We start from the raw sequence: 72,089 nt of genomic DNA on the forward strand, positions 1-72,089 counted from the left end.
GTACGCAGCACAACGCAAGGCCGCCGAAGAAGCGAAGAAAAAGGCCCCTGAGACCAAAAAGGCAAGAACAATTCCCGTTTCGGAAACGCTTATCTTATCAATGACAGGCCACCTCCTCCAAGTCCACCCCGGTTCCTCTTGTTACTATTGATAGTTTCCTTCGCAACTCAAGCTCGTTTCAGAACACTCGTTCGACCAGCGCAGCGCAATCCAACAAGGTAAGTTCTCGATCCACACAATCCCCGCGCGTTTATCGACTGCAGCGCCAGCGTTCGACCGATCCAGAAGACGAAGAAGAAGAGGTCCGTCGTTTGTTTTACGATTCAGAGGACCCCGTTCCCATCGTTAATCTTCCTGTCTCGCCTCGTTCACAGGTCACTTCGGGCGACACTGATAAGAGTCCTTCCAAAAAGAAGCGCACTAAAGCGACTTCCCCCCGAGTTGATAGATGAAGCTCGTGCCAAATCCGCAGCGTATCCTTCGTTTTCCAAGAAGAAGGATTCCAAAGACGTTCCCGTGGTCAGCGTTCCTCATTAGCTCAAAACTCGATCTGACCGTCTCTACTCAAGATTCCCGCGTCTGCTGTCGCTGGCATCGTGCGTTCATTTCAAAATCGACTTCCGTTAAATCGTTAACCCGTTTCCAGATTCTGACTAATCCCTACACTGTCGATGATTCCGCACCTGCCGATCTTGAGTTTAAGACCGTTCAAGAGCTCCTCGACCAATTCGCACAAGGTGGTGAAGTCCGCGTTACGAACAAGCAAATTTTCGCTTGTCTCGAACTCGCTCAACAACAAGTCCTTCTCGCCGCACAACGAATGGCGTACTCCGCGACACCTACGAGGTTGTTGCTCGTCGGTACCAAACACTCTTCGACCTTGCAAAGGACCGCGGAATGAAGGTTGAAAGCAAACTTCCGTCTGTAACCCTTCCGTCTCGTCATCGTGTCTAGTGCTGAAGGCTCCCCAGTGATCCATCGCAGTATCTGGCCGTTATTCGAGGAAACGCTCGACTCGCAACTCCCAATGGTCCGTCCCACAACCGCAAGTAAACACTTTCCAGCGTTTTCCCCTTCTCCCACAATACTATATACCCCCACGCTCGTTTACAAGGCCACTTTTTCCCTAGCCGTTACTGTCGTTACTCGGATTGTATTGTGTACTCGCGCCTCAAGGCGTTTGTATCTTGATGCCGCGATTCCTCTTTAACTCGGTTCGTTTCCTAAGAACTCTTCAGTCCTCGTCGGACGATCCCTCGTTATCGGACGTTTCTTCGTCATCCAGATCCAGATTCCCAAACTGCAAGTCTGTCCCTTCGTCATCCTCTCGACTCAAGGCCAACGAATCCAGTTCTTCTTTTGACATATCAATGAGTTTCTCAATGTCTTTCGAGAACGAAACACGTTTCCTTGCTTCATAAGGAATAACCCTGAAAGCGCCCACTTTTCCCGGAACCATCGCTCCGTTCAGTTCGCAAACGAGGTACGATCCACCAGTCGTTCGTCTAACGACGACCATTGGGCCTAGATACCTCAGTTTCGCTTTCTTATCGAGACTCTTCTCAATCCTGGTGTTCGAACGAGGACTATGTCCCCCGGCTTGAAATCGTAATCCTTTATCGTTGCCGCGTGTATCCGCTCGTATCTCCTAACAGCTTCCAACTTCTCCTTAGTTACTCGTTCCCGCATCTCCTTTATGTGGTTCCTATGTTTCACCAAGGCGCGTGCTCGATAACCGATCAATTCCGCGGTACTAATGATCTGCCCCGGGTATTCCACTAGCCAAGTCGCTTCCACAATGTCAAACGGTAAGATCGGATGACAGCCTGTCGCCGCATAATACGGAGAACAGCCTAATCCCCGTCGGATCGTTATCCTATCTGACCAAACAACTTGCGGTAAGAAGTAAAACCACTTGTTAGGGTTCCCTGCACAGGCTTTCACTATAGACTGCCTCACATCCCGGTGTCCACTCTCTACTGGTCCGTTTGCTTTAGAGTTATAGGGCGATATCCGAATGCCTTTGATTCCATACTTGTTTTCCAACCAATCCAACGCTGCGATGAACTGAGGAGCGTTATCTGTAACGATTTCCGCAGGACATCCCCAACGACAGATAACGTTTTCCAACAAAAACATGCCAATCGCGGCTGCTGTATCAGACCTAAGTCCCTTCGCTTCCAGCCATCTGCTCAACGAATCCCTTGCTGCGATAACGAGCTTGTGTCCGTTCAAGCAGCCCCCATCACCATAACGTCCGTGTGGATTTTCTGGAATAAACTTGGTGTTTTCGTCGGAATAGGAGGTATGCGCAACAGTGTACTCTGCCGAACCTGACACATGTGGCACGTTTTAACGTACACCACGACACGCCCCGATCCATTTGGGGCCACCACAGCCTGACTTCTATCAAGGATTTCGTAGCATAAGCGCCCCGATGTCCCAGACTGTCATGTGCTGAACGCATTGCATACATCCGATGTTCCTTCTTAACCACTACTTTGTGCATTCCATTGTTATCCATCCTGAAGAGTCGACCCTTTTCACTCAGAAAGAACTTCCGCGCGTACTGCATTAACGCGTCGAACGCTCTATCCGTAAAACCACTCGGTCTCTTCTTTGGATCCCTCAACCATTTCTCCACCAACTCCAGTTTTTCATCAGCCCGGATCGCTTCTACGTTTCGATGCTCTTCAGGGTATGGTTCGCGCTTGCGTGCGTCCCATTTGAAAGCCGAATTAGGCAGCAACTTCTCAGGTTCCCGAACAAAACTCGAAATATACTGAGGCAACTCCGTTCCTTCTCGTTGATAAGCGTTTCGAATGACCTCCGCTTCGTCGATAGACTCCATGTAAGTGTCGAGACACAGCTGACCATGTTTTCTCCACGTTTCGCTTTCCATCTCGTCATCATCGTCAAGATCCAGCGCTCCGAAATAATATCCACCCCGAGTATCGATTTCAGACTTGAAATCATCGAACTCCCTTGGCTGAGGGATCGAGTAATCCCAGTCTTCATGAACCCCAGGCTTGTTTATCTCCGGTCCGTCGTCAACATAGTCGTATTCCTCGTCTCCTGGAACCTTGTCTCGTCGAGACAGTCCGTCTGGCGTGAAGGTCTTGCCCACAACATGCTTCAATTCGAAATGAAACATCAAGATCTGTTCTATCCAACGGTTAATCGTAGCATTCGGGCCCATGCCAGGGTTATCTAGCATTCCCTTTATGTACGACGCATCCGTTTCCAGAACCAAATCTCGACATCCCAGTATCCAATATTGCATATGCTCAAGCCCCCTCTTGATTCCAAACAACTCTCTCTTCGCTTGCGAAAAACCTTGCCTGTCGCTCATCCAACGGAATGGACGAAAACCGCGAATAGTATCGTTTCTTCGAGTTCCCTTCTTGATATTGATAGATTACAATGCCGATTCCTTTGTAGGAACTGTCGATCTGAATGACTGTCGTCCAATCCTCTGAATAGTTCAAAGGACGGATCGCAGGACATTCCGCGACAGCCTTCTTTATAATCGCCATGGATGCCTCTTGCAACTCTCCCCATTCGAATTCCACTCCTTTCTTCAGCAGATCCGTGAGCGGTTTGCTCATTATGTGAAAGTCTTGAATGAAATGCTTGATATAGGTGAGGACTCCTAGGAACTGTCGAATCTCCGACACATTCTTGAGAGGAGGCCATCTGGTAATGACCCCTACTCGATCCGTCGATGGCCTTCTGCCTTCATACGAACAGGTATGCCCAACAACTACGAACTCGTCCGCACACAACACCGCCTTCATCCCAGAAACCGTTAAACCAGAGTACTTCAATCGCTGAACGACTCGGTTTACGTTCTGCATGTGTTCCCAGAAGAATCTCCTGATCCCCTTGTTCTCTGGAATCGTTTCCGCCACTCCCTTCTCATCTTCATATCGGGTTGCAGGTCCACGAATAGGTACGTCGTCGATGTATGGCATCGAAACGTGCGGTACTTCTTCCCTCAGGACGTAATTCACGTCGTCATGAAAGATCGGAACCGAGTTCGTCCATCCCTGAGGCAGTTTTACCAGTCGCAACGCTCCGAAGGGCGATTGGAACGTAGTATAATCCCTTGAGGTTTCCGCTAAGTCCCTATGATCGTATCCAGAATAGAGATCCAACACTCCTCCACAGGCTCTTCCCGAAAAATGGTCTGCAAGTTCCTCCGTTGCTGGGGGTATACCCGAATGTGCGATCGTTACCGCGTTCAATGGTTCCAAAGCGTGCACCAAGCGAATACTCTTCCCATCTTTCTTGAGGACTCCGAAGAACTTGGAGCGATAGGATGCGTTCGATGGTTCGTACACTCCCGCGTCCAATTTCTTCTTGATAACTTTACAGAACTCTTCCAGTTGTCCCCTTGGAATCGGAATGCTCTTCTCAATCCACACCTTGTGCTCCACGGTCGGTATCTCAACAGGCGGAAAGAAATCATATCGCAAGGTCCCCCGTTCTTCATCGTTCCAGGCGAACGCAGGCCATTGAAGCATCATAAAATTATGAATAACTTTCAACTCCTCGTCCCACAAGAATCCAGTATTATGAACCTTGTCAATGAATTCCATCCTCTCCTGCGTGTATCGTTCGGTTGGAACGAAGTCCACTGGCTTAGCTGATAACGAGGGCAGTTCTGCGAGTGGATCACCGATTATCTCACGTTTGATACGATAACGCTCTGGCAATTCGCCATAAACCGGTCTCGTTTTTAAGGCTACTGGCTTATACTTCTTGCCTGCGAACGTCTCAAAGATTTCGACTCCCGGTTCCACTGCAGTCCCGTTCTTCTCCTTATCGAAAGCCATATCCGCACATCTAAGACACGGTATCAACGGATCGTGTCTGTGGACATGTCCCAGATAAGATGCTTCTATTTCCGCTCTACGCTCTTCGTCTTGACCTTCGTCTTCCCTATTCTCCTCTGCTACAACTCGGGTTTCCACCACATATTTCTCCGTTTTTGAATCTGAAGACCTTTCTCTAACGAAATCCTGCAATAGCTCCTTTGCTTTCTGGTCCTTCCGCATCGCTTTGGAGTCCATACTTGCTGTTAAGTACGCCATTCGTAATTCATCATCCGAGAAACAACGCCCATCCTCAGGTTCCATATACCCTTCCACTCTCAACTCTCCAGACTCGTCCACTCCTACCCTAATACACAGTTCCTCGCCTCCCCAGTCCTCCACTAGTTCCTGGACGAGCTCTGAAAATCCGACTCTGCTTCGACTTTAACTCGATGGTCTCGGTTCTCCTTTTGCCCTGGCGATTCTTTCTGCGCATTCTCAATCCTCTTCGAATTGGTTGTCGATGAAAACGTTCCCCCGCTTGGGTTGGAATGACACATCGTCGCCTCCTTGTTAGGGTCGCGAATGGTGAGCATTTGATTCCCATTTCCAAAGTTTTCCAATTTTGACTCGGTAACGATGTCGAACGGTCGTCCCAACAACACCTCATACGCTACTTGGTCGATAACGTGGACTTGCAGATACACGGGTATGTCCCCAAACAAGAAACAAACGTTCCGCTAATCCAGCCGACTTCTTCAGTTGCCCGTTCGCTCTGCATGTAGATTTGCAGATCTGGATCCCAAGGGATTCCCAACCGCTCAGCTACCGATAACGCCATCGAGACTATCTGAGAGCCACTGTCTATAACGCATTCCACATGTTCCCTTGCTGCGATTAACGGCCATACAACTCGTAACGACGCAGAGTCCTTTCCCGAAAACACTTGTTTAGGCGGTTCTCCTGGGGATAACGGCGACATACTGCAGATAAGGGTCGGTGCTAACATAACACCCTTCCTTTATCCCGTATTGACGATCTTCCTCAGTCGAGATATAGAACGAATCAACCATTGGTAGTTCATCTATATCCACAGCATCATTTTGGAGTCGAGCTTCTACACCCTCGTCCTCCATGAATGGATATTCCGATCCTTCGTCAAGTTTTCCGTTAAGTAACACTGGCTTTATCGGTTGCCTCGTTCGATTCGTTGACTTCCTCATAGCTTTGGCATATTCTGGCAAAAGCGAGATCAAATCGCCCACGGTAATATCGTGTACGACTGTACTCTCCGTTTTCTCAACAATACGCTTAATAATATTTGGGTCATCGAACTTGGTAGCCAATTTATACGCCCGTTCCTCGCCGTTCTTGCGTTTCCCCGTTTTCGCCCTGGAGATTCCGAATGAGGAGCCATCCTCGCTGCGTATTCCAATTTCTCATCTTCCGAGTCTTCTCCTCTGAAACGCGCCTTTCGTCTCTTCTTCGGCACATCCTCTTTTTCCAACACTTCGGGTTCTGTTTCTTCTCCACTATCCGATTCGACTCCTCCTCCAGTTCTCTTCGGTCCTGCCTCCGTTTTGACGTTTCCTTCGCAACTTTAGATCGGTTCTCAAGAGACTTCGTTGCCTCGGAAGCCTTCTTTCGTTTGCTTCCGGTCTCCATCCTCGAACTATCTAAAAATTTTGGTTTCCGCCAGCCGAGTTGTCTTTCTGCGAACGTGTGTTCGCGCACTGCGACTCCATCGACTGTCCTCCCGATTGCGAACCCGACCCAGGCGAATTCTGCATTGCCTGAACCATGTTATACATCGTCAAGAACTGTTGAAAGTTCGAATCCCCTGCCCGGCAAGCCCGGTTGAACGGGCGCTTGAATGAAGGAAGGATAAGCTTCGTTCCCAACTCCACTCTCCCCCATTCGCTGCTGCGTTCTTCCACCACTTCCGTTTTGCACCATGGGTTCCCGTTGAAGGATCTGTGGATAGGTCTGCACTGGTGCTTGAGGACTTGAAAAGCGCTGCTGTTGGCCACCAGTCGACATGCTATTGGCTTGCACTTGCTTCGCCATAGCCGCCATCTGGGCCCGTAACGAACGGATTTCGTCTTCGCTTGTGTCATACAAGAGATTGTATTGCTCGTTCGGAGTATACTCGTTGAAGAACGACGATTGATAGTTCGCTTGCGCGTTCCCAGTCGTTCCAGCTCCTCCTCCCTTGCTATACCAATCCAACACTCGTTGATAACGTGACACGTTCTCAGGATACTTGGGGATATAATATCCACCAGGTAATCGCAAAACCCCCATTCTCCATAACGATCTTTCCTTGGTCCAATAACGCCCTCTTTTTCGGACAATCCCGCACCATATGCCCAGTCTCTTCGCAGAAATGACACTGTTCATTTCCTTGCATTCCACCATAGTTTCGCTCTCCACCCTGGCGATATTCTCGTTGAGGCTGCCCTTGGTGCTGGTGAGTCGCTGTTTCCTTCGATCTAGATTCAGTTGCTACATGCATCTGCTTCATAGTCTCAATCAACTGCTTATCCCGCACGGCCATGACGTCCTTTAACGCATTTATTTCCAGCGCAAAACTCTCCATTTGGTCTCTAAACTCCGACTTGACCCTCGTATCCGAGGTTAACGGTCCTCCACTGAGATTCGACATCGAGATCGATGGTTTAGCATCATCCCTCGATACCGCATCCGCTTCTCTGCCCGACCAGTTGTTCGCAAGCCATGCCACCACCTTGAGAACCTCCTTGTAGCTCCAACGATCCCCTACGAGTGTTTGCTGCGTTCTGATTTGCATTTGCGTTTGGCCCTAGAATATTCGCGATATTTGGCTGGTTCAGGCCGCTTCGACTGCTGACGAAATCGCTACGCAACGTATTCAAGATCAAGGACACCAACTCTTTGTTCGTGACCAACGAGGGAGGCAGGAGTAGTTTCTCTGCTTCTGGTACGAAGAACGCACAAAAACGAGTAACCAACCCCAAATCCTCTCGACTCGCCCCCTTGGCTTCCGCGCAAATCTCTCTCAAACGCCTCCTCGACCCTTCGTTCACCTCATCCAACTCTGGATACATCGACTTTATCGCCGTTTTCCACTCTTCGAACGTTCCTCCTCCATATGGCGTCAAGTTCTTCCACGCTTCCTTCACATATCGAGTATCCAAATACCGCAACACCGTCTCCTTCTTTTCCGCCACTTCAGTACTACTCGCCTGGTCGATAATGCGATCGCATTCGTCTAGGAATTTCTCCAACTTACCAGGAGTCTTCCCATCGAAACTCGGACGACCCGAATCCCAGGTTTCCGGTACTTTAAAACGCGCAGCCGCTCCTCCAAGACCTCCATTATTTACGTTTCCGTTATCCCCCATGTTGTTGTTTTGTTCAATCGGTTGTTCGTTAATCCGATTTGTGTTGTGTTCACCTTCAGATAGGTCCGTTAAAGGCGAAGATGGTGTCGACGATTGCTGTTCTTCTTCGACTGTAGTGTTCCTTTCGGTTGTTTTGCGCTTTGTAGCTGGTTTTGTTGGTAAGCGCTTTTTGCTCGATGCTTGAATCGGTTTCCTGACGAAGATGCTTGAGGTTTTGTCGATTTTTGTGGTGCTTCTCTGTTCCGAGCTCCTTGTGAGTTGAGCGTGGTTCTCGGTGTTGGTTTCTTCGTTAATTTGGGAACGAAAAGTGGTGTTGGTCGCAGTTCTCCAACGCCTCTTAACAATCCAGGGAAGTCGTTTGGTTGGGAATCAGTGAGATCTTTCTGTTTCCCTTTTGGTGGAATTTTGTACTTTGATCCAAGCGTGTGGGCGCTTGCTTGTCTTCTTTCTTGTCACAGCTGTTTTTGCACTAAACAGAGTTCTTTGCAATATAACACTCGATCACCCCTCGCGGTGGGCTCCAGATGATGAGGGTGGATGACGGGTGGGGAGACCGGAGATGAGACCGACACTACACAACTAAAACTCAACAACAAAACAACAAATAGTCGTTCTGTCTGAGCGATAACCGTATAACACCGTTCCAAACGTCCAACAACCACCAATAACCGTCTCCTAATACGAGTGCAGAACCCTGGGAACAGAGCCTGTACACGGGTGTGCAAGGTTGTAGGGTAGATCGAATGAAATCTTGTTAAAGATTTGTTTTGTGGTTGTCCTTAAGCGTACTATCGACGAAATCCAGCAATAGGAAAGCGCCAATACGATGCCCAGAACCGTTTATACTCGTTTGGATCAGGAACTAACTGCCTTAAACCCAAGGAGTCGTCTCAAGTCAGGAACTAACTGCCTTAAACTCTCGACCGCCAACCGAAACCAAGTGTACGCCAACCGAAACTCTCTTATACGGCAACCGGAACCCTCAACTCTTTGATCACAACGCCTTTTTACTTGAATAAAAGAGCTAGCAGGATGATATTGACAAGCTAGATCCCCAGATGCACCTAGTAACGGGGCAATCCGTGAATCGCTCAAATACAGGACAGAGATATAAATACTAAAACAGAAAATGATAAGATCAGGTAAATCGCCACAACAGAATGATGGTCCATGTGCATAATTTGTAAGGTATCGTTTCGCCATAAGGCCCAGAGTCGAAAATCCAGGTCTAGATGACCGGGAGCGTGTTTGGTGTCAATGACCTTTGTAAATCCTCCTTTATTGCGACCGTCTATGCGTTTTTGTGAACGGTCCGCTAACCGTTGTTGTTATCGTCGTGTTGCTCCACTTCCTAGCTTTCCATCGATATCCATGACTTGAGGTTAACCGCCAGACACCGTTAGGCAAATCTCTTAACGAGATAATCGCAATCTGTTGTCGAGTTGTTCGGTTGGACGGTTGCGGGTTAAGGTCGCCGCGATCTGCAGCCAAGCCCTCGTTTCCACTGAGTCATGCCTCCCGCTTAACCGCACCTCCACATGTCCTTATCCTTGCGTAAGTTCCAAACCGCGTTCCAATGCTGTCAGGGACTGATCCGTTCGAAGCCTGGTTGAACCTTCGTCGGAGCGTTCTGAGTTCGAGTCCCCAGCGTACCAGACCGAATATGCCTTTTAGTTTACACTCCCTTTTGGTATATATATAAAGGATTGGATGGATCCTCTATGTTGGTTGGGCTCTGCTGTTGTTTTGGTTGTTGTAAGAGTCGTTCTGAACGGCCAGTTGCTATCAACAACGGTCGAGTCGAAACGCCTCCTCGCAGATATCTCCCTAACTGGCCATTCGGGACTCATGCCAGTTCCTAGACGTGCGCTGTACCCATGAAACGAATGAAAACGGTGGTTTTCTATGTGTGTTCCAAAATGCGGCTTATCAGCGGGTCGCTTCTTGACGGCCAGCCCACACCCCCGGAGCTATAATTAGCATTATCCCGAGCAAGCCATACACAGCTGCACAGTTGTATTAAGCATTTTATAGAAATTCCAGTCTTGGAATAATGTTAGTAGAGACTCTAAGAATATGGTATAGTTCTGCGAAAAAACTTTTATGGATTCAGACTTGAAACTATTGTAAGACGATTTTTAAAGAATTTTCATAATGTGGAAATTACGTAAGATTTAATGACAGCTGTTGGGAGTGGGTTCGAGCCGAGCCCATTTATTTCGTCCCCTAGCATCACATCACCATGCGGCATGAGCGGCAATGCCACAGCAGATTCAGATCGATGGCACTGTGATCACACCCGGGTAGGGTGCTGTGAGTTGAACGTGTTTCAAAACAGTTTCGAAACCGGTTTCAAAACACGTGTGAGTTTTGAAATCGGTCGGGGGTCAAACCGGTTTCGAAACCAACACGTGACTCCGGCGACCGGCCCATGGCTTCCCGGATACCTACACCACCCCATCGGCAACGGATGCCATGGCCTCGCCCGGCCAACTGAGGCCTCGCCGGCCAACTGAGGCCATCGCCGAGCCGTCGCTGACTTCCGCGGAGTTCCTGTCGCTAAGCTCAGTTGGCCTGGATTCAAACCGACTGGAACCATCGTCGGCTACGAGCGCCGGGTGGTCCGGCCCCGGTAAGCGGCCGGTTTCGAAACTGTTTCGAAATGGGGGGTGTTTCAAAACAGTTTTGAAACAGCTGTGAGTAATTCCTCAGGAATTACTCACAGCACCCTACGTGACCCGGGCCTGCAAACCGAGCAGCAAGGGTGACCATCTTCAGTAGCAGTTATTATATGCTTGCCCCAGCTTAATATACTGTATCATTTTGACCGTGAGCTCAGGTGACGCGTGACACGCACACCTGAACTGAACCTAATTGAAATAGGTAACATGTTACATGCGAATTTACCATCAAACATGTCCTAATTAGGCAATAATATATCAAAAAATTTCGGCTGGCTGTTGCTGGACTACCATATATAGGAATTCCATCAATGATGAACTTGTTACATTGCAAGTTCATTGGGTGAACACGTTACACCCACCGAACTTATGATCAAAATCATACAGTACTACTTACAAATTGCTGACCATGAAAACCACCAAAAAACCACGCTCTTGCAAGTTAAAACAGCTGGGCATTATAGGCATACTACTTGACATGCCCCAAATTCACGAAAATTCTTCCAAGTCCCCAGATCAGCGCATGATGATGCAATCAAAAGATCAAGTCGTCACGCACAGTCACTCTGGTTGACTTCTCTTCCTTTCAACAACCAAGCAGCCTCAGTTTAGTTTCAGCTAACGCTTTCTACCTCACCTGCTAAGCCCAATTATCTACTCTAATTAGAATGAAGAGCCCACTGGGGTCTTTATTCTAATTAGAAGGGAACATATGAAAATGCCTATGCTGCAGTAAAGCTCACAATAAATCTTCTATAACTGCAAGAATTTCACAGCATAAGATGATACTGACCCTAAGTGTCTATGCTGCAAATGTCATGCCTATGCTGCAAATATAAATATTTACTACAAGACAAGAAGCCTTAAGCTGCAACTAGAGTACTTATGCTGCAAGAAAACTGCAATAATTTCTAGCTATATGACAGAGTAACTTCTAAGTCAGCGGCTGCTACATATGCTGCAGTAAATTCCAGACATTTACCCAAGTAGGTAAGTGCGCTCAACAAAGTTTCAGTGGGCAAAAACCTGGGATGAGGAACAAGGTCAGTCAATTCGGCTTGTCTGTTGCCCTTGGGGTCTGATTTGTTATCCCTATAGCAGCTTCAATGCGACTGCTGGCTGGGACTGTGGGAGAGAGCTGGGAGAAGGGACAGGCAAGAGGATATCATATGATTGTCAATTTACATAATGAAAATTTATTTACCATTATTCTGTCCCAATTTGGATCAAATATCATCTGTCGCCTGGCACGCCGGATCTAATCATGCTTCAGCAAGTATGCGCTGTCAGTGGGCTTTTAACAAACTGTAAGGGCAACCCCGGAGGCCTGAGATAAAGGTCCTAGCAGGGGAGGATCCAAAGCATGAACATTGGTAAGCAAATACAAATGAAGCTGACCTAGCAGGGGAGGATCCAAAGAGAAGAAACTCCAAGGGTCCGCCTGCTAGGGAGCTGGCTATATACTGCTTGTCCGTAGCTGCCGCTGTCGGGCACAGAAGGCTTGGGCGGCATCGCAGGCAAGGTCCCAGGGCGACCGTTGGGAGGGCGTTGACAGATCGGTGATTGTGCGGGCGAGATGGAGGGCCGGACCGGAGACGGAACCGGAATCGGACCGGAATCGGAGGCGTCTCCGAGGGGCCGAAAGGGAGGTTCCCCTGACACAAACTCTTACTCGCCTAATTTCAAAACTTTCGTAGCAGAGTTGCACAATAATTCTATCACGCCAATCTTTACCATAATCTTACAACTCCTGTGCACCTGTGTACATACAGCCCCGTTCCCCGCGCCAGCCAGTTCCAGCGCCAATCGACGCACCCGCAGGCAGTAGATGGCTCCCCGCCCAAGTATGCTGTCATGGCGATGCTGCAATATAACTTGCCGCGCGGGTTGCTTCCTGATGGCCAGCCCACACCCCGGAGCTATTAATAGCATTATCACAAGCAAGCCATAGTAGGTTTAAGCTAGACACCACAATGAGGGTGCAAAGCCGGTGGCCCAGAGCAGGATCTATTTATGAGAAAGCTGATTGTACAGTGTACTCAAATCCAGGAGCACAGTATGGGTGTAAAAAATAGAAATAAAATTGGCCTTAATCAAACCTTAACTGCCAATAAGTTCAATATCTCTCACGGCGCCTCCCACATCTTGCTCACAGATCTGATTTTCTTCCGGAAGTCTGGGGTTGTATAATGCTTTTTCATCTACATGACCACCTCAGGCTACCCCCTACCTGGTACCTCTTAGGCTTAATCGAACCCACGGAACCCTGGGCCTAAGAGGTACCAAATCCATGGTATCACCCATGGGGGTGGTACTATCCACAAATTGTGGATGGTACCATGGGTGTCACACAACCCATGACCATGGTGCCATCCATGCAGCCTTGGGTGCATCCATGGCTGTGTGGATGGTACCATGGTGCTTTGCCTGATTTGGGTGGCGGGGTGAATGGCTTGTAGCTCGCTCAAAACTGGCTCAAAAAATAAGCGCTTTAGTGCAGCCGGTAGGTCTCCTCCTGGGCTCTTTGATCCAATCACCTAGTGACGGGGAAGTTGCTGGTTTGACTGGAGGATGGCTTTTGCATATTTTGGGAAAAATACCCTTGCAATAATTTTTGCCTTGGCTTTTGGGTTGTCTGCTTAGCACTAGAAAAATGAGATGTTTTTGCTCTTCAAAACAGGCCAAGTCTCATGAGATTTGCTGGGCAGACTATGGAGTTTTGAATATTTTTTTTCATTTTTCTGGCTTTTGATTAGTTGGCAGTTCAGGCATGATAGATGGGCAGTGGGCAGCCTAAAGTACATAGAAAGTGATGTACAGTATGTGTGGAGTATGGACTACATGCCCCCCCCCCACCCAGTTGGCCATGCTCCTACCCCTTGGACTTTGCAGGGTATTGGGCACTGGGAGCCGATCGGCCATCACTGATGGCATCAAGCCGACCGGCATGTTCGATTTGGATGCATCCATGGTGCCAGGCAGATGGGGCCATGGATGCATCCATCGCTAGGCTTGATACCATGCATGGATGCATCCATAGGTAGTTTTGAAATTATTTGTGGTACCATCCATCTCACATGGATGGTACCACAGTCATGGTTAATACCATATATGGATGCAACCACAGTCATATGTGGATGCAGCCATAGGCAACTTGGATCAAACTGTGGGTACATCCATATGGACATGGTTGCATCCACATATGGATGGTACCATAGCACATGGTTGCATCCATGATATGTTCCAAATTGGGACATGGATGTATCCATGGGACATGGTGGCATCCACACCTCCTGTATGGATACATCCATGGACCAGTGGTACTATCCAAGGCCCATATGGTCCTCTATGTCCCTGGTAATACCAAGTGACCTTGATATGATCCGATACAATTAATATAGTAGTTATAGCATAACAAAACAAATATAATATGCAAACATAGTATATATGAAAGAAAATTAGAGTTCTTATAAGGGATTATTTCAAGATGACAAAATGTCACCAGGTCCTGCTATTACATCAAAGTTGGGTATTCCAAGTACTAGGATAACTTTTATTAAGTGACCTTGAGAGGTAGCTTTATTGTTGTATCAGCACTAATGAGGTGTCATCTCACTAATTGGAGAACTCATAACCACAAGTACCTTAATAACAGTATTTCTATCTTTTGACAATGGAATGTCTATAAGGGCAACCCTGGAGGCCCGAAATCAGGGTCCTAGCAGGGGAGGATCCAAAGAGTGAATAGTGGTAGGCAAATACAAAGGAAGCTGACATAGCAGGGAGGATCCAAAGAGAAGAAACCCTAAGGGTCTGCCTGCTAGGTAGCTGAACTATATACTACACTCTTAACACACCAAGTGTGATCATTGCTCTGAGCAGTATGCCTGTGCCATGTCATACAGGCCAGGTCCCAGGGGAATCTCCAGGGAAGGGCAGTGATGTGCCTGATGGAGGCGGTGATGTGATTACTGGAGTCAGAATCAGATTGGAATCGGAATTGGCGGACCGAAGGGGAGGTTCCCCTATCAATGTGATTATTATTCATACCAGGATTTCCACCTAAAAATAGGTGCTTATATAGGATTGATTCATAATAAACAGTGGACAAAAAAACATATATATTAAAATACTGGACAAAAAAGATGTAGATTTCAATGACTCATAAAAATAGCAATAAAACTCTAGGAAAGTAGACTTGATCTTTAAAAAATTGGGGAATACTTATATTAAGTTATCATATTGGACTCAACTTAAAGCTGATATGAGCTAACAATTTTTTAAATGGACTAAATATGCCACAAGATATAAGACCATATATATTAAAAATCAGAGACAGCACCAAAGTGTACCTGATATATCAGAAATCAGTGATAAAATGCAATTAAGTCATAATAATGTGACACCATGTTTTGACAACTAATTGGGTTCAAATAAGGTGCACTTATTGTCTGATTTCAGTTGTCTTGACTCTTTTGTCATAATGGATATTTATTATAGGTTTATTAACCATATGTAAGTTTGGCTATCATACCTAGTATTTTAATATCAATCTGTCAATAACTCACTCATAGATAGGGAGTTCTCACTAAAGTTAAAGTTGGAAGTACATACAGAGAGAGTTGCTTCTATTAGGACACATCTCACAGTTCACATCTCTCATACCATATCTTTCAGCTATGTAATCTCTAGTGATTCCCCTCTAGACCTATGAAGACTATGACTCATGATATATGCAGTCTAGCTGTAATCTGCTAGTTGATTATAGATCAGAAGGGATCAAGTCCAGTTAACTCAGTATCACACACACCCACATACTTGAATTGATTTCTGGGATGAACTGGGGAATAGTAAAAGACAGATTGAGTGTGAAGTGGTTTATATGAATGATAAGGTTGATAGACTGAGTAATAGACCTTCAGAGGAGCTCTAAATTTCTAGTAGCACTCTCTCTCTCCTGTAATCGATTCAATACGTAAAATGTATTATAAAGGTAGCTGAATAGGGTGAAAGAGCAATTTTAAGTGTGATTCCACTCTTAAACCTAGGAATCTCTCTTAGTACGATCATCAGTATTATCCATCTATTCAATAATAAGTTCACCATAGCAAAGGTAGCTGGGCAGAGGATGAAAGAGAGGTCTTAGCTATTACAACTAGTCATTGTTTAATTTTAAGTAAAATGCAAGAGTTGAATATGGGAATCTCTTGTAGTACTATTATCAGTGTTATCCTATCTAAGAATGAAGAATGGCTTTTGCAAGTTTTAGCAGTCTAAGTAGATATTAACTATTTGGGTATTCTTTATCTGGTAGCCAGTAGTGTTCTTGTCCTTGTAGTAGAGCTCAATCCTAGCTAGTAAGGTCATTAATCTATAGGGCTATGGTACATTCCACATTCATAGTTCTCAGATATCTGTAAAATACTGTCTCTTTTAGTATTCAAGCATGCTTGGCAGTGACTAAATTGAGATAATAGCAACAAATGATATAGCTAAATGGGATAAATGATGGCAAGCTGGTATGCCTCTTAAATGATGATCTCTTTCCTAGTATCATCCATCAGGGCTAGCTGAAGAACATATCTTACATTCTCAGTTGAAAAATAGACATGCTAAAGCTTTACACCATTGTCATAAGCTGGATTCCAGCTTTCTACACAAATGGACCCAACTTGTCACCAGCTTTAGCCGGCTATCAAGTGATATTGATGGTGATCCAGGTTCAGTACAGGTTGACAAATCTGGCTTTTCAGCAGCCACAAATAGGAAATAAAGCACAAAATATATTGGATAGATAGAAATGCATGATTCTAAGAACAGAAGTAGTGAAGAAGAGGAGTAGAGGGTAGTGGTGAAGAAAGGGGGGAGGGAAGAGGGAAGAGGGAAGAGGGAAGAGGGAAGAGAGAAGAGGGAAGAGGGAAGAGGGAAGAGGGAAGAGGGAAGAGGGAAGAGGGAAGAGGGAAGAGGGAAGAGGGAAGAGGGAAGAGGGAAGAGGGAAGAGGGAAGAGGGAAGAGGGAAGAGGGAAGAGGGAAGAGGGAAGAGGGAAGAGGGAAGAGGGAAGAGGGCGCGAGATAAGCGCTGTCATAAAAAAAGCTTATCAATCATCTGATTGACGTCCAGTGCGGAATTTTCCAGGAGGTCCTCAGGCCTCTGGATCGTGCATCTGACATTCTCATGGCCAACAGCTACTGCCAGGTGGGTGTCATGTAAGCCAGTGCCAGCTGGAAACAACAGCTGTACATCAGCTACAGGCCCATTAGTGGTGTACTTAGTTTCATATATACTGCATATCTGACATTACCTACTGATTGATAAATTATTATAGAATTCACTCTTCTCCACATATTGAAAGCCTTCTGAGATGTAAGGTTACTTGGTATTACCAGGGACATAGAGGACCATATGGGCCTTGGATAGTACCACTGGTCCATGGATGTATCCATACAGGAGGTGTGGATGCCACCATGTCCCATGGATACATCCATGTCCCAATTTGGAACATATCATGGATGCAACCATGTGCTATGGTACCATCCATATGTGGATGCAACCATGTCCATATGGATGTACCCACAGTTTGATCCAAGTTGCCTATGGCTGCATCCACATATGACTGTGGTTGCATCCATATATGGTATTAACCATGACTGTGGTACCATCCATGTGAGATGGATGGTACCACAAATAATTTCAAAACTACCTATGGATGCATCCATGCATGGTATCAAGCCTAGCGATGGATGCATCCATGGCCCCATCTGCCTGGCACCATGGATGCATCCAAATCGAACATGCCGGTCGGCTTGATGCCATCAGTGATGGCCGATCGGCTCCCAGTGCCCAATACCCTGCAAAGTCCAAGGGGTAGGAGCATGGCCAACTGGGTGGGGGGGGCATGTAGTCCATACTCCACACATACTGTACATCACTTTCCATGTACTTTAGGCTGCCCACTGCCCATCTATCATGCCTGAACTGCCAACTAATCAAAAGCCAGAAAAATGAAAAAAAAATATTCAAAACTCCATAGTCTGCCCAGCAAATCTCATGAGACTTGGCCTGTTTTGAAGAGCAAAAACATCTCATTTTTCTAGTGCTAAGCAGACAACCCAAAAGCCAAGGCAAAAATTATTGCAAGGGTATTTTTCCCAAAATATGCAAAAGCCATCCTCCAGTCAAACCAGCAACTTCCCCGTCACTAGGTGATTGGATCAAAGAGCCCAGGAGGAGACCTACCGGCTGCACTAAAGCGCTTATTTTTTGAGCCAGTTTTGAGCGAGCTACAAGCCATTCACCCCGCCACCCAAATCAGGCAAAGCACCATGGTACCATCCACAATTTGTGGATAGTACCACCCCCATGGGTGATACCATGGATTTGGTACCTCTTAGGCCCAGGGTTCCGTGGGTTCGATTAAGCCTAAGAGGTACCAGGTAGGGGTAGCCTGAGGTGACATGACACAATTAAAAATTTAGGGTAAACATCAAACTCTAGTCCACAATATTATTGGCATAAGCCTGAGTATCATCATCATCATCATTATCATCATCATTTTGTATGATACCAGAGAAAGCCATCTGGCAGGTCAAGTCAGACATGGTACAAATCAATGGTTTGAAAGGTGTCAAGATATGGTTTCCCTTACGTGGTCGCAGAAGAAGAGACCAAATGGTGTTTTGTGTGACTGGGTTGTAGAGAGCTGGATATGCTTTTGTTGCACCAGCATCGAGGAGAATGGAGATAGTAGGATGGATGTCAGGGTGCAGAAAATAATCCTGAGAATGTAAGGCAGCTAATAAAGGTGTCCTGTACTTTCCAACAACCAAATTCACCTGAGCACCCAAGTTGAGCAGGAGCTTAACAGTTTCTGAACGTCTCTTAAATGCAGCAGCATGAAGAGCAGTTCCATACTCCCCTGCAACCAAATCCACCTGTGCACCTGAGTTGAGTAAAAGCTGAATAACTCCTATATGCCCCCGATTTGCAGCAGCCTGAAGAGCAGTTCCATAGTGCCCTGCAACTAAATTCACCTGTGCACCTGAGTTGAGTAAAAGCTGAATTGTATCTCTAGTTCCCTCATATGCAGCAGCAGCCTGAAGAGCAGTTCCATAGTAACCTGCAACCAGATCCACCTGCGCACCTGAGTCAAGTAAGAGCTGCACAGTCTTTAGATGTCCCCGAAATGCAGCAGCTTGAAGAGCAGTTCCATCCCTTCCTGAAACCATATCCACCTGTGCACCTGAGTTAAGTAAAAGCTGCACGGTCTTTGTGTGTCCCTGAAATGCAGCCACCTGAAGAGCACTTCCATAGCGCCCTGCAACTAAATCTACCTGTGAACCTGAGTTGAGTAGGAGCCCAACTGTTTCTGTATATCCCTTCAATGCAGCAGCTCGAAGAGCAGTTATGTACGCCCCTGCAACCAAATTCACCTGTGCACCTGAGTTGAGTAAAAGCTGAACGGGTTCTGTATGTCCCTGATATGCAGCAGCCTCAAGAGCAGTCCCCTCATGCAAGTCATGCCCTACAACCCGATCCACCTGTGCACCTGAGTTGAGCAGGAGTTTTACAGTTTCTATATGTCCATGAACTGCAGCAGCCCGAAGAGCAGTTCCATACACCCCTGCAACCAAATCCACCTTTGCACCTGAGTCAAGAAGAAACTGGGCAGTCTCTATTGCTCCTGACCAGGCAGCACCATGTAGTACTGTTCCATAGTATTGACTTGCAATTTGCAGATTCTTCTCTGTATTATCATTGAGAAGTATCTTCACCATGGCATGATGGCTATGTAGAGCTGCAAATACTATTGCCACTCCTGGATCACACTGTGAAGCCATAATCAGTGTGGTTAGATTTCCAGCTGCTGCGATACATTTCCATGTCATTACTTCCTCATACTTGAAGCTGGTCCATGGTTCTGACCAGCCAAATACATATCGAAAGGCACTCCTCTCTAATGTTACTAGATATTGCAGGCACTGAATTAATTCCGCTTGTAGTTCAACCTCTGCCCTTCCCTTGGCATGAATGAGCAAATGTTGAGCATATGATCCTAAATGGTAATGAATCTCTATGGTGCTTTGCATAGGATCCTCTTGATTTGGTAAAAGCTGAATGTACTGTGTTAGCACCCGTGTGATTGTCAGCTCCATGTCTATCAAATCCGAAGATTTCAAGCTTTCAAGAAAATCTTGCGTAGTGTAATGAACAAGCCGAACAATGTCAGACTTGGGGTCTTTCACTATAAGTCCACAACATGCCTTTATAATATGCTGAATCCTGACTAACTGCCTAGAGCCAGGGAATTTCACAGTGTTTGAGTTGATTGCAAGTGCAGTTTGCAGTCCAATGGCTGTTAATGGTCGTACAGCATGTGAAATCCACCCTAAGGCCAAGAGAGCAAGCTGACTAGTAGGCTGAAGTTTTATAAGCTCAAGTGTTCTTTTATAATTCAAATCCAAGGTTTCTGGCAAATCTTCTAGAGAATTTTCCAGCTCCTCAATTGTAAGACTTTTACTGAGGAGTTGCAGCTGTAATCTGACCACCAAGAACCTGCATGCCAGTGCATGAACATTGAATACTAAAATTTCTACCAAATTCCCTTCACTTACATTCCATTTGCTTTCAGTATGATTTTACTGATAATTTGTTCCTCTAACATAGGATCCTCATATATAATCTCTGTCAGAGTATCATGCTCCTGAATTTGTGTTAAGATGTACAGTTTCATATCCTCTTCCTGTGCTTGAATTGGCAGAAAGGTAACTGGCAGCTGAAAAGGTGGAGACACATGGGGTCTGCACATTATCATAAGATTGACATTATCCCCCAAGTGGGCGAGGTACTTGACAAGGCTGGAATGGCTGTCAGCTATATACTCATCAAGAGCATCCACCACAATAGATACTGTATGATAGTCTGCTACTAAAGACTTTAATAGTTGCTGAATCTCATTCATGCTTGGCTTGGTTCCCTTATTTTGGTGTGAATTGTAGAGATCTTTGGCGTCTGAAATATTCTTTCCAATTGCAAGTTGCCTCCACAGTGCACCAAGTAGGTTCTTGGCTGTCTGGATCTCTGTTTCTTTGTAATTCAGGTACATAAAGGCAACACCAATCCTAGAGTCTTGCTGTTCCTGTAAATGCTCTACCACTTTTGATCTATGAAATCATCAGTATTTGTCTCTGTATAATTTCGGAACATTACGCTAGTACAGTCTTTCCCATACCAGCTAATTAAATCATCACCCTCCAGAAAATTACATTAAAGTTGAAGCCTACGAATGCCAGAGCACCACAGTATTTCTCCTTGACTTGATATCCATTGCACAAACTCGGGGGTTTGTATTAGCCAATTCCCTGTATTTGGTTGACAGCTTTCATAAATTGCTTGGTGTCGAGGGAAGAAGTTGATTGGGGACATCCAGTCCATAAGTGGATTATTAACTAAATTGATCTATTTATATCAATTCTATAGTATTATAGCAGTGCTTACATGTTTCTGCCCCATGAAATATCCTGAATATCCAGTTAAACTACTGGAAAAGTCTCAAAGTGAAGCACATACATATGAGCATTGTTCACAGTGATCTGAGGCCCTTGGCCAAGGCCCCCATTTCCTCCATGTTGCCCACCAAGGCCTCCAGGACCACCAGTTCCCCCTGTATCCATGAAGCAGCAGCTTGAAAGGAATAATCATAAGAACATACCAGAAATGTATTGAATAGAGCCAGGGTCCAAATTCATCGTCAATTTTGGTGTTCTGAGTGCAGTAGGGATATGAGGATGGGCAAGATGGTAGTAGAGAGCAAGAGGCAGTCGTCGTGTGAGCGGGGCTCAGCGGGCGCTTACTGAGTGATGCCTCATGGTTGCCCTGATGCCCGGAACTATGTCGGACCACTGATGACGTGACGATTTCTTGACGATTTCATGCATGCGTGCAAATTTGAAAGAACCGGGACGAACAGTTGTAGCAACGAGTTCACAGTAGTAGAGCGGTCATGCGGTGCGACTTCGTCAGTGAAGCAGCACCTGTCGAGAGTGACGAGTCTCGGGAGTCGGTGGCCGAAAAAGGCTCTTCTGCTCACTATCCTACAATACCCGCGCTGCACGACCGACATGTCAGGCCGACTCCCGTGCACCGGTTTGGCGCCAGCGCTGGTGCGGATGCGATGGCGGGGCGGGGGAAGAAGGAAAACAGTACGAGGTGATTCAAGTTGCCAAGACGCTCTCATGTCACTCATAGTGACACTCCTCTTTCCTTTCCTTCCAACAACGATGCGCCGCCCCATGTCGCTCGTGCTTATAGTGCCGACGCGTCACTATAAGACCCAACGGGCCCTGCGTCAGGCTTCCAGCCGCTCGGGGAGCGTGGACAAACGAGATTTCCATCGCCGCGCGTGGCCGCGCTCGTCGTCCCCAACCGCGGCGCCGCGGGCCCCCAAGTGTACTCGCCGTTTGCAGAGGTAGATGTGCTCAACACAAACGCACAAGCTCAGCTGAGCTCAGCGCGTGGCATCGTTGAACGGCGTGGCGGGTGGTGCCAGCGCGTCAGTATAAGACCCGCGTGGGCCGTGGGCCGTGGGCCGTGGGCGTGGGCCTGGGCCTGGGCCTGCCCTGCCCTTGCTTCCTCCGCTCACCTGTCCTGCCCTGACGTAGCGTCCTCCCCACCCAGCCCCAGCGACTACACGAAAGAGAGAGAGAAGAGAAGAGACTAACAGAGTAAGAGAGAATGTCAGGCGGGATATATAACGTGCGTCCCCTCTCCCCTTCCTTCTTCCCCACCACCACCAGTCTGTTGCTGACCTTTCCCTGCCGGCAGCACCGCACCCTACAGCCCTCGGGGCCCGCCGTGCCCCTCCCCGCGCCAACCGGGGTCGTGTCCACCAGCGCGCTGTCCCCGCACCTCGCCGACCTTGTCTCCGGCTTCGTCGGCGGCTTCGGCGCCGAATACGAGCGCCTCGTCGCCGACCGCGCCACGGCCTACGCTCTTAGGGACGAATATGAGAACAAGGGTGTGTGTCTTGCCCTCTTCTCTCATCTCTTCCCGCCCTCGCTGATCCAAAGGTAGTCAACACCCAGATAAACGAGCTCAACATCATCCGCCAAGCGCTGTACGAGCTGGAGGCGCAGCACGGCAAGCTCTGCACGCGCTATGAGGAGGAGATCGCGCACCTCCGCGCCGAGCTGCAGGCGTCGCGCAGCGCGGGGCCGGGTCTCGGCGGGCCGGGCATCCCCGCCGACCGCGCCCGGGACGGCGACCGCGAGAGGGAGAGGGACCGCGGGGGCGTGCGCGACGCCAAGCGCCTCAGGCTGACCAAAGGTGTGTCCTAATACCACGTTATTTGTGCGTTCCCCGCGCTTATGGGTGACAGAGCACGACAGCCCGCACGCACTCTCTCGTACCGCCCCACCACCTAAGGTATTCGACATCCACGCTCGACAGACGTCACGTGGAATTTCCCTTTTGGGGTGAGAGGCCTGTTTTTCCAGTAATTTTTTATGGAACTGTCTATAAAGCCAGTTGAGCAAAGAAGAGCCCTACATATACCACTCGACCAATTCTTGGAAGGATTGAAATCGAATTGTGGAAGATTCAACCTCGGGGAGAGGAGTGTGACCATCAAGTGACAGGACATCAAGCTTAAGGAAACTCGACCCCCGACAGCCCAAAAATGTATTGATTGAGCCAATTTCTTCATATTTTGCAAGCTTTGGGCTATATGAAGCAAATATGTGCAGGATATAAAAATTCATAAAAAACTATGGGAGATTTGGGCAACTTTTCCTAAAATGGAAATTGCATGTGACGTCTGTCGAGCGTGGATGTCGAATACCTTACCGGTCTCAGCGCCGAGAGCCCCGGGCGCCCGATGACGGCAGCATCGACATCGGCGCATCGCTTACCCGACCACTCGCACCTCCCGCTCCCGCCGATGCCGCTCCTCCGGTCTGGGGCCGCTTCTACTTCTGGGCTCGCGTTGATGCCCGCGCCGGAACGGGAGAAAGAGACCGACAAGGAGCGCGGCGACCGCGAGCGTGACCGCGAGGAGGAGCCGTTCCCGGCGTGGGTCGACGGGCTGGACATCGCGAGCCTCCCCGCGGACATGAAGAAGGAGGGCGCGGACTGGTTCGCGGTGTGGAACCCAAGGATTAGGCCGAGGAGGTTGGAGAGCGTGCAGCTGCTGCATACGTTCGCGCATGCGACGTGAGTGTTCTGCTGCTGTTGGCGTCTCTCTTTTCCCATCATTTCCCTCGGGTCGCTCGCTCGCTTCCCTTCTTTTTCCTCCCCCTGCATCCCTGCGCGTGCTTTGCTGATAAGCGAACAGCGTCGTCTGCTGTGTCCAGTTCTCCGCGGACGGGCGCTATTTGGCGACGGGGTGTAACCGCTCGGCGCAGATCTTCGATGTGAAGACCGGCAGGAAGACGAGGTTTGTCTCCACATGACTACCATTGTCGAGTGCTGACAAATGCGAAGCGTGCTGGTGGACGACGTCAGCGGGCCGGCAGGCGATTTGTATATTCGAAGTGTAAGGTTCAGCCCGGACGGGCGGTTCTTGGCGATGGGGGCGGAGGACCGGAAGATACGGGTGAGTCGCCGCTTGTTCAATTCTTCTGTTATCTCTTCGTTCCTTCCTTGTGGTCGTCTCTCGCTCTCCTTCCCTTTTGCCATGCCTCTGTTGTTCTTCCTCTGCATCCACTCGATGGTGACGGTCGGTACACGGGCCCGCCCGGCTCTTCCGAACTCCGCCCCGGCCTTGTCTGCGCGACAGCCACGCCCACTTCCCTCCTTTCGGCATCCGTCCTCCCCGCCTTCGTTTGCCTTGGTTCTCGGAGGTTGTGCCAAGCTCGGTGCAGCAGTGTCGGGCGATGTTGTCGGCGGCCCGCGGGCGTGTTTTCTTTCCTTATTTATCTTGCTTGCACCCGAGTCTTGACTAACCCGCCCCGCCCCGCAGATCTGGGACATCACCAAAGGCACCGTCGCCCAGATCTTCTCGGGCCACACGCAAGAAATATATTCCCTCGACTTCTCGCGCGACGGCCGGCGCATCGTCTCCGGCTCGGGCGACCGGACCGCGCGCGTGTGGGACATGGACGGGCGGGCCGCCGCTCATCCTCGCCGTCGACGAGCCCGCGCCCTCGCCCGGCCGCCAGCCGCGACGGAACACGTGACGGCCAGGACGCAGGTGTCACGAGCGTCGCGCTGTCCCCGGATGGAAGGTACGTCGCCGCGGGGTCGCTGGACAATGTCGTCCGGATCTGGGACGCGGATAGCGGGGTGTTGTTGGAGCGCCTCCGCGGGCACCGGGACAGCGTGTACAGCGTGGTGTTCACCCCCGACGGGCGCGGCGTGATCAGCGGGAGCCTCGACAGGACGCTCAAGTACTGGGACGTGTCCGCGCTCGCGGGCGGGGGCAAGGTGAAGAAGGAGGCGGGCGTCGCGCCGGAGGGCCGCGCGGTCTGCACGCGGGACTTCCTCGGGCACAAGGTCTGTTCTCTTTTTTTTATTTATTTCTCAAAGGATATTAAACTACGGCCAGGACTACGTGCTCTCCGTCGCGGTCTCGCACGACGCGCAGTGGATTGTGTCCGGCTCGAAGGACCGCGGCGTGCAGTTCTGGGACCGCGCGGGCGCGGTGCACGCGCTCCTCCAGGGGCACAAGAACTCAGTCATCTCGATCGACCTCAGCCCCGCGGCGAACCTGCTCGCGACGGGCAGCGGGGACAGCTTGGCGCGGGTTGTGGAGCTATGCATAGGAGGAGGGTATTTGGTGTATGCCGTATTGGATTGGGAATTGACTGACTGGATAATGCTAACATCAGTATAAATAAATTTTTCATTTACATGTGGTCACTATAAGTTCCAAGCCCTAATCCACATTCTTATTGTCATCATCATCTTTGCCATCATCATACACATCAGAATAATATGGTGTAGTGCGAGGGAAAGCTATTCCACAGGCCAAATCACACATAGTGCAGATCAATGGTTTGTCTGGTGTCAAGATATGGGTTCCCTCATGTGGTTGCAGAAGAAGAGACCAGATGGTGTTTTGTGTTAGTGGGTTGTAGATGACTGGATATTTCTTTTTTGCACCAGCATTGAGGAGAGTGGAGATAATGTGATAGATGTTAGTTTGGGGCCTCCGAGGGGAATTGAAAGAATATAAGGCGGCCAGCAAAGGTGTTCTGTACTTCCCAGCAACTAGATCCACCGGTGCACCTGAGTTGAGCAGGAGCTGCACAGTCTCTGTGTTTCTCCCATATGCAGCAGCATGAAGAGCAGTTCCATAGTACCCGGCAACCTGATCCACCTGAGCACCTGAGTTGAGTAAGAGTTGCACAGTCTCTGTGCCTCCCTGATATGCAGCAGCCTGAAGAGCAGTGCCAAAATGTCCTCCAACTAGATCCACATATGCATCTGAGTTAAGTAGAAGCTGCACAGTTTCTATGTGTCCCACAGTTGCAGCGGCCTGCAGAGCAGTTCCAGAGTATCCTGCAACTAAATTCACATTTGCACCTGAGATGAGCAGGAGCTCCACTATGCCTGTGCGTCCCCAATATGCAGCAGCCTGAAGAGCAGTTTCATCATACCCTGCAACCAGATCTACCTGTGCACCTGTGTTAAGCAAGAGCTGCACTGTCTCTGTGTGTCCCTGAGCTGCAGCAGCCTGAAGAGCAGTTCCATAGTACCCTGCAACCAAATTCACCTGTGCACCTGAGCTGAGTAGGAGCTGAACAGTTTCTGTAGGTCCCCCATATGCAGCAGCCTGAAGAGCAGTTCCAAAGTGTCCTGAGACCAGATCCACCTGTGCACCGGAGCTAAGTAGAAGCTGCACAGGTTCTGTGTTTCCGCTAAATGCAGCAGCCTGAAGAGCAGTTCCAAAGTGTCCTGAGACCAGATCCACCTGTGCACCTGAGTTGAGTAAGAGCTGCACAGTCCCTATGTGTCCCTCATATGCAGCAGCCTGAAGAGCAGTTCCAAAGTGTCCTGAGACCAGATCCACCTGTGCACCTGAGTTGAGTAAGAGCTGCACAGTCCCTATGTGTCCCTCATATGCAGCAGCTTGAAGAGCGGTTCCATAGTGTCCTGCAACCAGATCTACCTGTGCACCTGAGTTGAGTAAAAGCTGAACTATTTCCATATGTCCCCGAAATACAGCAGCCTCAAGAGCAGTTCCATACTCCCCTGCAACCAAATCCACCTGTGCACCTGACTTGAGCAGGTGCTGTACAGTCTCTGTGTGTCCCTTATTGGCAGCAGCTTGAAGAGCAGTTCCATACCTTCCACCAATCTTGTTTACTTCACAATTGTTTTCTATACATAATTGAAGAATTCCTTTGTTGCCCCCCAATGCAGCTGCATGTAACACAGTCCCATAAAAGTCATCCACCAGATTCACTGCTCCTTGTCTGTCCTTCGCAAACAGTACTTTGCACACCTCTTCATGACCCTGTAGAGCTGCAAAAATAATTGCTATATCCTGACCTCTTATAGAACTTAAAATATATGGTGATAACTGGAGTAGATTTCCTGCTACTGTAATAGACAGAGGAGTTATTGTTGATGTTGCGACCCTTAAGTTGTCCCATGGCTCTGACCACCAGCCATACTTTTCAATATGCATGTAATTCCTCACTAGAATATGTTCTATGCATTGAATCAACTCTGACTGAAGAACTACCTCTCCCTGACCCTTTGCATGAAACAGAATATTCTGGGCATATTCAAGCAGAGGATTATCACTATTTAGCTCATCTACTAAGTGCACATAGATACACAAGGTATGTGTGATCCTAACATCCATATCTGGGAACTCAGCAGATCTGATCTTCTCTAGGAAGGCCTGAGTGGTAAAGTGTACAAGACGCACATCATTTGATCCTTTGTCATGTGTAATGAGCCCACAGCATATCTTGATAATATGGCCTATTCTAATTAATTGCTTATCATTTGGCAGTTGTGGGGTTTTTGTTGACATAGCGAGTGCTGTCTGCAGTTCAATGACCCTTAGTGGACGTTTTGCATGTGAAATCCATCCCAGAGCAAGTATTGCAAGTTCTGCTTGATTTTCTGGTTGGAGCTTAATATAATCTATGGTTCTGCCATAGCCAATACCCAGATCATCTGGCAAGTCATCCAAAGCTTGTTCCAGTGCCTCTATTGTTAGAGCAGTACTCAGAAGCTGGAGTTGTAGTTGTACCATCAAGAACCTGTATATAAATAAGCCTGCTATATCATAATAAATGTCCACACTTACATGCCATTAGCCTTGACAATCATCTTATTAATCACCTCTTCTCTAAGATTGATATTCTCATATAGAAACTCCTTCAGGATTTGATGATGATCAATCTGTGTTGTGATATATAATCTCATGTCTCTTTCATCTGCCTGCAACTGCAGACTGACAACAGAAATTTGTGAGGGTAGAATAAGATGAGGCCTAGACATTATCATAATATTCACATTTCCTCCTAAGTGGAGAAACTGCATGAGTAATGGATGGTATTCACCATGTTGATATTCATCCATTGCATCTACCACAATATAGACAGTTGTGAAGGTAGCAACCAGTGCTGAGGTAAGCTGTTGGATCTCAGACAAACTAGGATGTGTGCCTTTGCTCCTGTGGGATTTATGGAGGTTTCTGGCCTGCGACATATCCTTGTTTATGGTTAGCTGTCCCCAGATAGCTGCCAGCAAATTCTTCTCAGTTTGAAGCTCTGTCTCTTTGTAGTTAAGATAGACCGAAGCCACTCCAATTTTGGAATTCTCCTCCAGTTGCTGGAGCTGGGCAAGATAGTCTACCACTTTGGATCTGCAAACAATACTCAGTACATATAGTTGTAAGAACCCAGAACCATTACACAAGCACTGTTTTACCCATGCCAGCTATCAACAATCGTTAGTTTTTTTGTAACCAAATGTGTCTTTTAGACTCACGAATCCCCTGTACACCAAAGTATGCTCCCTGTTGTTGATTTCCACTTCATGAATTCTGGATGCTCCAGAAGCCAGTCACCAGTATTCTTCTTCCGGATCTCAGAGATGGCCTGATGACGGAGGAAGAAGTTGATTGGTGAGATCCATTGAATCAGGGTCATGTCTTCTTGGACTGTAATAGATTATTATTGATGCATAAAGCTTGCTACACCTACACTCAGTACTGGCTCCATGTATGCTATAGATTCATATCAGAATGATATACAATGCAAAGCATCATACACACTGGGTATAATCTCCAGTCACATGGATTTGAGGGCCATGGCCATCGCCTCCATGCCCCCCACCAGAGCCTCCACCTCCCCCAGTACCACCTACAGCAGTCACTAGCAGTCCACCAGCCAGGGTAGACCCTACCTATAACATTAACGACAGACATTGCAGGGTCGATGGTGGTCAAGAGCAAGATGCGGTGGCCGTGGGAGTCGGCACCTGCTCGATGACAGATTGAGCTGATGCCGGGAATCTCGGGAATCCGACAAGTGTCCGACGCTGATCTGAGCGTCCTGATTGGGTGAGTCTTGATCTTCTTTTCTCTTGACTCTCACCGTCACTTTATCCCTCGTGGACAAAACACACCGTGGACCATGTCGGGTGACGGGCTCCGAGTCTGGAAGTGGCCACGGCCGCCTCGGCGCCTCCCACGATCGCGGAGCACTAAGTATATCGACAGCAGGTCTGGCACTGGCAGCCGGCCCATTTTACTCCCCACCTCTCCTGCGACGTGTATTCCACCGTCACGCCGCCAGTGCGCGCGCACAACGGCAAAGAAGGGGCCGCGATCATAGGACTGGCGGGACAACCTCGTAACGCGCGCCAGTCGTCCCTGTCTCGCTCGCTCAAACTCGGGCAGCGCCAGCGCGAACATAGGAGCGCGAAAGTGAGAGGCTGAAGCCCCGAAATCTGTCATAGACGGTACTTGCCAAGCCTTGCGCTGTGCTTGCTCACAGCTTCAGCCTGTTGCACCACCGCTGGGGACACTCGCAGTCTCGCACTGTCGTATATTTCTCGCCGGGTCTTGACATGCCACACTCTACCCGAATCCCGCTCGCCTCACCTCCACGCTACCCGTTCCCTCTTCCGCGTCCACTCAAGGGTACAGCCCCGGCTTCACCCAGGCCGTCGCCTCCGCGAGCAACATCGCGTACAGATACCGGTGGACGCCCGCGGCCACCAGTGCACCACAGCCCGACGGTGCCCACAACTGCATCAGCGGCGGGTCTGTTCGGGTCGAGGGTGTTGACGAAGTTTACTAGCGACGTCAGCAAGGCACCGACATGGAGGCAGAGGTATGCGGACTCAGCGTGTTGTTCGGCGCGAAGCCGGCCCCGGCCCCGGCGGAGGCGGCCGGGACATCGGGCGCCGGCGGGAGCCACAGCGGGACGTTCGCTGCCGTGGAAGGCGCCGAGGACGGACGCTCCGACGGTGGCGCCGAATGCGGCAAAGGGGAGCGTGTCGTCGGTGAGCGTGCAGTTGTTGGCGGCAACGAGCGTGTCGTAGTCGCGCTGCCCGTCGGACGTGCGGGGCGTGGTGATTGGCGCCCCCGATGACTGTTGGTTCAGTACCAAAACAACTTACAGAACAAGGCACAGACTATAAAGCCGCCCCGGAACAGCTGCGTCGGCACAAACCGGGTGTTATGCAGGAAGAGAAGCGACGCAGGGATCGCACCGGCGCTGTGGCTGCCGCTGGACGAGAGTAACTAGGAAAATAGACATGGCGGCATGGATAGACACGACGACGCGCGCGGGATCGCCGCCAAACGCGCTGATGTGCTTCCTGAGAGTGGCCGCTGTCGGCTGGCGCCATCGTTTCAGGCAAGTACTCACCTCCGAGTCAGCGTGGCTTGTGCTTACTCACAGCTTAAGTCTTAGCCTCTCCGTCGCGCCCCATCTCCCGCAACTCCTGTGCGGCACTCGCATCGTGTATTTCCCGATGGGCGTCGACTTACTCTCGCTTGCCTCCCCTCCACACTCCAAGCCCACGCGCACCCACCCTCTTTTCCGACATCCAGCCCTCCCAGCGTCTGCCGCCCTCCCTTCGACGTCGCCCCCCGCCAATCACAGCCCCTACGCATACTTACTGCATCGGCGCCGTCGCGCGAAAGACGCCCACAGCAAGATTCCCTGCCTCTCGACGGCGGGTGGCGGGAGAGAGGAAGGGGGGAAAGAAGCCCGTCATGACCGATGGCCTTTCCTCTGAATCCTCATCCACCGCCGATTCCCGACGCGCCGCTGGTGGGTCAAGCGCCGCCCGCACGCACTCGAACGACGTTCTGTCACTCAAGATATGGGACCCGCCGACTGGTGCGGCCGGCACTCTGTGGCATTCTAGAACCATGCAGTGTGTGTATTAGCGCCTCAGTATGCTCTTCTGGGGCAAGAAAGGGGTCTTATAGTGCCAACACATTACTATAAGACCCACACCACCATCCGTCTGGCTATTCAAGCAGCGACGATCGAAGAATTCTAGAACCTTGAAGGTGAGAAGACAACGAGCGAGAACCGAATGTCGGCGGAGATATGCAACAACAAACATAAGTATATCTCAATCCCCTTTCCTTCTATCTCCCCACCGCCACTCACACCGCCTGAGTGCAGGCCTCGGGTGCTACGGGCCACCGTCCCCATCCCCACGCCAGTCGAAGCCAGCGCGTGGTCGAGCTGGTTGACGGCGGCTTCCGGGCCGAGTACGAGCACGTCGCGGCCGATTGTGGTTGCTGCGGGATGCCGTTTTCCTGAGGCAGACACATCCAACACTCAGATAAACAAGCTCAACATCATCTGCCAGGCGCCGTACGAGCGCGAGGCGCAGCTTGGGGGCCCGTGACGAGATCGCGCGCAGGCGTCGCGTAATGCGGGGCTCTGCGGGCAGGGCCCCTGATCGGCGGCAGCCTTGACACGACACTGAAGTACTGGGACGTCTCCGCCTTCTCGAGCGGGGGCAAGGAGGAGAAACAAGGTGGAGAAAGAGGCGGGCGTCGCGCCGGAGGGCCGCGCCGTCTGCACGCAAAACTTCATCGGGCACAAGGTGTGTTCAGAAGAACTGACCGGATGGTGTTTTGGGTTCAATACTGGGTTGTAGATGACTGGATATTTCTTTTTTGCACCAGCATTGAGGAGAATGGAAATAGTATGAGGATTGGGGGTCATCCAAGGGGGATCCTTGAGAAATAAGCTAGCCAGCAGAGGTGTCCTGTACTTCCCAGCAACCAAATCCACCTGTGTACCTGAGTTGAGTAAGAGCTGCACAATCTCTGTGTGTCTCCCATATGCAGCAGCCTGTAGAGCAGTTCCATGCACCCATGGAATTAGATTTACCTGTGCACTAAGATTAAGTAAGAGCTGCACAGTTTGTGTACTCCTACAATGTGCAGCAGCCTGCAGAGCAGTAGGGCTCAGCACCATACTGTAGTGGTATGGCAGTACAGCTACGGTGCCGTACTGTACCAGGGCTTGATGGTGGCTGGTACAGTATGGTACAGCTCTGGTGAGGCGTCATACTGGCTGTAGCTGTAGCGCCGTATCCGGCCGGGGTACAGTCACCTATAGCAGTCACTTCTGATAGGCTCCGGGCCCACTAATCGTGAGCCGAATGACAGTCGCTGATTTTGTGTTGGTTTTGCGCTTTGTTGTAGATTTCGATTGAACGCGCTTTTGTGTTGATGCTTGAGTCGGTCTTTTCGACGAAGATGCTTGAGTTTTTGTCGATTTTGTCGGGATTGTCCGATTTCGATCGCCTTGCGAGTTACGGGTAGTCCTCGGTTTCGCGTTCGCAGATAGTTTTGGTACGAATAACGGTGTCGGTCTCAGTTCTCCAACTCCGCGTAGTAGATTCGGAAAATCGTTTGGTTGGGAATCAGTTAGATCTCGCTGTTTCCCTTTTGGTGGTATTTTGACGTTCGATCCAAGCGTGTGGGCGCTTGCTTTTCTTCTTGCTTGTCACAAATTGCACGAAACCAAGTTTCAGCAATACTCGATCACCCCTCGCGGTGGGCTCCAGATGATGAGTGCGGAGTGGGGGACAAAGCAAATGAGCCTCTAACTAACCAAACCAACAAAAACAACCAAAACTCCACTTGAGATAGAGAGAAAGTTGTATAATGTCGAGTAGGAAAAGTCACAAAACCCAAAATATCGTCGACTCCTTGTGCGAGAACAGACCCCTGTGAACAGAGCCTTGGCACAAATGTGTAAGGTTGTAGGGTTGATACGAGTTTCTTGCGAAAAACATTGATTTGTTGTGCCCCAAAGCGTACTATCGACGAAACTCAGCAATAGAGAAGCGCCAATACGATGCCCGGAGAGTTTATACTCGTTGGATCAGGACTAACTGCCTTAAACCCTCTGAGTTGTCTCGAGTCAGGATCTAACTGCCTTAAACTCTCGACCAGCAACCAAACCCAATAAACAGCAACCGGAACTCTTGTATTCAGCAACCGAAACCCTCAACCAATAATCCTTCCGACGCGATGATACTATTTCAAAAGAGCTAGCAAGATAGATTGATGAGCTAGATCCCCAGATGCACCTAGTAGAGCGGGGCAATCCGTAAACCTGCCAAATACAAAACAGAGATATAAATACTAAACAGAAATTGATAGAATCAGGGAAAATCTCAAGTAAGAAAAGTAGTCCATGTGCATAATTGTATAGGTATCGTTTCGCCATACGGCCCAGAGTCGAAAATCCAGGTCCAGATGACTGGTATCGCGTGTATTGGAGTCAATGACCTGTGTAAATCTTCCGTGTTCGCGACCATCTAGTTTGTCTTGTGAAGAATCCCTCGATCTTGAGTAGGATAAGTGGATAGCTCTGCTCCCCAGCTTTCGATTGACACCTATAACTCGTATCTTGTGCATATGGCCTCAGCGGTGGTTGTCCCAACTCTCCTGGCGCATTTCCAATGTTCAGATGATCTGTTCCTCGACAGTGTTTTAGAGTCGCCGTTGATCACAGGTCCAGGCCCCAATCAATTGAGTAGGTTTTCGCCGTTTAACCGTCCCTTGGCACTCTCGATCCTCCAGCATGATCCGAAACCACGTTCCAATGATGTCAGTCATCGATGCCAACAGAGATAGGGGTGTCCCTATCTAGGAGAAGTCGATCTCGAGTCTCCACTGAGCGCCAAACCGAATATGCCTTTTAGAATACACTCCCTTTGGGTATTTTGCATAGAATTGGATAGATTCTAGCGTAGAACAGGCTCTGCGAACTTTTCCTAGTCAAGATTTTGGAATCACTGAGAGCGATTTGATAGATTTTGACTGGAGTTTGTCTGGTTCTTGTGCAGGTAATTCCCTAGTTGACCATTCGGGACTCATGTCAACTCTGAGACGTGCGCTGAGCAACAAAATCGACAAAAATAGTCGTTTCCTGGTCTGTCCCAGACTGCGGCTTATCACCGCGCCACGGCCTACGCTCTTAGGGACGAATATGAGAACAAGGGTGTGTGTCTTGCCCTCTTCTCTCATCTCTTCCCGCCCTCGCTGATCCAAAGGTAGTCAACACCCAGATAAACGAGCTCAACATCATCGGCCAAGCGCTGTACGAGCTGGAGGCGCAGCACGGCAAGCTCCGCACGTGCTATGAGGAGGAGATCGCCCACCTCCGCGCCCCGAGCTGCAGGCGTCGCGCAGCGCGGGGCCGGGTCTCGGCGGGCCTTCCCGGCGTGGGTCGACGGGCTGGACATCGCGAGCCTCCCCGCGGACATGAAGAAGGATTAGGCCGCGGCGGTTGGAGGGCGTGCAGTTGTTGCATACATTTGCGCATGCGACGTGAGTGTCACAGCCTTTTTGTGTGCGATTGGAGGCGGATGAGCTCATGTGGGTGGAGCGTTGTTTGTTGTGTCCAGTTCTCCGTGGACGGGCGCTATTTGGCAACGGGGTGCAACAGGTCGGCGCAGATTTTCGATGTGAAGACAGGCCGGAAGACGAGGTGCGTGTTCACTCAACTATCATTTTCAACCGTTGAGAGAGGTGGGAAGCGTGCTCGTGGACGACGTGAGTGGACCAGCAGGCGACCTCTATATCCGGAGCGTAAGGTTCAGCCCGGGCGGGCGGTTCTTGGCGACGGGGGCGGAGGACCGGAAGATCAGGGTGCGTGTTGCTTCCCTTCAACCGCTTGCTTTCTCTTTCATTTATCTCTCTCCTTCCCTCGTTCTTGTCCACTCCCGTTTCCCACCCTCTACCTTCTCTTCCACACTTGCTGACGTCGCCCCAGATATGGGACATCACCAAAGGCACCGTCGCACAGATCTTCAGCGGGCACACGCAAGAAATCTACTCGCTCGACTTCTCACGCGACGGCCGGGCGCATCGTGTCCGGCTCGGGCAACCGGACCGCGCGCGTGTGGGACATGGACGGCGGGCCGCCGCTTATCCTCGCCGTCGACGAGCCCGCGTCGTCGCCGTCCACCACCCGCGACGGCGGGCGCGAGGGCCCGGACGCGGGCGTGACGAGCGTCGCGCTGTCGCCGGACGGGCGGTACATCGCCGCGGGGTCGCTGGACAACGTCGTGCGCATCTGGGACGCGGACAGCGGGGTCCTGCTGGAGCGCCTCCGCGGGCACCGCGACAGCGTGTACAGCGTGGTGTTCACGCCCGGACGGGCGCGGCGTGGTCAGCGGGAGCCTCGACAAGACGCTCAAGCACTGGGACGTGTCCGCGCTCGCGGGCGGGGGCAGGGTGAAGACGGAGGCGGGCGCCGCGCCGGAGGGCCGCGCCGTCTGCACGCGGGACTTCCTCGGGCACAAGGTGCGTGTCCCTATTCCATTTTATTGCCCAAAAAATATTAATAAACGTCGAGGACTACGTCCTCTCCGTCGCCGTCTCGCACGACGCGCAGTGGATCGTGTCCGGCTCGAAGGACCACGGCGTGCAGTTCTGGGACCGCGCGGGCGCGGTGCACGCGCTCCTCCAGGGGCACAAGAACTCGGTCATCTCGATCGACCTCAGCCCCGCGGGCGAACCTGCTCGCGACGGGCAGCGGGGACAGCTTGGCGCGGGTGTGGAGCTATGCGTAGGGGGTGGGTGGTTAGGGTGTGCTTAATGGGATTGGGATGAATGAATTGACTTGATTATACGAAGATTAGGATAAATAAATTTTCATTCACATGATATAGGTTCCAGCTACCTATGAGACTCAGCCCGAGGAATGGGAACAAAACTGGAGGATTTTTTTAAATTTTAATTAAGGTAATAATGACCCCAAAAAGGGCCACCTTTATTTATTGGGAAAAATGAATATAAAAAGACCCAATAAGTAGAACAGCAATCTTATCAGATCCTCCCGTTTTCATCTCAGTTGTCGTGGTGACTCTAATCCACGTTATTATTACCATCAGCATCATTCTTATCATCATCATAGTACAAGTGAGGATGATCTGGTGTAGTGCCAGAGACAGCCATCCCACAGGCCAAATCACACATGGTGCAGATCAATGGTTTGTCTGGTGTCAAGATATGGTTTCCCTTATGTGGTCTCAAGAGAAGAGACCAGATGGTGTTTTGTGTTACTGGGTTGTAGATGACTGGATATTTCTTTTTTGCACCAGCATTGAGGAGAGTGGAGATAATGTGATAGATGTTAGTTTTGAGCCTCCAAGGGGAATTGAAAGAATGTAAGGCAGCCAGCAAAGGTGTTCTGTACTTCCCAGTGACTAGATCCACCTGTGCACCTGAGTTGATCAGGAGCTGGACAGTCTCTGTATGTCCCTCATATGCAGCAGCATGAAGAGCAGTTCCATAGTATCCTGCAATCAGATCCACCTGTGCACCTGAGTTAAGCAGGAGCTTGACAGTTTCTGTAAATCCAAGAGATGCAGCAGCCTGAAGAGCAGTTCCATAGGGCCCTGCAACCAAATCCACCTGTGCACCTGAGTTGAGTAGGAGCTGCACAGTTTCTGTATTTCCCATAGATGCAGCAGCCTGCAGAGCAGTTCCATAGTGTCCTGCAACCAAATCCACCTGTGCACCTGAGTTGATCAGGAGCTGGACAGTTTCTATATGTCCCCCAAATGCAGCAGCCTGAAGAGCAGTTCCAAAGTGTCCTGAGACCAGATCCACCTGTGCACCTGAGTTGAGTAAGAGCTGCACAGTCCCTATGTGTCCCTCATATGCAGCAGCTTGAAGAGTGGTTCCATACTCCCCTGTAACCAGATCTACCTGTGCACCTGAGTTGAGCAAGAGTTGCACAGTCTCTGTGTGTCCCCCAAATGCAGCAGCCTGAAGAGCAGTCGCATAAGGACCTGCAACCAGATCCACCTGTGCACCTGAGTTGAGTAAGAGCTGGACAGTTTCTATATGTCCCCCAAATGCAGCAGCCTGAAGAGCAGTTCCAAAGTGTCCTGAGACCAGATCCACCTGTGCACCTGAGTTGAGTAAGAGCTGCACAGTCCCTATGTGTCCCTCATATGCAGCAGCCTGAAGAGCAGTTCCAAAGTGTCCTGAGACCAGATCCACCTGTGCACCTAAGTTGAGTAAGAGCTGCACAGTCCCTATGTGTCCCTCATATGCAGCAGCCTGAAGAGCAGTTCCAAAGTGTCCTGAGACCAGATCCACCTGTGCACCTAAGTTGAGTAAGAGCTGCACAGTCCCTATGTGTCCCTCATATGCAGCAGCTTGAAGAGCGATTCCATACTCCCCTGTAACCAGATCTACCTGTGCACCTGAGTTGAGCAAGAGTTGCACAGTCTCTGTGTGTCCCTGATATCCAGCAGCCTGAAGAGCAGTCCCATAAGGACCTGCAACCAGATCCACCTGTGCACCTGAGTTGAGCAGGACCTTCACAGTCTCTATGTGTCCCCTCTTAGCAGCTGCCTGAAGAGCAGTTCCATACACCCCTGCAACCAAATCCACCTGTGCACCTGACTTGAGCAGGTGCTGTACAGTCTCTGTGTGTCCCTCATTGGCAGCAGCTTGAAGAGCAGTTCCATACGTTCCACCAATCTTGTTTACTTCACAATTGTTTTCTATACATAATTGAAGAATTCCTTTGTTGCCCCCCACTGCAGCTGCATGTAACACAGTCCCATAAGAGTCATCCACCAGATTTACTGCTCCTTGTCTGTCCTTAGCAAACAGTAGTTTGCACACCTCTTCATGACCCTGTAGAGCTGCAAAAATAATTGCTATATCCTGACCTTTTATACAACTTAAAATATATTGTGATAACTGGAGTAGATTTCCTGTTACTGTAACAGACAGAGGAGTTAATGTTGATGTTGTGACCCTTAAGTTGTCCCATGGCTCTGACCACCAGCCAGACTTTTCAATATGCATGTAATTCCTCACTAGAATATGTTCTATGCATTGAATCAACTCTGACTGAAGAACTACTTCTCCCCGACCCTTTGCATGAAACAGAATATTCTGGGCATATTCAAGCAGAGGATTATCACTATTTAGCTCATCTACTAAGTGCACATAGATACACAAGGTATGTGTGATCCTAACATCCATATCTGGGAACTCAGCAGATCTGATCTTCTCTAGGAAGGCCTGAGTGGTAAAGTGTACAAGACGCACAACATTTGATCCTTTGTCATGTGTAATGAGCCCACAGCATATCTTGATAATATGGCCTATTCTAATTAATTGCTTATCATTTGGCAGTAGTGTGGTTTTTGTTGACATAGCGAGTGCTGTCTGCAGTTCAATGACCCTTAGTGGACGGTTTGCATGTGAAATCCATCCCAGAGCAAGTATTGCAAGTTCTGCTTGATTTTCTGGTTGGAGCTTAATATAATCTATGGTTCTGCCATATCCAATACCCAGATCATCTGGCAAGTCATCTAGAGCTTGTTCTAGTGCCTCTACTGTCAGAGCATTACTCAGAAGCTGAAGTTGTAGTTGCACCATCAAGAACCTGAATATATTTAAGCTTGTCATATGGTAGTAAATGTTCAGACTTACATGCCATTAGCCTTGACAATCAGCTTGTTGATCACCTCTTCTCTAAGATTCATATCCTCATATAGAAACTCCTTCAGGATTTGATGATGGTCAATCTGTGCTGTGATATAGGATCTCATATCTCTTTCATCTGCCTGCAACTGTAGACTGACAACAGGAAATTGTGAGGGTAGAAGAAGATGAGGCCTAGACATTATCATAATATTCACATTTCCTCCTAACTGGAGGAACTGTCTGAGTAATGGATGATATTCACCATGTTGATATTCATCCATTGCATCCACCACAATATAGACAGCTTTGAAGGTGGCAACCAGTGCTGAGGTAAGCTGGTGGATCTCAGATAAACCAGGATGTGTGCCTTTGCTCCTGTGGGAATTGTAGAGGTTTCTGGCCTGTGACATATCCTTGTTTATGGTTAGCTGTCCCCAGATAGCTGCCAGCAAATTCTTCTCAGTTTGAAGCTCTGTCTCTTTGTAGTTCAGATAGACCGAAGCCACTCCAATTTTGGAATTCTCCTCCAGTTGCTGAAGCTGGGCAAGATAGTCTACAACTTTGGATCTGCAAACAATATTCAGTATATATGGTTATGAAAACTCAGGACTATTACGCAAGCACTGTCTTACCCATGCCAGCTATCAACAGTGGTTAGTTTTTTTGTAACCAAATATGTCTTTTAGACTCACGAATCCCTGTGCACCAAAGTATGCTCCCTGTTACTGATTTCCATTTCAAGAATTCTAGATGCTCCAAAAGCCAGTCCCCAGTATTCTTCTTCCGGATCTCAGAGATAGCCTGATGCCGGAGGAAGAAGTTGATTGGTGAGATCCATTGAATCAAGGTAATGTCTTCTTGGACTGCAATAGATTATTGTTAATACATAAAACTTGCTATGCCTACACTCTGTATTTGCTGCACCATGTATGCTATAGATTCATATCAGAATGATATACAATGCAAGTGTCATACACACTGGGTATAATCTCCAGTCACATGGATTTGAGGGCCATAGCCATCTCCCCCATGTCCTCCACCAGAGCCTCCACCTCCGCCAGTACCACCTACAGCAGTTACTTGCAGTCCACTACAAGGGAAAACCCTACCTGCGACATTGACGACGGACATTGCAAGCTGTGAGGGGATGGTGGTAGTCAAGAGCAAGATGCACTGGCCGTGGGAGTCGGCGCTTCCTCGATGATAGATTTGGCTGATGCTGGGAAATGTCGGGCGTCTAACAAGTGTCCGAGGCTGATCGATGTGGTAAGCCTTGATCTTCTCTCTTGACTCCCACCTCCACTCCGCGCGAACCGCCTCCGTGGCAACAACTTGCGAACACACGCGTGGACTAAGACGAGTGCTGTGAGACAGGTGCGACTATCGCCCCGCCTGTTGCGCTGTTCGGACCGACAGGCCTTCCAGGCCCTACTTCTCGGACTAATATGAGGACACCGATACTAGTCGGCTGCCAGTGGACCCGCTGCGGCACCCGCTCCGACGGTCAGACAGACAGAACCCTGCACTGGCACGCAGCACTTCACCGTTCAACCCGCGGAGGACCGCTGAGTGTTGAGCGGCCGTCCCACCTCTCCTTTGCCCTCTTTGCTGGTGTAGTCCCCCATCACGCCGCCAGCGCGCACGCGCACGAACCCGGAGTCCGTTCCGCCATGGAGTCGGTGAACGAGTTCCGCGACTGGATTGCCACTGGTGTTGCTGAAGCCAAGGCCGTGCTCACTAAGGCCAAAGAGGAGTACAAGCGCTACTACGACCGGAGACGCACTCCGTCTCCGGAGTTTAAGGTTGGCGACCGTGTTTGGCTGGATGCCTCTGACATCAGGACGACTCGCCCCTCGGAAAAGTTCTCTCATCGCCGCCTCGGACCGTTCAAGATAGTCGTGGAGATCAGCAAAGGTGCCTACAAGCTCGACCTCCCTCCGCGCTACTCGAAGCTCCACCCGGTCTTCCCCGTCGTCAAGCTCGAGCTCGCCCAGGACGACCCCTTCGACGGACGCCCCGGCTACGACCAGCCCCCTCTGGACCTCGAGGACGGAGTCCCGGAGTGGGAAGTAGAGGAAATCTTGGACGCAAGGGTGAGGTATAAACGGCTGAATTACTTCGTCAGATGGAAAGGCTACGACGCGTCGCACGACCAGTGGGTCCGCTTCGACCGCGTCTTCGCCCCGGAGAAAATCGCGGAGTTCTATTGTAAGTACCCTGGCAAGCCACGACACATCGCCTCCGCGACCTTCGACTCGATTCCGTTCCGGTCTATGCGTCGGGACGCCGCATTCAAAGGGGGGGGTGATGTCAGGGGAACCTCCCTTTTGGCCCCTCGGAGACGCCTCCGACTCCGGTCCGACTCCGGTTCCGACTCCGGTCCGGCCCTCCATCTCGCCCGCACAATCACCGATCCGTCAACGCCCTCCCAACGGTCGCCCTGGGACCTTGCCTGCGACGCCGCCCAAGCCTTCTGTGCCCGACAGCGGCAGCTACGGACAAGCAGTATATAGTCAGCTCCCTAGCAGGCGGACCCTTAGAGTTTCTTCTCTTTGGATCCTCCCCTGCTAGGTCAGCTTCATTTGTATTTGCTTACCAATGTTCACGCTTTGGATCCTCCCCTGCTAGACCTTGATCTCAGGCCTCCGGGGTTGCCCTTACATGGTCCTAACGTTTTCGTCGGTCGACAGTCTTGGGAGCCGTCGGCCGAGTTTGCCAGCCTTTACCCGTCACTGACTTTTATCGCGCTCGCCACCGGGACCCACTCGGTCCACGGCCAAAAGGCTCTGCTCCGTGGCCGGCGCGCGCTATCCCCACAATACCCACGCTGTATCCAACGTAACACGTCGGGCCGACCTCCCCTGCGCCTGCTCGGCAGTCCCCCGCGCTCACCATTCCCCCGGCCCCGTCTGCTCGCGGTCCCCCATCCAAACGGATCGCTCGGTGTCATGGTCGCGGTGAGAGTGGCGCTCAGGCTCCCAACATGGTCCTTAGCGCAAAGTGCGAGTGGCCGCATAACGAGCAGAGGAGAGCACGTGCGCTGCGTCTGGCAGGCCGCAGAGGCGATGGGGCACGGCGGGAAGTCGTTCCCTGCATGCCGTGCGCTGGCGCGGCGGGAGGCTTGCGAGAGGCGGGAAAAGAAGGAAAGAAGCACGAGGTGATTGATTGCCGATTACCTGCGCGCTCTTCACATCACGTCACGAAGATCATAGTGACGATCTTCTTTTCTTTCCTCCAACAACAACGCGCCGCTGGCACTTCCCCGCCCCTAACCTGCGTGGAGTATTATGCAGATGCGACAATGTAGTGACTATGGGTCTTATAGTGACCCGTGGGCACTATAAGAGCCGCCGAGCTCCCTTCCAGACCTCCAGGATTAATAGGTCGAAGGGTACATACAACGTGCGTTTCCTTGTCAAATTTTTAACGCTGAGGTAGCACCGCGCCCGCAGCCGCCAGGGGTCCCCCGCCATCACCCGCCCGTCCGTCAGCATTGGCCAACGCCAGCTCGCTGCGCCCGCGCGTGGCCCGGTTGGTCAACGGCCCGCTTCCAGTGTTGCTGAACTGCGGCCATTTGAGCCAAGCCCGTGGCGGTTTCGAGGCGTCGGAGCTCGCCCGGAGCCGGCTACCCAGGCCGGCTTGGCCCCGCTATCGGGTTGGCCCAGCGCGCCGACGCGGTCGCGTTAGAGGCGAGTACGAGAATAAGGACGTGTCGCCCGTTGGCCTGTGGACATCTCTTGGCTTTTCGCTGACGTACGCGTAGGAACTGGAACTGAGAGTCATCTGCCAAGCGCTGTACAAGCTGGAGCTGCAGCACGGAAATCGCACCTCCGTGCCCGGGCCGGCACGCCGTCCACAGTGCAGGGCTCAGCGGGCCGAGAATCTCTGGCGTGACTAGCAACGCAAGCACGCACCTCGTCGCCCGCGCCAAGCACACCACATCCTCGATCGATCGAGGACTCGATCGTCTTTCTCCGACGGGCCCTCCGCCGCTCTCCGCCCGCCGGCGTCCGCGTCGAAGCCCCGCCTTCCCCGTGCATCGCCGCGCGACAAGAACCTCGCACCCAGCCCACGCTCACGGATATCAGCGCGGACTGGTTTATTGTGGCGGATTCGGCCGAGAGACTGCTGCCAGTGTTGGAGAGCGCAATGGCATAACCTGTCGCCCACAGCACCGCACGCTGCAGCCATCGGGCCCCGCCGTGCCCCTTACCGCACCAGCCGTGGCCACGAGCACGCTGCCGCACGTGGCCGAGCTCGTTCTCCGGCTTCGTCGGCGCCGAGTACGACCGCCTCGTCGCCGACCGCGCAACCGCATACGCCCAAAGGGACCCTCCATGCCTCGCGCTCACGAGGGACAGTCAACATGTAGATAAACAAGCTGAATATAATGCGACAAGCCCGCGTTACAACAGCGCCGCCGAGCGCCCCGGTCCGCCACGTTCGGTGAGACGGCATCCATTTGCGCTCCCATGTTCGCGCTGGCGCTAACTGAGTTTAAGCGAGCGAAATAGGGATGATTAGTAAAATGGGCCTGCTGCTAGACCTGTGTTCGATGGTGCTCCGCGGCTTGAGCGGTTGTGCGGGGAGGCCGCGGCCAGCCCCATCCGAAGCGTCCCGTTTGTCCTGGTGGCGCGGCGGGCGGGGCGCCTGTCGCAGAGTACTTACGTCGTAGCCTACGGCGTGTTTTGTCCACGAGGCTTGTTGCGGTAAGAGTCAAGAGAGAAGCTCCGAGTCAACCAATCAGGACTCTCGAATCAGTGTCGGACACTTGTCAGATTCCCGGAATTCCAATCGATCATCGAGCAAGTGCCGACTTACACGTTGCTTCCACGTACACCCTCTTGCCCTTGACCACCAACACCATCTCACAGCTTGCAATGTCCGTTGTCACTATCATGGGTATGGTCTGTCCTGGCTGGTGGACTGCTAATGACTACTGTAGGTGGTACTGGTGGGGGTGGAGGCTCTGCTGGTGGACATGGAGGTGATGGCCATGGCCCTCAAATCAACTTGAATCTCATGGGAGATAATACTCAGTGTGTATTGGTGTGCATACCGCTACGCTAATCTAATTTAAAAAATCAATAGTATACATGGTGCAGCAAACACAGAGTGTAGGTGTAGCAAGTGTTATATATAAATAATAATCATCTATCACAGTCCAAGAAAACATGTCCCTGATTGAATGGATTTCACCAATCAACTTCTTCCTCCGTCATCAGGCCATCTCAGAAATTCGAACGAAGAATACTGGTAACTGGCTCTTGGAGCATCCAGAATTCTTGAAATGGAAGTCAACAACAGGAAGCATACTTTGGTGTACAGGGATCCGTGAGTCTAAAAGACACGGTTGGATAAGGAACTGAGTATTGTTCACATGGGTAAAACAGTGCTTGCGTAATATTTCAGAGTTTACATAATCATATATATACTGAGTATTCTTCATAGATCCAAAGTTGTAGACCATCTTGCCCAGCTTCAGCAGCTGGAGGAGAACTCTGACATTGGAGTGGCTTCAGTCTATCTGAACGACAAAGAGAGTGAACTTCAGACTGAAAAGAATTTGTTAGCATCTATTTGGAGACAGCTAACTATAAACAAGGATATGTCACAGGCTAGAAGCCTCTACAACTCCCACAGGGCCAAAGACACAAAGCCTAACTTACCTGAGATCCAACAGCTTACATCAGCATTGGTTGCTACCTTCAAAACTGTCTATATTGTGGTAGATGCAATGGATGAATATCAACATGGTGAATACCATTCATTACTCACCCAATTTCTCCAGCTAGGAGGAAATGTCAATATTATGATAATGTCTAGGCTACATCTAGTTCTGCCCTCTCAGCCTTCTACTTCTATTTTGAAATTGCAAGCAAATGAAGGGGATATAAGATTATATATCATAGCCCAAATTGACCAACACCAAATCCTCAAGGAGTTTCTATCTGAAGACATTAACCTTAGAGAGAGGAGGTGATTTACAAGATGATTGCTAAGGCTAATGGCATGTAAGGCTAAATTAATATATAACAGGCTAATTTATATTCAGGTTCTTGATGATACAATTGCAACTCCGGCTTCTAAGTACTGCTCTGACGGCAGAAGCACTAGAAAAAGCTCTGGATGACTTGCCAGATGATCTGGGTATTGGATATGACAGAACCATAGATTATATCAAGCTCCAATCAGAAAATCAAGCACAACTTGCAATGCTTGCTCTTGGATGGGTTTCACATGCAAAGCGTCCACTCAGGGTCACTGAACTGCAGACAGCACTTGCTATAACAACAAAGACTGTACAATTACCCAGTTCTAGGCAATTGATTAGGATTGGTCATATTATCAAGATATGCTGTGGGCTTATTACACATGACAAAGGATCAGATGTTGTGCGTCTTGTGCACTTTACTACTCAGGCCTTTCTGGAGAAGATAAGATCTGCTGAGTTCCCTGATATGCATGTCAGGATCACACATACCTTGTCTATATCTTTGCAATTGGTAGAAAAGTCAAATGAGAATAATCATCTGTTGAATTATGCTCAAAATATTCTGTTCCATGCAAAGGGTCGGGCAGAGGTAGTTCTTCAGTCCGAGTTGATTCAATGCATAGAACATATTCTACTGGGGAATTACATGTATATTGGTGGCTGGTGGTCAGGACCATGGGCCAATTTAAGGGCTGCAAGGTCAACCTTGACTCCTCTTTCTGTCACAGTAGCAGGAAATCTACTCCAGCTATCACGACATATTTTAAGTTGTATAAGGGGTCAGGATCTAGCCATTATTTTTGTAGGTCTACAGGATGATCAAGAGATGTGCAAAGTATTATTTGCTAAGGACAGACAAGGTGCAGTAAATCTGGTTGATGACTATTATGGGACAGTTTTACATGCAGCCACCCCTGCCTGTAATCCATTTGAAAAGTGCCCGGTTGCAACCAGGGAATCGGATTGAAATAGACCCGACTCGAACCAGGCCTGGTTATAACCAGGAAATTTGAAAAGGGTAAGAAGTAATGAAATAAAGAAACGGCAAAAGAGAGAATTGAACGGACGACACGCCGAGGCAATCGACGGCGTATAATCAGATCGACTAAGGATGCTTGCCTTCGACTTATTTGACATAGCCTGATGCCACCGGCTCCGCGCAGCGGGCCCCGCGGCAAGCGCCGGCTCGCGGCAGCGTGGGGTCCGGGGCCTGCCCAGAGCTTATTCAGCAGGAAATTACTAGAAAAAATAAAGAAAAATTAAGAAAAAAAATTTACTGCCCCCGGCAGGGTGGGTCCAGGGCAAAGCCCTGGTCGGGGTCCGGGGTGGAAGACCCCGGCCATCGCGGCCGGCGCCGCAATCTTCAGACCGGGCAGATCAGAGCAAGCAGGACCGCATACAAACCACCTGACATTCACTTCAATCTTGGCTTAGCAGCAGACATTCTGGATTAATCAGCCCCGTTGCCGGTTCAATGCTGCTTATGGTCATTATTTTAAATGAATATTTATTTAAATTGTGGTTGCAACCGGGACCTGGTTATTTCCAGGGATATTTCAATCAGGTCACCTGGTTATAACCGGGGTATATTTCAAAAATACTACCACTACGGCTCAAGGTCCTGCTCAACTCAGGTGCACAGGTGGATCTGGTTGCAGGGTCCTATGGAACCAGTCTTCAGGCTACTGCATTTCAGGGACATATAAAAACTGTTCAGCTCTTGCTCAACTCAGGTGCACAGGTGGATCTGGTTGCAGGACAGTATGGGACTGCTTTTCAGGCTGCTGCATCTAGGGGGAACATAGAGATTGTGCAGCTCTTACTGAACTCAGGGGCACAGGTGGATCTGGTTGCAGGACATTTTGGAACTGCTCTTCAGGCTGCTGTATTTCAGGAACATATGGAAACTGTCCAGCTCTTGTTAAACTCAGGTGCACAAGTGAATCTAGTTGCAGGACACTATGGAACTGCTCTGCAGGCTGCTGCATATGTAGGAAGCACAAAGACTGTCCAGATCTTGCTCAACTCAGGTGTACAGGTAGATTTGGTTGGAGGTAATGAGCCGTCAATATGACAACCGGTCAATAATGCCAGGAGGGCTCTATGTCACAAACAAAGCCGGATCAGATGATGGGCCAACTTAATGGATGATCAAATGATCTAACTTCGTAGTGGTTGATGATTAGATCAAGTTGTATTGATAGGTATGATACAACCGGATGACTATTTCCCAGAAGGTAGGAGGGAAAAGAGAATAAAAGCGCTGGGGGCAGAAGGCCACCAGCGTCCTACTTATATACTAATTCCAGGCTGACTAATACTGACTCACTCTGACTCATACCGACTCACCCTGACTCACATCATGACTCACTCTGACTCGGATTGATATGACTCAGTCTGAGTCATTGATGGATTGATGGATGATATCATCTAACCCAATATGGTAAGGCTGTGCTAGCCTTCGTTTGGGGTTGGTTGGTGTGATGTGGTAGAGGTTGATGATATCATCAGAAATTGATGATGAGATCAAATGTGCCGCTGTCATCAGTGATCAGCCTAGAAAGTGTAACACTCTATAAATTCATTTTGAAGCACAATAATCATGCCATATATATAGAACTTCCAGTAGAATTGTTCTAGACTTTAGATCTATTCCAGAAGGGACTAGCCGAGCGGTCTACACAGTTCTGGACCAATTCTAGACATAGACCTGGTCTAGAAACTGAACCGAATAAGTGGTAACATGTCTGTATTTGGCAACTCTGAACCAGGTAAAATATTAGAACATTCCGGAATCCAGAACTAGAACATTCTAGAGGCGGATCAGCGGATCAGGTCACAGTGTCACACATTACATAATTATTTCTAGAGTAGTATATAAGGAGCCCTGTAAATTCCATAAATATAGAACAAGGGATCAAATCCCCATCAGACCTGTTGATTGTGACCACTACCATAGTCCAATCAGTTGGGTTTGTTGAAGTTTAGATATCATTTCAAGTGCAAGTGCTAAGTGCAAAGTGCAAGTTCAAGTTAAGTGCAAAGTGCAAGTTTTAAGTGCAAAATGCAAGTGCTAGGAGAGTAGAGCCATATTGCTCCTCTCAAATCTAAACTCCTCACCAATCAACTGCTATTTCTGTCCACCATAAGTGAAAACATCAATACAAGTTGACACAACATCTTACAAACTACTGATATCAATAAGAACATCTGAATCTGTTAGCCGTTTCCTGCGGCTCGAACCCCGAACACAAATCGCACAAAATTAGGATTTGAATAGTTAGGTTGAAGGTCCCAGTGATCTCCTTGATTGCTCATTTTCTACGTGTATTAGAGGGTACCATGGAACTGCTCTGCAGGCTGCTGCATATCAGGGACACATAGAGACTTTGCAGCTCCTGCTCAACACAGGTGCACAGGTGAATCTGGTTGCAGGGTACCATGGAACTGCTCTGCAGGCTGCTGCATATAGTAGGAAAACAGAAATCCTTCAGCTTCTTCTCACCAGGGGTGCACAAGTCAATTTGGTTGCTGGAAAGTACAGAACACCTCTTCTGGCTACCCTCCATTCCCACAATCCTTCTTGGGGACTCAACATATATCTTACTACATCCATACTTCTTAATGCTGGTGCAATAAAGAAATATCCAGTCATCTACTACCCAATAACCCAGAGCACTATCTGGTCACTCCTTTTGAGACCACATTTAGGAAACCATATCTTGACCCCTGACAAGCCATTGATCTGCACCATGTGTGATTTATGGTGCAATGCACCTAGTCATCACCAAAATGTGACAACCAATATTGCTCCAGGAGTACTGATTTAAATTCTTAGTGCTCTAGCCAAAAGAGACCTTTTGGGATATAGAATAGATTGGCTAGAGGGATGGTGAAAATATTCAAAATTGACTGAGAAATATATTTTGTCACTGCCAGTTCTGCCATTGCTTATGCAATCACGTGAAAATAGCCAGAAAAAAAGAGGAAAAATCAGGAAAAAATATTTGGCCAATTTATGCCATATACAAGTGACAGGAATATTATTCAAGCGTCCATAGCCTCTGCCAGACACTCCGGAATGCGCCGATGAGACTTGTACTTCTGGCTGGAAAATTCCCTAACTTTGGCTTGTGCATCCTTGGCACCAAGGCCTTGGCTGTATGCATCAATAAATCACCATGCACAATGTTCCCACTTCTGGATCAGCTCCACAGATACCAAGGCCATTGCTTTGGGAAGATTTTCCTTCAGTGTGGTGAATGTGTAATCACAATGTTCCCGAAGATACCGTTTGATAGCAGCCCAGAAGTATTCCATAAAGTTGATCTCACAGTGGACTTGCTGAGAGCAATCGGGAATGCGATGGGACACAACCTCAAGGTTGGAGTCTGCTTCCTGGGGTTCTTGGGGAGTGTCTGACATCTCAGAGAGGTCGGAGGTTGTGGCATCGACGGCCTTTGCTGCTGCCCGACCTGTCCGGGCATGTGCAGCAGCAGCCAGCTGCGGTTTTGCGCTTCCGGCCCATCTGTCAAAGCTTTTTGTGGTCGTAGACAGTGGAGAAGTTTGTATTTTACAATATACATAATGCACAACTTTTTGGCGGTTCCACCGCTCATGTGATCTGATTATATAAGATTATATAAGCTGTCCAGATTTGGTGGTGACTAGGTGCATTGCACCATAGCTGGTGGGATGGCTTTCTCTGGCACTATGACAAGTCATTATATATATAATGATAATGATAACAATGATAGGAATAATGTAAATTAGGGTCTGATATCTACCTGAAACCTTTAGCTATATCATGTAAATGAATGGTTCTCCACACAAGTAAAATAGCTATTCATCCTGTCACCTATGTGGCCCATATATCACTGTAGACTATCAGGGCCAGCCCAGCGGGTTGGACCTGATGAGCTATATGGGATTGTGCAATCTCCATAGAAATGAATAATCATGCTATAATGAAATGAATAATTCAAACAATTTTCAGAGGTATGATGTCAGGGTTCGGGTCGGGCCAACGGGCCCTATACGGCCCATCGGGCCCTCACCACCCTTAGAGCCCTAGGGCTTGACAAGCCCTCATAATTCACAAGCTCAAAGCAATGAGCAACAACACTAATATCCCAGAGAAGGGACATAATCACGGATCGCGCTTTAGTCAGCCATCAAGCCATCATGACCCGCCATCAGGGATCATGATGCGCCGCCGGACGCCCTTGACAGCGGGCCCAATCGGCCCTAGACAACCACAGGGTCCAGGAGGGAGCTCCTTACTGTTGCATTGTCAAACACTCCTTAGTGTCGACATTGGCATGGCTCCTTTCCAGAGGAATGGTCCCTGGGCTCCTAGCGGAGCGACCAGGGACGACCAGAGACATCCCCTGCTCCATTCTGATCGACCCTCAGCGGGCCCAATCGGCCCCTAGCGCCCACAGTATATAAAGACCAGAGTATTACTCCTGTACCTTAGGTTTAGCATTGAAGTCTCTTCCTTTGAACCCTACTCCGGCCTGGTCCCCTAGAGCGGGGTTGCTGCGACCATACCCCAGGAAAGGGGCGTCTAGACGACTTCCAACACTCCAGGCTAGCTTGCCTCATTGACCTGAGCCCTTGGTTGGGCTGGACAGCTCAGGCTCTTGTCTCTTATGTTCACCCTTGTCCTAGCCACTTCTTCTTGCTCTCTGGCCTCAAGCTCTGGGTTCCCCTGGTACGGGGCGATGGGAGGGTGCGGGCCCGATCGGGCCCGCATGTCACGCGTCACACCGCGCCGTCACGCGGTGTCTAGGAGCCACAGCGACTCGTTACTCCAGGAAAGGAGATATGTCGCCCCTTGGACTGGCAACCCTTCTCAAGCGCTCCAGGGGTCTCGGGCCCGCAGCCCCTGTTGCGGGGCGACTCCCCTCGACCCCCCGAACCGTCGGGCGTGACCGCGTTACGTCACGCCCCGCCCGAACGGCTTGTTCAACTGGCCCAGCCTATGCCTTGCCCTATGTCTTGGGCACCAACTCTACTAGGCAGCGATCTTTGGCTATGGACTCGTTCCCTTCAGCAGGGGTAGGAAACTCTAGACGACTACTCGTATCCTGTGACACCGCTGTCACACAACGTGGCAGCGGGGCGTCTCGAGTCGCCCCGAGCTGTCCCTACCCTGCTCTCTATTGCAGCAGTGGCACCATCTACGCTGCCTGGTTGCCAACCACCCAGCTATGGGGGTTGAACCATCTTTCCCACACTTGTCAGGCTGGCAGGAGACCGTCACGTGGGCCCGGGCCGGCCCTGTTCCTGACATATGAGATGTTTTTAGGCGCCAAGTCAGGCTAACTAAGACTTATCAATAAAACCATAGTATGAATAATGATTGTTAATTTTGCTAACTGTTTTTACAGAATACACCAAATAAGGTTGATTATCAAACTGATCAGTTGATGAGCTGTGCAAACTTCATTAAGTATTGCAAGCAATGATCTGATGATAGATGAAATCATCAACAATTTAATAGTATCCATCAACTAATCTATTTTTAATAGATTCAATATGTTATAGTCATATAGGTGAAATTTCCCGACTTTAATACCATCAAAATTAAACTGGAGGCTTTATGTTGTAATTGATAAGAAAAGATATGGTCACAATATATCATTATATATTCAACACTAATCTATCAAATCATTTATTAAGTTCCCATGTTCAGGACGATCAGGTCCAATCAGTTCAATCAGATATACCAGGCCAGTTATTTGTACCAGTTCCTGCTCTTCCTCAGAATATTGGGTATAAGCAACCTCTCAAGGAGATTGGCACGTCAGCCCAATCAGAAGGTTTATCAGGAAAGGCCGTCTTGCTAGGATTGAAGAAGAATGTAGTGAAGGGAAGGAAAGGCTGTCTACCTGGAAGCCGAAACCACTAGGGTAAACAGTGATGTGTGAACGTTTTCTGGATGTCCTTGGGCCCCTTCCTTTTTGCTACTCATCTTCTTTGACACTATCCCTGCTTTTAATCATTCTGACATTCATTTCCATTTTCTCTCTACCTTAAAATCCAAGTAGTCAACTATCTACCCCTCTATTGCTTTCTAGAAATGTTACATGTCTATACTGATAGTAATCAAGTGATACCATGTCAGATCAGGGGCTTTATGATTCTATGGATTGGATTTAATACTAAGAAGGAAACTAATTTTGATGTCATCAAAAGTAGGAAATTTCTGATAATAATATATTGAATCAACTTTTTTCTTCCCTAGATCAGTAGATGGAGACTATCAATTTTGATAGATTTGATGGACCATCAGATATTGCTTTCTATTCCTGCTGGATTAGTCCATTGTTAAAGAGCCTGACAACCGATCAGTCTAATTTTGATGGCATTAAGATCGGAAAATTTAACTATGTGATCCAGATATGCTAAGTCTATATTTACTGAGTATTACCAAATTACCATCCCAGTATGGAACGGAGTCCGGGTTATTGCTGAACAACTGGGGTTCAAACCACGACAAAGCATTACCCCGGAGGTAGGAGAGGATGTAGACGATCTTCTCTGAGTCTGTAGTGAACTCAGAGGGACATTCAGCAAAATGCAAATAGCATTGAGTGAGGAAAGGACGAAGCTTCAAAGGGTCAGAGCCTTCGAAGGGCTGTGGGTTACAGAGATTGGACTTTCAGTATCGAGACGTCTTGAGAGAGAATTGTTGAGCGATGGTCTGATTTCGCGACATAGTGTTAATTGCACCAGCCAGGGCAGCCAGACCAGAAACGATGCCAGCCGCCATTCTCTCTTCATTAGCAGGTCTCCTTGGTGCCGGAGCAGCAGCACCAGGACCACCTAGACCGCCTAGTAGTAGGTTACCTCCCAGAGGGCCTCCGCCCCCAGGACCACCCGCAAAGTGATGTACAAAGCACCTTAAGGCAATAGAGAGAGTGAAACTGGGTGTTGTATAGGAGCATGAATGGCAGGAGGGATGTTGTAAAGATTATCCAGGGAGAAACGAAGAAAACAGAGCAAAAGAACATTGATCAGCTTGGACTTGTAGATTGAGGCCCTTGTAGAAGTTAAGCAGATGAGCCGGAGGAGACGACTGTTAAGGTCATCCCAGACGATAATGAGTGCGGAACGTGGATAGCAAATGAGCTCTTTCACCAAACTAATCCACAAAAAAACAATCAAACTCCACTTGTCATAAAAGGAAATATGCAATTTATTAAGTAGGAAAAGTCAAGAAACCCAATAATCGTCTTCTCCTTGTGCAAGTACAGAACAGAACCTTAGCACAGATGTGTAGGGTAGATACAAGTTTCCTTGTGAAAACTTTGATTTTGCATGCCCCAAAGTGTACTATTGACAAAACTCAGCAATAGAGAAGCACCAATATGATGCCCGGAGAGTTTATACTGGTTGGATCAGGAACTAACTCCCTTAAACCCGCTGAGTTGTCTCGAGTCAGGAACTAACTTAGTGAGATACTTGCTCTGAGTTATCTTCACAGACCTTATCATTGGGAAGCATGTACACATGAATTTTGTCAAATGGTAATGTGCTTCTTGTTACCCTTTTCCTTTTCTGGCCTTTCTTGCTATTATCACATTGTCACTGCCTACCTCGGTTATCTCAGCCTTTCCAGCTCTTGACTCGAAATTTTCACAAGTCAAATTCTGACTCCGACTCTCTCTGATTCCGACTCCTACCTCTACAACTATTGCTCCTGTTTCTTGTGGGCAAGAAACACAAGAGGGGGGATACTGTTATATTTGTGCCGACTCTGGCATCCGTCTTCGGTATTTGGTTTTTATGCAAGGAAGATTTACTAAGTGTTTCCAATTACTCTAACTTATGATTTATGCAATTGTCTATGCCTTGTTCTTCGTATACAACTCCTCTTCTACTTTATTTGACTTTGTTCTAATCTTGTTACTTACTTTATTATATCTTATTCCGTTTATGTTACTTCTTGTACTATAAATACTTTAATGTATTATCACGTACTTTAGTTTGTAAATTAACATTGCTGGTCTCTATCTCCCAGTGTTGTCTTGACTCCGCTCTTCTCTCTTGTCTTGTCTTGGTCAACTGGAAGCCCTGATCACCCAAACATCCTTTTGTGGTGTTCCGCCCCCAAGTGCTCTCCAACTTCGATTCTGTGCCCGACTCCGACTCCGACTCCAGTCCTTTGGTCGACACGGCACTTAACATGAGCCCAAGAAGCGGAAAGAGTGGAGTGACAAGGCTCTTGCCTGCGCGACCGCTGCACAACAATCAGCCAAAGCCCAGAACTTGAAGTCAAAGCCAAAACAATGATCCAAGCGACATGGTACATAAGCTCTCAAGAGAAACCAACAGTGCAACTCGGAGGCAGCCTCTGGGGATGGCACTGGCCAGAGCCATAAGCACAAGTGAAGAGCCAATAATGTGGAAGAGGAGACCGAGCTTCATCAGAACAAGAAAAGGAAGCGGACAGCATCGGGAAAGGAGAACGAGGAAGATACTCTGGTTGGTTCTTGTGCTTTTGTCAAGGGCAGGAAAGGTCAGGGTCCACCTGGCCAGAGGAATTGATTAATGAGTATCTCATTTTTTTTTTACTTGACTAATACTCTTGGACTTCGCTCATTTTGATCCCATCAGACCCAGTACAGCATATCTTATTCAGACAAGCTCTTCTAATCCCTCCTAACATACTCTCTTTCTTGCTTCTGGTTGACACTCTTATATAGTTTTCATAATACACTGTTGACCGCAGCGAAACATGGCGTCAGCGCGACACCCGTAGCTGTAAGATTTAGCCTTCAGCCCTAGGTACAGGTAGGAAAATGGTTGCCGGGGAGGGTAGCTGTACCTAGGGCTATCTGCACCTAGCTCTCCAAGCCCTTTTCTATCTAATAGATAGATAACTCAATAGCATCAATGATGTGATAAATGGGTATAGGATATATATAATTTGATAATAATATATATATAATACTTTTAACTCCTTTTCTTCAGGCCGATGACCCGGATTATAGTTAGGATGGCCTGAATCAATAACAATCCTAATTAGGACAAAATTGATGTACTATGATATAGCCATCAAAAGTACTGATGGATATCAAAAATGGTTCCACATTAAAAACATTACACAGATAGGGGCACTATCACAACCTATAGGATACTAGATAAAGAATAATAATGTATTTTTTTAAACAAGAATGTCACATATGTCACATATATGTCACATATGTCACATATATGTCACATATGTCACATATATGTCACATATGTCACACGTTACAAATCGTCACATTTGGCTCTATTAGAGGCATGTAAAAGGCTACCTAGGTACAGCTACCCTCCTAGGCAAGCGTTTTCCTAGCTACACCTACTAGTTTTAGGCTATATATATTACCACTACGGCTCAGCGCGAAAGAAAGGAGAGGCGCAGGAAGGAGGGACGGGGGCATGATGACCGGGAAAAGCAAGGAAAAAGAATGACGTAAGCTACTACATGATCCGTAGATAAGGTGCGAGCTATATATATTAACACTCCCACCTAGCGAGCAGCCTCAAAGAAATGAAGCTCCCACCGAATGCGAAGAACAGGTGTCTTGGGGTAAAGATAGGCAAAGGTTGGGGGCCCCTACTCATCATGCATGTAAGTCAACAAAGCCTTATCATCGACGTCACACGCATAATGGGAGGGAAGGGCTCAAGAGCATCAAACAAGCCAGACACGCTGCATAATCAACCCGTAATCCAATCCAGAGCTAGTGAAGCGAAGCCAGGCGCAGCATGGTAGATGCTGAACATGGTTGTGCATGGAAGAGACTGAGAAGTATCGAGAAGGATGTTCAGATCTCGGGTGAGATGTCGTCATAATCGGTGCATGTGCGGTAGGAAGATCGGGCTTGTTTGCCGTGGCAGCACCCAGTCTTGGAATCCAGCGCAAGTGTGTCGAAGTAACGAACGCCGGAACACGATGTGGCGCACAGTCTCCACAGTTGTGTATGCTGCACGATGTCATTGATCTCGAGATAGAGTCGGAGCACAGTCCGTGGTGTGAATTGGAGCTGCTGTGAGGCATGATTCAGGATAGTGGTCGGGTCAATGCCAGTGGTCGTGTTAAGTGCCGTGCAAGAACCGAAAGGAAGTAACGGAAAATCCGAAGGGGAACCGAGTGGCTATCACAACACTATATCGGAGTGAGCGACTACCCGTCTTGCAGGCCGAAAGCAAGTCTGAACAAATACGTGAACTCCTGCGGATACGTTCGGAGAAGCCGAAGGCGATAAGGCTTAGAACGCGGGGAGGAGTCGGACGAGAGCGGAGAGCGAGGCAAGAAACGTTAATAACGAAACTGAAGTACAGGAGCGTAGAGTATGAGTATTTATACTAAGTGGTAAGCATAAGGCATATGACCTCGCAGGGAGATCCGATGTGGTCCGCAGGATCTCCCTGCGGGTTAAGTACAAAGGCATAGTAAGTAAGGGGAACGAGAAGACATACACGAGGCAAAGGAAACAAGGCTAATGCCTAACGGATATAAGTAAACAAACCAAAGTCCAAATGGGTAAAGATCCGAGTTGATGGTCGGAGAGTCCGAACAGGTCCGAGAGAGTCTGCGTGCAGATTAACTGTTTGAAGGGAAACGCTCAGATACCTTCATCGCGTAAAAACCCTGTTGCGCTCCAAGGATAACCCTCGGAGCGTCCGAAGATGCACGGGATATAACAGGTTGGATAGAAGGTCAGGATGGATTGTAGGATGGTGCATGGTAGCCAGGGTATCGCATTGTCAACCCTGTGAGAGGAATGGCGACGAGGGTGAGGATCGAAGAATGATGATGTGGCATCAACTGCGGAGTCGGGGCTGACTAAAAGATGCTGGGGCCCATAACCTGTTGAGCGCAGCGAAACATGGTGTTGGCGCGAAAGACAGGAGAGGCGCAGGAAGGAGGTACGGGGGCACGATGACCGGGAAAAGCAAGGAAAAAGAATGACGTAAGCTACTATATGATCTGTAGATAAGGTGCTTGCTATATATATCAACATACACCTGCCTGATTTAGTTTTGACTTTTTTTGGCTAACCTTGCAGTTTTTTGAGACCCTTTCTTTTGTTCGATGGGATCAAACTAATTGATGATGTTGATAAGTATCATCTGGAAAAGATATTGCAGCATAAGTAGCATACACACTATAATAATAGTGAAGCTTCTAGACCTGATAATTAGAAAATTATAGCAGCGCTTTACTGCAGCGTACATGCCAGACACATCTGACAGTCTTAGGTGCTGGAATTATAGACTTCATAGTAGTTTTATTCTGGGATGTATTACAGCATAGGTATTTGCATATCATCTATACACCTGTTAATCCCACATATCTCTTCTAATTAGAAGTGAGGCTACGCTGGGGTCTCACTCCTATTTAGAAGAGATGACTGTAAAATAGCTATGCTGCAATAATTCTCAAATATCTTGCTACAGCATAGGCTCCAAGTCTCTCTCTACGCTGCCAAGTCCTATCCTATGCTGCTATAGCTGCTATAATTCTCCTGGTATCTGGGTCTAAGTCCCAGTGTGACAAAATCACGCATTTGTCACGTTTGTCACACTATGTGACAAGACTGACTGGTAGTCACATATGTCACAGAAATGAACCTGCTGTAGTATGCAGTGAGAGGTATGAGAAGTGGCCAAAAAAGGAAATCTTTGCCCTGTGACAATACAATCATCAGAGAATGTCACAGATTGTCACAATTCAAAGTTGTATAATCTGACTATATAAACAACTTCCATGAAGTAACCTATAGGAACACCTTAATATTTGTGTCAATCCTGGTCAATCACTAGCTGATGTACAACTGATGAGATGATATTATAATAACTAGAATAGCTATAGAGTCGATTTAAGCAGTACTGAGAATACCTGAATAGTAATACCAATATTGTTGCCCATACAATGCTACTACTATAGCTATGCTACTTAATGATCATCCATCAGGCATATTGATCTAGCCATATCTCTACCAGTTCTTGATGAATTCAAATGATTCTTTTACTGACAGGTATGCAGTTACCTAGCCTTGATATGCTCTGATGTGAGCATAGTTCTATAGCTTAGGCTTGTGCTACCATATCACTTTTCCATTGTTTTTCTATTTCAAATTGGATCAGGCACAATGATGACTTGATATCTCACTAGGGAATTCATGGATAATCATGATCTAAGTTGTGTGCTAGGCAGATGGAGCTCTGTTATGGCCCTGTAAGACTCACATATTTTTAGACACCCTACATACCTGTGCATATGGCATATGTCCTGTTATTCCAAACTCCCAATAACTCACTCAGAGATAAGGGATCCCCAATGACATAAAGGTAGGAAGCATACAGAGGGGTCCCCCTGGAGGATGTCATGCCTCTCATTATGCTTTATCCATGGAATCTCTTGTTATTTGCTATTATACATATTACTGCTATGATGCAAGATATTAACAATACAGCCATGATCTAATTATGGATCAAAATGTATTAAGTTCAGTTAATGAGGTATATATAGATACCCACATACTCTGATTGGTCTCTATATAGCCTTAGAGGATGAATTGAGGTGAACATTCCAAGACAGGTTGTGTACAGAACTGGTTTACTGAATAATGGGGTCTATAGACTAAGTACTGGACATTGACATGCATGTATGGGGGTGTTTGGATGTGTACTAGGACCCTATACTGTAATCAGTTGTGGTTCTGGTATGTGTCATCAGAGGTAGCTGAAGACAGGGTAGGTACCCATAGAGCAAAAGAGAGTGTCTTTGCTATTACAACTGGTCAGAAAATAATTTCAAGTATGACACAATACCTAGACTTAGGATTGTAGATACCTCCAAATGAACCTGTTCAGCACTTGAATCAACCTTATAGCTATCCTGGATCTCTCACAGTACCATTATCAGTGTTATATATCCCAAAAATGATGGGTCTACCATGACATGGCCTTTGTGAGTATGAGAAATCTGAGCATACCTACTGGTAGGGGTTTAATCCACCTCCCAGAAAATGGTGCCCCTGGATCTCTAGCATATCTCCATCCTGGGTTATATAGCACCAAGTGTCTCCAGGAATGGACTGACCCTAACACTTGCTGTGTGATCACCAATCGTTAGGACTATAGAAGACCATCCTGTGGACCTATATCAACTTGGATCACAAGATTCCATGCAGTAGGTCCCAAGATATCAGCAAAATTCTCCTTAACTCAGTATACAATCATGCTTGGCAGTCAATATGTTGATCTGATAGTACCAGATGAGATGACGAGATACATAAGATAACGGTAGGATAGTATACCTTTCAAATGAACACCTTCCCGGCTTTATCCGCCCCTAACCAGCAAGAGATCCATAGATATCTTTAGCAGTTGATGGAGATCAAATACCCCTGATGAGTGGTTTCAGGGGATTTTCAGGGTGATGTTGACTTCAGACTAAAGATGGACATACTAGAGCCTTGATTTGAAATCTCTAGATATATAGATCATCTACCTCATAATGTCGGAGTACCAAATATTTCCTTTGCTATGACTGAATAGTCACTACAATGATCATATCATATGATGAGGATCAAATACCATGGTTCACTCATCATACTCTCAAGGATGTTCCTGACTGCACTTATATCATATATCTCCATTACATAGTTATCAAGATAGAGGCTCATCAGTTGGACATTGGCTGATAATTAACATAACTATTGAGCTGTTACTATGGGTTACTTCATGGAAGTTGTTTATATAGTCAAAGTATACAACTTTGATTCTGTGACAATCTGTGACATTCTCTGATAATTTCCTTTTTTGGCCATTTGTCATACCTATCACTCTATATATTATAGTTATCATAATAGTTTCATTTTTGTGACATATGTAACTACCAGTCACTCTTTAGCTACTTACCCAGAAAATTTCCTTCTTGGGGTGGATGTTACTCATGTCACACAGAGTGATAAACGTGACAAATGCACGATTTTGTCACACTTGGACTTAGACCCAGATACCAGGACAATTATAGCAGCTATAGCAGCATAGGATAGGACTTAGTAGCATAGAGGGAAACTTAGAGCCTATGCTGCAGCAAGATATTTGAGAATTATTGCAGCATAGCTATTTTGCAGTCATCTCTTCTAATTAGAAGTGAGACCCCAGCGTAGCCTCACTTCTAATTAGAAGAGATATGTGGGATTAACAGGTGCATCTATATTCTAACTAGAATAGAGACCACGCTGGACACTCACTTCTAATTAGGATAGATAGGTGGAAGTAACAGTTGCATATTGTTAGGAGAAGCCTTGCACGGCCCAACCTGAAGCCTGACAGTAGGGGTAGTCAGGGTATGCTTAATTGGATTGGGAGTGATTGGGTATTTGACATGACCATGCTAAGATGTTATAAAATTCTATCATCTTTAATTTTTATAGTGTGACTCAAAGCTTCAGGTCTATATCAAACTCTAATCCACGTTATCATTACTATTGTTATCATAATCATAATCATCATCATCATACACATGTTGATAATTTGTCGGAGCCATCCCACAGGCCAGATCACACATATTGCAGATCAATGGCTTGTTAGGGGTCAAGATGTGGCTGCTGCTGTTAGGTTCCAGGAGAAGGGACCAGACAGTGTTCTGTGTTACTGGGTGGTAGATGACTGGATATTTCTTTTGTGCACCAGCATTGAGTAGAAGGGACATAGTAGCATAGGTACTCCAAGTAGAATTATGAGAATGTAGAGCAGCTATCAGAGGTGTTCTGTACTTCCCAGCAACTAAATTCACCTGTGCGCCTGAGTTAAGAAGAAGTTGAATGACTTCTGTCTCTCCCTGATATGCAGCAGCATGAAGAGCAGTTCCATAGTAGCCTGCAACCAAATTCACTTGTGCACCAGAGTTGAGCAGGAGCTGTACAGTCTCTGTCTTTCCCCAATATGCAGCAGCCTGCAGAGCAGTTCCATACTTCCCTGTAACCAGATCCACCTGTGCACCTGAGTGGAGCAGAAACCCAACAGTCTCCATAGATCCCCAATATACAGCAGCCTGAAGAGCAGTTCCATACTTCCCTGTAACCAGATCTACGTGTGCACCTGAGTTCAGTAGAAGCTGAACAGTTTCTGTATGTCCCAGATATGCAGCTGCCTGAAGAGCAGCTCCATAATACCCTGAAACCAGATCCACCTGTGCACCTGAGTTGAGTAGAAGCTGAACAGCTTCTGTGTGTCCCAGATGTGCAGCAGCCTGAAGAGCAGTTCCATAGTGCCCTGAAACCAGATTCATCTGTGCACCTGAGTTGAGTAAAAGCTGAACTATTTCTATATGACCCCGAAATGCAGCAGCCTCAAGAGCAGTTCCATAGTACCCTGCAACCAGATTTACCTGTGCAGCTAATTTGAGTAAAAGCTGTACAATTTCTGTGCATCCCTGATATGCAGCAGCCTGAAGAGCAGTTCCATAGTACCCTGCAACCAGATTCACCTGTGCACCCAAGTCAAGAAGAAACTGCACAGTGTCTATAACTCCAGATAACACTGCACTATGCAGCACTGTCCCATGCTGCTTATGTACTGTTTGCAGATTTTGCTCTTGATCCTCAGTTATAAGTGTCTTCACTAGTAAATAATGACCATGTAGGGCTGCAAATATTATGGCCATGTCAGGACCATTGACTTCTTCATATCTTAAGACTTTTATCAGAGTGGTCAGGTTTCCTGCTGCAGCAATGTCTCTACATGACACAGCTGAAGATCTAAAGCTAATCCATGGCTCTGACCAGTCTAGTATCCAACTACCAGGAAGTATGTCACATGTCACCAGATACTGCAGGAATTGAATTAGATCATCTTGAAGTTCAACTTCTGCCCTTCCTTTTGCATGAACCAGAACATGCTGAGCATATGACAAAAGAGGATAATCAATTCTTATAGCCTGCAAGTCAATATCCTTCAGAGTTGGTACAAATTGAATATATTTCGCAAGAACCAGTATAATTGTACTCTCCATATCTCCCAACTCAAATGATCTCAAGTCCTCAAGAAAGTCCTGAGTAGTGTAGTGAACCAGCCGAATGATATCTGACCCTGGTTCTTTTATCACTAGCCCACAGCATGCCTTGATAACATGTTGAATCCTTACTAACTGCTTGCTGCCAGAAATTTTCACACTCTTTGAGTTGATAGCAAGAGCAGTTTGCAGTTCAATAGCTGTTAATGGCCGTACAGCATGTGAAATCCATCCTAGGGCCAAGAGAGCAAGCTGACTAGTGGGTTGAAGTTTTATAAGTTCAAGTGTTCTCTTATAATTCAGATCCAAAGTTTCTGGCAAATCATCTAGAGAGTCTTCCAGCTCCTCAATGGTAAGACTTTTACTGAGAAGTTGTAGCTGTAATCTGACCACCAAGAACCTGCATGAATAAAATTCAATACCAACATCTTAAAATATCCCCTCCACTTACATTCCATTTGCTTTGAGTACAATTTTACTAATAATTTGTTCCTTTAACATAGCATCTTCAGATATGATTTCTGTCAGAGTATCATGCTCCTGGATCTGTGTTGAGATATACAGTTTCATATCTTCTTCCTGTGCTTGAATTGGCAGAAAGGTAACTGGCAGCTGAGAAGGTGGAGACAGATGGGGTCTGCACATTATCATCAGATTCACATTCTCCCCCAAGAGGGCCAAGCACTTTATGAGGCTGGTATGGCTGTCAGCTATATACTCATCAAGAGCATCCACCACAATGTGCACTGTATGAAAGTCTGCTACTAAGGATGTCAAGAGCTGCTGAATTTCATTCAAACTTGGCTTAATCCCTTTATCTTGGTGTGAATGATAGAGATTTTGGGCTCTGGCAATATCTTTTCCAATGGTAAGTTGCCTCCAAAGGGCACCAAGTAGGTTCTTGGCTGTCTGAAGCTCTGTTTCTTTGTAATTCAGATACATAAAGGCAACACCAATGCTGGAGTCTTGCTGTTCCTGTAGATGTTCTACCACTTTTGATCTATAAAGTTATCAGCATTTGTCTTTGTATAATTTTCAAATATTACGCTAGTACAGTCTTTCCCATACCAGCTGATTGGATCATCAGCCTACAGAACATTTCATTAAAGTTGAAGCCTACGAATGCCGGAGCACCAGAGTATTTCTCCTTGACTTGATCTCCATTTCACAAACTCTGGGTGTTGTAATAGCCAATTCCCTGTATTTGGTTGACAGCTCTCATAAATTGCTTGGTGTCGAGGAAAGAAGTTGATTGGGGACATCCAGTCCATAAGTGGATTATTATTAACTAAATCAATCTGTTCATATCAGCTCTATAGTATTATAGCAGTGCTTACATGTTTCTGCCCCATGAACTATCCTGAATATCAAGTTAAACTACTGGAATGGTTACAAAGTAAAGCACATACATATTAGCATTGTTCACAGTGATCTGAGGCCCTTGGCCTGGGCCCCCATTTCCTCCATGTTGCCCACCAAGGCCTCCGGGACCACCAGTTCCCCCTGCAGCCATATAGCAGTTGCTTGGGGGGAATGATCAGGAGGACATACCTGAAATGTATTGAACAGAGCCGGGTTCCAAATTCATCCTCAATTTCGGTGTTCTGAGTACAGTGGGGAATGAGAATGGGCGAGATGGTGGTCAAGAGCAGGAGGCAGTCGCCGTGGGAGTCGGCGCCTCATGGCGGCTTCCTCGTGTCGATGGCCCAGGTGATTGCCGATCACCTGCGTAGCATGGCACGGTAATGGTGTTTGTGGTGACATTTGTCCCCATTTAGTATCTCCCAAAAGAGACATGCCTAATTAGGCATCTCCCAAAAGGGACAGCATTAGGCATCTCCTAAAAGGGACAGGCCCAATTTGGAAGTGACCCCGGAAGTCGGTCCCAATCAGGAATTGATGGGCCTACAAATCAAGTGATAGTTGTGTGATCCTTGTGATGCCAGTGTGATCTCTTGTGCAAATAGCTGATCTGACATGTTTTATGTATCATAGGTGTAAATATACATACCTATGCCCTACAGAAAGCAGTTTCTCAGCTATATAAATGCAAATACCTGTGATGGCAGTATGAGATATGATATGAATGTCTGATCAGAGTTATTTAAGTCTAATAACTGCAAAATACTACACTTTTCTCATTATAACTCGAATTATATATCATATAAAATTCACTTATTTGAACTGAACTAGTCTGTATTCCAATATAATAAGTAATGATCAAGCTGCAAGTGCTTGTGTTATTACACTGCCATCTGATGCCAACACTGATACCCAACTGTGATATCCCAGCTATGACAAGCCCCTCCAAACCTTGATGATGGAGTTCCGGAATGGGAAGTAGACGAAATCTTGCATGCCAGGGTGAGGTATAAGTGGCTGAATTACTTTGTCAGGTTGCAACACGTCGCACGACCAGTGGGTCCGCTTCAACCATGTCTATGCCCTGGAGAAAATTGTAGAGTTCTATTGTAAGTACCCTGGCAAACCATGACACATCGCCTCTATGTTGTTTGACACAATTAGTGTTCATCACGGGCCACCCGCAGGTAAGTCCGGGGTGGCACACACCCTCCCCGCTGATGGCCCGGGCCTGTGGCCATGGGTACGGGTACCCACATTTTCGCTAGTGGGCCACAGGTAGTCCACTCATCCGAGGCCCGCAACATCTAACCAAGGGGGATGCACCGCCAAATATGCATCAATGTTGGGTTATTGCAGGACAACGGTGTCACGACACAGTCTGGGCTCCTTGCCCATTTGGTGCTGAAGATTGACGTGACAGCCCCCGGTCTTGACTGCTGACTTCTGGCAAACCAGTAGGCCAAACTGCGGGCCAGCGGGTTCGGGGTACCAGGCCTGCACCCATACCTGCACTGGCCATTCTCGCGGCCTGTCACGGGTCACGCCACCCGTGACAATCAATACCTTTCCGGTCTATGCATCAGAACGCCACATTTAAAGGGGGGGAGGGTAATGTCAGGAAACCTCCCTTTTGGCCCTCTGGAGAGGATTCTAGTCTCCCCTGCTAGGACCTTGATCTCAGACCTCTGAGGTTGCCCTTATAATAAATAGTAAATTAGCCTGACAACCTGACCTTGTAATCCTGTGTCAGATTTTTTAATTATGTCATACTGTACTGTACTCATCAGTATGACTACAACCGTCACGTGCCATCATGCATCGGAACAATAACAATTGAGTGAGTGTGATGCGTGACGACAAAAAAAAACTTACAACTGGGCTATGTTTTTACTTGATTTTTTTGTCCTTTTAGGGCGCATTTCCTGGCGTCACGCCTTTGGACCTCAACAACCAGACCAGTGTGGTGCATGACACCACACTCAGATAACAACACAACGGGCTGACCGTGATGCGTGACGTTGTAGTCATACAGACGACTACAGTATGCTGTCACATGCCACAACCCCATAGCAATTAATACAGGAAGCCTGACAATTTACTAGGTTACTTAGACAAGGATAATTCCTCTGTTTCTTTGCTACATCGGATCTGTATCAGTACACATAAGCACAATGATGTAATCAGTATTTGCCTGGAATTTCAATGAGGACTGGTGTAATTCTATCGCTAGATAGATTATAAACTGGAAATTCCCCTTTTTCTTTTCTCTCCTCTTTCCCTTTTTGGCCGATTTTTTGCATTGCTCCTTTGGGACCACAAACACCATTACCGTGCCCGTAGCACTCACTCTTCACATCACGTCACTCACTGTCCCCGTCTTCTTTTCAGTCTTTTGCTTCCTTCCAACGACAACGCGCCACTGGCACTTCCCCGGGCCCTTGTGTCGCTAGTGCTGGTGGTGACTATGGGTCTTATAGTGACGCATCAGCACTATAAGACCCGACGAGCCTTCCCTTCCGAGCGCTCGCGGTCCGCGGAGCGGGGACGAACGAGAGCGACAGTGGAATAATCAATAGGTCGAAGGGTACACACAAGGTGCGTCTCCTCCCTTTTGCTCACTGAATTCCGCGTCCCCCAAGGCTGATGTGTCCCGCGCACTGGCAGCACCGCAGCCTGCAACCACCAGGCCCCACCGTCACGGTCCCCCTCCACGCGCTCGTGTCCGCCAGCGCAGAATCCGCGCCGAGCTGCACGCTGTCGCAAAGTAGGTGAAGCTATCCCAGGGTCCTCTTCTCACGTCATTTCCCGCGCGCTGACAGAGCACGACAGCCTGCACGGACTTCTCGGACCGCCGGTCTGCCGGCCTGAGCGCCCGATGACGGCCGTGGGCGCTGAGCCTGCCGCTAATACCTGCAGCCCCTCGCCGAATCGCGCACCTCCGCACCTCCGCACCTCCACACCTCCGCACGAGCTGCACGCCGTCCGCAGTCCGGGGCTCGGCGGGCCGGGAATCGCCGCCCAGCACGACAACGAGAAACAGCGTGACAGGGAGCATAACCTGCAGTGATACCCGCCGAAGCCCCTCCCTGACCCAGATTGTGACCGCGACCGCAAGACCGACAAAGAACGCGACCTCGATCCATCGTCCTTCTCCGATTGGCCCGCCGCCGCTCTCCGCCCGCCGCCCGTCCGTCCCGCGTCCCTCCATCACCAAATTCGACCGTTTGTTGTGACAGCTTTTGATCCTCACAATGCCTTATGACACGCTTACAAGGGGTCTGAAATGCTTTTTATCCCTTAAAAGTCAGATGTAAATCTAGTAAAAAGGTTTTCATACTTCACAAGTACATTGTAGTTCAGAACAAATGTTTATTATAATCAACAACAGACTAGACAATCTGCTTTAATGCCCACCCCTGATATACAATGATTGTATGAAAAGTCGCGATGATATGGTCCAAAGGCCCACAGCGTTCAGCGTCGAAATATTCAAAGTGTCGTTGGTCGCAAAATTGGCAGTAAACGCCGCCAAGCCAGCTGTGGCAGATGAAATCAAAGTAGTCGTGAATGATTCTTTCTAAGAAGATTGAGTGAAAAGCAATGTGAGGAAATGATGCTTGCCAAGTAGGATACGACTGGGGACGGCAAACGCCAGTAACAGAGTGAACGTCTGTCCCTTGCAGTGCGATCGGTGCTGGCGCAGACGACGCCAACAGTCGATGGAATGGCCAATTTTGAGGACGGGCCGGCCCGTGGCCGGATGCAGCAATGCTAGAACATACACCGTCCCAAAGCCTTCTTCGTGGACAGGGCGAAGGCATCGAAGGGAGCTCATCGCTGGTGGATGTGGGTGATGGGTGACGGTGACGGTGACAACAGCCATCGTCGACCCGACTCACGAGCATGCTCGAATCCGTGAGATGGTATCTTCTCCAACATACTCCTCCCCCCTCGTGATTGCCCATGCCAAGTCCGCCATTCCCTTCACGATTAGAGTCACAGCCGGTGAAACATAACTCTTTGCTCAAGCCGCACAATGGTCTCGCGAAGAATTTGGGTTCGTGCCTTTGCCATCATCGTATTCGCAGGCTCCGCCTTTCTTAGCACGCACACATTGTTGACAAGCGGGTTTTGCGCCATCGCATCGCATTTTGCGTTTCCTGCATCGCAGACAAGCTCTGCCTCTTTGCAAAGTGCCATGGGCTCCCTCCGCAGGTGATGTCTTATTGGCCATTAAGTCGAAAGCGGAATCAAAATTTACAGCCAGACGGCGAGAAGGCGACACTGTGTGAAAACGGGGAAAAGTGACGCTCTCGTTGCGTGTCGAACCTGGACAACTACTGGCCCTCACGTCTATTCGCGGAAAGCCGCCCCTCCTCGAGCGGCTAGAGCTGTCCCGGGGTAGCACTGCCAACAACGGAAAATTCTTCGCGAACTGCAATCTTTTCGAACTCGCACCCGCCTTGCGGACTCTTTGCTTGACCGCGAGCAGGGGAGGGGTTTGGACGGAAAGCAGGTGAAGTATAGAGGTGGCAAAGAGAAGCCGGGCGAATTAGTGGGACAGCAGGATTTCGGAAACAAGCATGAACGGTCGGAAGAGGAGGTGGGGGAACGTGAGTGGCTGGTTGTCTGACAATGACGACATTAAGCCGCTCAAGGTGGACCTGCGACGTGGGGAAAGGGTGTTGGCGTTTTGGCAGGTTTATAACCTCTCAACGATCATCCCAGACGGACCACAAGCGTGGAATGCTATTCACACGCCATGGCCGCTCGATATGACGGACTACCAAGCGGGTGCTCTTGTTTCTGGCGCCAACTGATTCAAAGACCGGATCTGTAGGCAATTGTTGGTCAAGTGCTGCCGCTTTCCTTGCTGCATGTTTTGCTCGTCGATGCTCCTCCCGTGGTAGCTCATATGTTTTTATGTTCACGGTTTCGCGGGCGAAGCGTCGAATAGAAGTCAGTAGATCCTTGGTTGCGGTTTGGAAAAGTTGGACGGTCGAGGTTGTATGCATTCACAGCTTAGCGTAAACGAAAAGCCGAACATGAGCTCGGGAATGTAGACGTTTTCGGTTGCATGGATTTTGATGGGAATTCCTCTGCCGTTGTTGTAGACAGAAAGGTTTGGAGGCGGAGGGTCTTCAGGCTCTGGATATCGTTGGGGATTGTTATCTTCTTCTCCCTCATGTTCATTGTCATTCTGGTCAATGTCCTCGGATCGTCATCTCCACCGCTGTTGTCTTGAGCTCGGTCGTTTGTTTCATCGTCATTGGCTGGCTCAATGGGTAGCGGTGGTGGGGATAGTGGAGAGGGGGGGGCTGACTAGCTCTCCAGAGTCGTCCACTGCCGGGTGTACGCAGCCAAGGAGCCTGAAATAGGGCCGATAAGCAAAGGAGGCCGGGTGGATCAAACATCGACAACTAACCCGTAACTCCCCAACAGCTTAGCCCACATTGTTTGGCTTGATGGTCTTGGTTGGTGCGACACTGACGAACAAGCTGCAGACAGTTTCTTGTTTCGAACCGCAACGGATGTCTAAGCCCGCAGTAATAAGCGGAAACGTGATATGGCAAAGGCCGAGGAAGAGGCGGGGAAGAGAGGTGAAAGTAGAGCAGGAGCAAGTATCTCCTGACACAAAGAAATTTTCTTGTATGCCCTTCGCCATAATGCAGCCGTGTAACAGCTTTTGCAGGAGCTGAACTACATCGTCAGTGAACGAAAAAGAGCTCAAGAATACCAGCAAACCGATCGGCCACAGGTCTTCACCTTTTGCTGCCCACAACAGGTTCAGGTTTTGGCTCCGGTGCTTGCTCGACAGCTTGGCTCTTCCCTTTATTCTTCATTGCAGACATTTCCTCCTGGTTGATGATCTTCGGATCATTATCTTCCCTCATTCGCCAGCTCCTTCTGATACTCCTCCCGTTCACGCATCTCGTCTTTCGGTCTCACAGGCACGTATGTAGACGGTGTCCCTCGATTCAGGCTCATTGTTCTGTATGTTGTCCGGGAAATAGCATGCTTGATGAATCGCTGATGAGTGCGGAGTGGGGACAAAGCAAATGAGCCTCTAACTAACCAAACTAACAAAAACAACCAAAACTCCACTTGAGATAGAGAGAAAGTTGTATAATGTCGAGTAGGGAAAGTCACAAAACCCAAAATATCGTCGACTCCTTGTGCGAGAACAGACCCCTGTGAACAGAGCCTTGGCACAAATGTGTAAGGTTGTAGGGTTGATACGAGTTTCTTGCGAAAAACGTTGATTTGTTGTGCCCCAAAGCGTACTATCGACGAAACTCAGCAATAGAGAAGCGCCAATACGATGCCCGGAGAGTTTATACTCGTTGGATCAGGACTAACTGCCTTAAACCCTCTGAGTTGTCTCGAGTCAGGAACTAACTGCCTTAAACTCTCGACCAGCAACCGAAACCCAATAAACAGCAACCGGAACTCTCTTTTAAACGGCAACCGAAACCCTCAACCAATAATCCTTCGACGCGATGATACTATTTCGAAAGAGCTAGCAAGATAAATTGACGAGCTAGATCCCCAGATGCACCTAGTAGAGCGGGGCAATCCGTGGACCTGCCAAATACAAAACAGAGGTATAAATACTAAACAGAAATTGATAGAATCAGGGAAAATCTCGAGTAAGAAAAGTCGTCCATGTGCATAATTGTATAGGTATCGTTTCGCCATACGACCCGGAGTCGAAAATCCAGGTCCAGATGACTGGTATCGCGTGTGTTGGAGTCAATGACCTGTGTAAATCTTCCGTGTTCGCGACCATCTAGTTTTGCTTGTGAAGAATCCCTCGATCTTGAGTAGGATAAGTGGATAGCTCTGCTTCCCAGCTTTCGATTGACACCCATAACTCGTATCTTGTGCGTATGGCCTCAGCGGTAGTTGTCCCAACTCTCCTGGCGCATTTCCAATGTTCAGATGATCAGTTCCTCGACAGTGTTTTAGAGTCGCCGTTGATCACAGGTCCAGGCCCCAATCAATTGAGTAGGTTTTTCACCGTTTAACCGTCCCTTGGCACTCCCGATCCTCCAGCATGATCCGAAACCACGTTCCAATGATGTCAGTCGTCGATACCAACAGAGATAGGGGTGGCCCTAGTCTAGGAGTTGTCGATTTCGAGTCTCCACTGAGCGCCAAACCGAATATGCCTTTTAGAATACACTCCCTTTGGGTATTTTGCATAGAATTGGATGGATTCTAGCGAGAAGCGGGCTCTGCGAACTTTTCCTAGTCAAGACTTTGGAATCACTATGAGCGATTTGATAGGATTTGACTGGATTTTGATATGTTCTTGTGCAGGTAACTCCCTAGTTGACCATTCGGGACTCATGTCAACTCTGAGACGTGCGCTGAGCAACAAAATCGACAAAAATAGTCGTTTCCTGGTCTGTCCCAGACTGCGGCTTATCATCTCCCCCATTTTTAAATCTCGACTGTCCCCAGTCGTCTTTGGCAATACTCGAATTCAACAACATCAATGAATTCTCTCCATCTTTCACTTTTTGCCGTCAGTGAAGATCAAGGATCGACACCTGGACTCAAATTTTTGACATTCTCTGTCGGATCTTTGGTTCTGCCAAGCAAAGGCGTTGCCGTGATCACTGATTTGCCCTCGGACAAAGGAATACTTCCGTTCAGGCGCCCGGTCGGCCCTTTCCGTCTCGCAAGCTTCCCTTAATTCTACCGCGGGTTTCCAGATTCACCCAATACACTTAAGCTGCTAACCAAATAGAGCGGTTCCACGACTGCGCGCAAGAGAAAGTTAATTCCCCGGAGCCGGTGCATGTGGTTTAAGCTTCAGAAGCGTCCTTGCTGTCACGTTTTGTTCTTCACTCTTCTTCACAGCCCTACGCTCGCGCGTATAAAGCTTGTCCGCCCCTCTTTTTTCGTCCCATTCTTTCTTTCTTTCTTTCTTCCACCATGTCCACCAAAAAGACCTCCCCGTCGAAGAAACAGGCTCGGGCAGCCTCGCCCTCTCTGTCAGACGACTCTCTAACTCCTATCATCCCCTTGACCTCCAACCCCTGCTGGTCTTGCCGTTAACAAGGCCGGCCAATCCTTCTTCAACACCCTCCGTCGCGTCACCGCCGAAGACCCGTCTACTCCTGCCCTCAAGCCACACTGGAAAACTCCTCCTCTCGTGTCGCACCTCAACGGAGTACTCCCGTATTTCGTGAGTCTTCTCGTTTTCTTCTCGCACTTCCCCTTTCTGATCACCCCTTTCCAGCGCTATATCTTCCAATACACCGAATCCCTCTCGCGAGCCTCCACCGAATATGCATCCCTCGATATCGTGCTCCTCGTCGACTTGACCATCAAATTGCGGGACCTGCTCCCTTACAAAGAGTTGGACAAGGACTGGGCGTTCCTGACTTGTAAATTTGCGCTCTTCACCGTGCGTATCTCCTTTTATTTCCTCCTTTCGATTATCTGACTCGGTTTTTCAGGACCTTGGTTCATATTACTTGGACATTTCCGACGAAGCCTTCCCTAGCAATATGCCGGCGACGCTGAAGCTCAAGGAGCTCGAACTGCCCAGCCTCCACGCTTCGTTGGCCAAACACCAAGCCGACGACAAGAAGCCAAAACCTCGGCCCAAACCCAAGGCCAAGCAACCCTCCCCGGTTGTCATTCCAGTCGAGTCCGAGGAAGAGAACGGTGAAGATGACGACAATGGTACGTCTTATTCATCTCCCTTTCCCCCAAACCGGATTGTACTGACACTCTTTTTCTTCAGAGTCCGTTGTTGCTGTCAAGAAAGAGAAGGGCAAGGCTCCCGTCCGCAAGCGTGTTCGTGAAGATTCTTCTGGAGAAGAGACTGTCTCTCCAGAGAAAGTCTCCAAGTCCACCCGTACGTTCTCAAGCCTTCCTTCACTTC

At 48.5% G+C, this 72,089-nt stretch overlaps 4 protein-coding genes across 4 annotated transcripts; 2 read left to right on the forward strand and 2 right to left on the reverse strand.

The window, feature by feature from the left end:
* Positions 1–21,881: 21,881 nt before the first annotated feature.
* On the forward strand, positions 21,882–25,709 carry MIND_00119500 (Chromatin associated protein; the record flags this gene model as incomplete). Its single annotated transcript, XM_037358131.1, has 11 exons — positions 21,882–22,087; positions 22,127–22,179; positions 22,231–22,430; positions 22,718–22,895; positions 22,952–23,203; positions 23,256–23,352; positions 23,732–24,088; positions 24,210–24,311; positions 24,359–24,374; positions 24,422–25,369; positions 25,422–25,709. The coding sequence occupies 11 exons, from the start codon at positions 21,882–21,884 to the stop codon at positions 25,707–25,709; spliced, it is 2,697 nt and encodes an 898-aa protein (XP_037226041.1).
* Positions 25,710–28,764: 3,055 nt separating this feature from the next.
* Positions 28,765–29,300, reverse strand: MIND_00119600 (ANK-REP-REGION domain-containing protein; the record flags this gene model as incomplete). Its single annotated transcript, XM_037358132.1, has 5 exons — positions 29,246–29,300; positions 29,115–29,202; positions 29,044–29,066; positions 28,829–29,000; positions 28,765–28,777 (listed from the first exon to the last, which is right to left on the reverse strand). Exons 1-5 carry the CDS (start codon positions 29,265–29,267, stop codon positions 28,765–28,767), a joined length of 318 nt encoding a protein of 105 aa, XP_037226042.1. The 5' UTR covers positions 29,268–29,300.
* Positions 29,301–34,702: 5,402 nt separating this feature from the next.
* On the forward strand, positions 34,703–35,937 carry MIND_00119700 (putative TUP1-general transcription repressor; the record flags this gene model as incomplete). The annotated part of the gene is made up of 4 exons (XM_037358133.1): positions 34,703–35,061; positions 35,110–35,469; positions 35,513–35,642; positions 35,695–35,937. The coding sequence occupies 4 exons, from the start codon at positions 34,703–34,705 to the stop codon at positions 35,935–35,937; spliced, it is 1,092 nt and encodes a 363-aa protein (XP_037226043.1).
* A 269-nt stretch (positions 35,938–36,206) lies between these two features.
* On the reverse strand, positions 36,207–39,926 carry MIND_00119800 (ANK-REP-REGION domain-containing protein; the record flags this gene model as incomplete). The annotated part of the gene is made up of 9 exons (XM_037358134.1): positions 36,207–37,858; positions 38,660–38,754; positions 38,802–38,987; positions 39,024–39,362; positions 39,412–39,436; positions 39,488–39,658; positions 39,702–39,727; positions 39,775–39,862; positions 39,905–39,926. 9 exons carry the CDS (start codon positions 39,924–39,926, stop codon positions 36,207–36,209), a joined length of 2,604 nt encoding a protein of 867 aa, XP_037226044.1.
* Between the last annotated feature and the right edge of the window lie 32,163 nt (positions 39,927–72,089).

The sequence above is a fragment of the Mycena indigotica genome (genome assembly GCF_014461135.1).
Source record: "Mycena indigotica strain 171206Taipei chromosome Unknown Mind.scaff0001, whole genome shotgun sequence".
In the NCBI taxonomy this organism is placed as follows: Eukaryota; Fungi; Basidiomycota; class Agaricomycetes; order Agaricales; family Mycenaceae; genus Mycena; species Mycena indigotica.